We start from the raw sequence: 72089 nt of genomic DNA on the forward strand, positions 1-72089 counted from the left end.
GATCTCTTGTGGCCATGGGGGAGTCAAGAGTCTTTTCACCTCCAACCACACCATTTAGGAATGGAATGATGCAAGGCAAGAATGTGAACATCAGATTCTCTCTACCCTACTGTATGTACAAATAGCACCCAGATTCTAGTTGATAAACTTTCTGTAGACATGTAAACGTGGTCTTCAATTTTAATATGATCATTTTGTGCCATATATGTCTTTATAAATATGAGAAAGCATTTCTAAGAAACATAGGTATAGCAAGCGAATAAATATGAGCAATAAAGATGATCTAATAAGCTTCAGTTCAGTTCAGTCGCTCAGTCGTGTCTGACTCTTTGCGACCCCATGAACCGCAGCACGCCAGGCCTACCTGTCCATCACCAACTCCTGGAGTTCACTCAGACTCACGTCCATCGAGTCAGTGACGCCATCCAGCCATCTCATCCTCTCTTGTCCCCTTCTCCTCCTGCCCCAAATCCCTCCCAGCATCAGAGTCTTTTCCCATGAGTCAACTCTTCGCATGAAGTGGCCAAAGTATTGGAGTTTCAGCTTTAGCATCATTCCTTCCAAAGAAATCCCAGGGCTGATCTCCTTCAGAATGGACTGGTTGGACTCCTTGCAGTCCAAGGGACTCTCAAGACTCTTCTCCAACACCACAGTTCAAAAGCATCAATTCTTCGGCTTAGTCCCTGATAAATTGTTATGAGGGGAAAGTTTCTTTGATTCTAGCAGCATGTCAAACCCAGCTATATCCTCTTGATGTCCAAAATACCTAACAAAGCAGCAAAATAATTCATCCAAAAGAGAAAGGAGTGATGACTTCATGGTGTCAAGACACCTTAGTGATTGACTATCCTCTTAGAAAAAGGAGCAAAGGGAATAATAATAAACACACAATTCAGAAGAGAAAATTAATGAAGTGCAGGAAAAGGGTTGATTTTTTTTTATTCATCCAAAACTTAATATATTTAACTAAAACAGATTTACAGATATTTGATTTTCAGTTGACAAAAACATTTAAAAAATGATCTCAAGGATTAGCATTACTCTGATAATAAAATTTGACAAAGGCTACAAGAAAATTCTTGATGGTCTGATCATGAGTAATGCTGGATAATTCCAGATTGGATTCAGACTACATATTATAATGACATAATGGGAAAAGTTGATGGTCAATTAGTTATCAGATTTGCTATGAGATGATAACATATACATTTAATTTTATTGCTAATTATATAAAATATTGAAAATAGCTAATCTTAACCTTTTCTGTTATATTTAAAGGAAGTTGTTAATAGGTTTTTAAGAATCAAAGAGCATAATTAAATGTGTGAGAAATTATCTCATAAATTACATATTTGAAACTAATTGTCAATCTGTGTTTTGGTGTATTTGAAGTTGGGGCAAAAAATCTTTTTACCTTCTTGTGTGTTAAAAATTGATATTTTGGGCTTCTCTGGTGGCTCAGTGGTAAAGAATCTGCCTGCCAATGCAGGAGACACAGGTTCGATCACTGATCTAGGAAGAGTCCACATTCCTCAGATCAACTAAAGCCTGTGCACCACAACTACTGAACCTGTGAGCCAGAACTACTGAGCCTATATGCTGCAACCACTGAAGCCCATAAGCCCTAGAGCCTGTGCTCTGGAACAAGAGAAGCCACCACCATGTAAAGCCCATGCACTGCAACTAGAAAGTAACCCTCTGCTTGCTGCATCTAGAAAAAAGCACATGGGCAGCAACAAAGATCCAGCACAGCCATAAATACATAAAATCATAAAAAATTAACATTCAATTTACTGAAATAAATTTTTTAAACTAGAGTTTTACTTTTAAACCAAAATTATAAAACCTTCTTTTTCTATATAATGCTCCTCTATCTCTGAAATCACTTTGAGGGATTTGCACTGAAGTAAAGAATTTTATTAAGAAATTTAAAGTTGATCATAAACACTCTCTTCCAACAACACAAGAGAAGACTACACATGGACATCACCAGCTGGTCAACACCAAAATCAGACTGATTATATTCTTTGCAACCAAAAATGGAGAAGCTCTATACAGTGAGCAAAAACATGACCAGGAGCTGACTGTGGCTCAGATCATGAACTCCTTATTGCCAAATTCAGACACTAATTGAAGAAAGTAGGGAAAGGGTTGATTTTTAAGGATGAAATGGTAAAAGCCTTTTTATTGTTTTAACTTTTATTTCATATTGAGTATAGTTGATTAATGGGCTTCCCAAGTGACTCAGTGGTAAAAGACCCATCTGCAATGTAGAAGATTCAGGTTTGATTCCTGAGTTGAGATCTCCTGGAGAAGGAAATGGCAACTCATTCCAGTATTCTTGCCTGGAGAATCCTATGGACAAAGAAGCCTGGTGGGCTACAGTCCATGGGGTCGCAAAAGAGTCTGACACGACTTATTGACTAAACAATAGCAACAACATAGTTGATTAACAATGTGTGTTCATTTCAGGTGTACAGCAAAGCAATCCAGTTATACATATTCATGTATCTATTCTTTTTCAAGAGTTTTTCCTGTTTAGGTTAAGGGCTCTCTTGTAGCTCAGCTTGTAAAGAATCTGCCTGCAATGCAAGAGGTTTGATTCCTGGGACAGGAAATTTGCTGGAGAAGGGATAGGCTTCCCACTCCAGTATTCTTGGGCTTCCCTGGTGGCTAAGCTGGTAAAGAATCTTCTTGCAGTGCAGGAGACCTGGGTTCGATCCCTGGGTTGGGAAGATCCTCTGGAGAAAGGAATGGCTACCCACTCCAGTGTTCTGTCCAGGAAAATTCCATGGACTGCATAGTCCATGTGGTCACAAAGAGTCAAACACAAATGAGAGATTTCACTTCACTTCATAGAATATTGAGCAGGGTTCCCTAGCACAGAGGATTTTTATTTTATTATTTTATTTTTATTTTAATTGAAGGGTAAGTACTTTACAATATTGTGGTTTTTGCCATACATTCACATGAATCAGCCATGGGTGTACATGTGTTCCCCATCCAGACCTTCCCTCTCACCTCCCTCCCCATCCCATCTCTCAGGGTCATCCCGAGGCACCGGCCCTGAGCACTTTGCCTCATGCATCAAACCTGGACTGGTGATCTATTTCACATATGATAATATACATGCTTCAATGCTATTCTCTCAAATCATCCCACCCTCGCCTTCTCCCACAGAGTCCAACAGTATGTTCTTTACATCTGTGTCTCTTTTGCTGTCTTGCATATAGGGTCATCGTTACCATCTTTCTAAATTCCATATGTATGTGTTAATATACTGTATTGGTGTTTTTCTTTTTGACTTACTTCACTCTGTATAATAGGCTCTGGTTTTATTCACCTCATTAGAACTGATTCAAATGCATTCTTTTTAATAGCTGAGTAATATTCCATTGTGTATATGTATCATAAATTTCTTATCCACTCATCTGCCAATGGACATGTAGGTTGCTTCCATGTCATGGCTATTGTAAACAGTGCTACAGTGAACATTGTGGTACATGTGTCTCTTTCAATTCTGATTTCCTCAGCGTGTAGGCCCAGCAGTGGGATTGCTGGGTCATATGGCAGTTCTACTTCCAGTTATTTAAAGAATCTCCTCAATGTTCTCCATAGTGGCTGTACTAGATTGCATTTCCACCAACAGTGTAAGTGGGTTCCTTTTTTCTGCAACCTCTCCAGCATTTATTGTTTGTAGACTTTTGGATAGAAACCATGCTGACTGGTATGAAATGGTACCTCATTGTGGTTTTGATTTGCATTTCTCTGATAATGAGTGGTGTTGAGAATCTTTTCATGTGTTTGTTAGCCATCTGTATATCTTCTTTGGAGAAATGTGTGTTTAGTTCTTTGGCTCATTTTTTGATTGAGTTGCTTATTTTTCTGGAATTGAGCTGCAGGAGCTGCTTGTATATTTTTGAGATTAATCCTTTGTCAGATGCTTCATTTGCCATTATTTTCTCCCATTCTGAAGGCTGTCTTTTCACCTTGTTTATAGTTTCCTTTGTTGTGCAAAAGCTTTTAAGTTTAATTAGGTCCCATTTGTTTATTTTTGCTTTTATTTCCATTAGTCTGGGAGGTGGATCATAGAGGATCCTCCTGTGATTTGTGTTACAGAGAGTGTTTTACCTATGCTTTCCTCTAGAAGTTGTACAGTTTCTGGTCTTACATTTAGATCTTTAATCCATTTTGAGTTTATTTTTGTGTATGGTGTTAGAAAGTGTTCTGCTGCTGCTGCTGCTGCTAAGTCACTTCAGTCGTGTTCGACTCTGTGGGACTCCACAGATGGCAGCCCACCAGGCTTCTCTGTCCATGGGATTTTACAGGCAAGAGTGCTGGAGTGGGGTGCCATTGCCTTCTCCAAGAAAGTGTTCTAGTTTCCTTCATTTACAAGTGGTTGACCAGTTTTCCCAGCACCACTTGTTAAAGAGATGGTCTTTTCTCCATTGTATATTCTTGTCTCCTTTTTCAAAGATAAGGTGTCCATAGCTGCATGGATTTATCTCTGGGCTTTCTATTTTGCTCCATTGATCTATGTTTCTGTCTTTGTGCCAGTACCACACTGCCTTGATGACTGTTGCTATGTAGTATAGCCTGAAGTCAGACAAGTTGATTCCTCCAGTTCCATTCTTCTTTCTCAAGATTGCTTTGGCTATTCGAGGTTTTTTGTATTTCCATACAAATTGTGAAATTATTTGTTCTAGCTCTGTGAAGAATACCGTTGGTAGCTTGATAGGGATTGCATTGAATCTATAGATTGCTTTGGGTAGTATGCCAATTTTCACTATATTGATTCTTCCAATCCATGAACATGGTATATTTCTCCATCTATTTGTGTCATCTTTGATTTCTTTCACCAGTGTTTTATAGTTTTCTATATATAGGTCTTTTGTTTCTTTAGGTAGATTTGTTCCTAAGTATTTTATTCTTTTCGTTGTAATGGTGAATGGTAATGATTCCTTAATTTCTCTTTCTGTTTTTTCATTGTTAGTGTACAGGAATGCAAGGGAATTCTTCGTGTTAGTTTTATATCCTGCAACTTTACTGTATTCATTAATTAGCTTTAGTAATTTTCTGTTGGAGTCCTTAGGGTTTTCTATGTAGAAGACCATGTCATCTGCAAAGAGTGAGAGTTTTACTTCTTCTTTTCCAATCTGGATTCCTTTTATTTCCTTTTCTGCTCTGATTGCTGTGGCCAAAACTTCTGAAACTATGTTGAATAGTAGTGGTGAGAGTGGGCATCCTTATCTTGTTCCTGACTTTAGTGGAAATGCTTTCAATTTTTCACCATTGAGGATAATGTTTGCTGTGCTTTTATCATATATGGCTTTTATTATGTTGAGGTTTGCTCCTTCTATGCCTGCTTTCTAAAGGTTTTTTTTTTTTTAATCATAAATGGATGTTGAATTTTGTCAAAGGATTTCTCTGCATCCATTGAGTTAATTGTATGCTTTTTATCTTTTAATTTGTTAATGTGGTGTATCACATTGATTGATTTGAAAATATTGAAGAATCCTTGCATCCCTGTGATTAAACCCACTTGGTCATCATGTATGATCTTTTAAATATGTTGTTGGATTCTGTTTGATATAATTTTGTTAAGGATTTTTAAATCTATATTCAGCCGTGATATTGGCCTGAAGCTTTCTTTTTTAGTGGCATCTTTGTCAGGTTTTGGTATTATGGTGATGGTGGCCTCATAGATTGAGTTTGGAAGTTTACCTTCCTCTGCAATTTTCTAGAAGAGTTTGAGTAGGATAGGTGTTAGCTCTTCTCGAAATTTTTTGTAGAATTCAGCAGTGAAGCTATCTGGTCCTGAGCTTTTATTTGTGGAAGATTTCTGATTATGGTTTCGATTTCTGTGCTTGTGATGGGTCTGTTAAGATTCTCTATTTCTTCCTGGTTCAGTTTTGGAAAGTTTTACTATTCTAAGAATGTGTCCATTTCTTCCAAGTTGTCCAGTTTATTGGCATATAGTTGCTGATAGTCTCTTTTGATCCTTTGTGTTTCTGTGTTGTCTGTTGTGATTTCTCCATTTTCATTTCTAATTTTATTGATTTGATTCTTCTCACTTTGTTTCTTGATGAGTCTGGCTAATGGTTTGTCTATTTTATTTATCTTCTTGAAGAACCGGCTTTCAGCTTTTTTGATTTGTGCTATGGTCTCTTTTGCTTCTTTTGCATTTATTTCTGCCTTAATTTTTGTGATTTCTTTCCTTCTACTAACCCTGGGATTTTTCATTTCTTCCTTTTCTAGGTGCTTTTGGTGAGCAGTTAGGTTATTTATTTGATTTCTCTCCTGTTTCTTGAGGTAGGCTTGTATTGCTATGAACATTCCCCTTCAGTTCAGTTCAGTTCAGTCATTGAATCGTGTCCAACTCTTTGAGACTCCAGCAGCTGCAGCACGCCAGGACTCACTGTCCATCACCAACTCCTGGAGTCCACCCAAACCCACGTCCATTGAGTCAGTGATGCCATCCAACCATCTCATCGTCTCTTGTACCCTTCTTCTCCTGCCCTCAACCTTTCCCATCATCAGGGTCTTTTCCAATGAGTCAGCTCTTTGCATCACGCGGCCAAAGTATTGGAGTTTCAGCTTCAACATCAGTCCTTCCAGTGAACACCTAGGACTGATCTCCTTTAGGATGGACCGGTTGTGTCTCCTTGAAGTCCAAGGGACTCTCAAGAGTCTTCTCCAACACCATAGTTCAAAAGCATCAATTTTTAGGAGCTCAGATTTCTTTATAGTCCAACTCTCACATCCATACATGACCACTGGAAAAACCATAGCCTTGACTAGACGGACCTTTGTTGGTAAAGTAATATCTCTGCTTTTTAATATGCTGTCCAGGTTGTTTATAACTTTCTTTCCAAGGAGTAAGTGCCTTTTTTTTTAAATTTTTATTCCTTTATTTCTCATGTGTTCCCCATCCTGAACCCTCCTCCATCCTCCCTCCCCATACCATCCCTCTGGGTCGTCCCAGTGCACCAGCCCCAAGCATCCAGCATCGTGCATTGAATTTCATGGCTGCAATCACCATCTGCAGTGATTTTGGAGCCCCAAAAAATAAAGTCAGCAATTGTTTCCACCGTTTCCCCATCTATTTGCCATGAAGTAATGGGACCAGATGCCATGATCTTAGTTTTCTGAATGTTGAGCTTTAAGTTAACTTTTTCACTCTCCTCTTTCACTTTCATCAAGAGGCTCTTTAGTTCTTTTACACTTTCTGCCATAAGAGTGGTGTCAGCTGCATATCTGAAGTTATTGATATTTCTCCCGGCAATCTTGATTTCAGCTTGAGCTTCTTCCAGCCCAGCGTTTCTCATGATGTACTCTGCATATAAGTTAAATAAGCAGGGTGACAATATATAGCCTTGACATACCCCTTTTCCTATTTGGAACCAGTCTGTTATTCCATGACCAGTTCTAACTGTTGCTTCCTGATCTGCATATAGGTTTCTCAAGAGGCAGGTCAGGTGGTCTGGTATTGCCATCTCTTGAAGCATTTTCCACAGTTTGTTGTGATGCACACAGTCAAAGGTTTTGGAATAGTCAATAAAGCAGAAATATATGTTTTTTTGAACAAAGAAGAAATAGAATTATGAATAACCCTATTACAAGCACTAAAATTGAAACTGTGATAAAAAAAAAAAAAAATCTCCCCCAAAACGGAAGCCCAGGACCACATGGCTTCACAGGAGAAGTCTATCAAACATTTAGAGAAGAGCTAATGCCTATCCTTCTAAAACCCTTTCAAAAAACGGCAGAGGAAGGAACACTTCCAAACTCATTCTACAAGACCACAATTACCCTGATATGAAAACTGGACAAAGACAACACAAAAAAGGAAACTGCAGGCCAATATGACAGATGAACATAGATACAAATATCCACAACAAATTTTAGCAAACAGAATTCAACAACACATTAACATGATGAAGTTGGGTTTATTCCAGTCATTCAAGGATTCTTCAATATATCTAAATCAATCAAATGTGTTACACCATTTAACAAATTGAAAGATAAAAACCATATAATCATCTCAATAGATGCATAAAAAAACCTTTGACAAAATTAAGCAACCATTTACGATCAAAACTCTTCAAAAAATGGGCACAGAAGGAACCTACCTCAGCGTAGTAAAAGCCATATATGATAAGCCCACAGTAAACAGTATTCTTAATGGTGAAAAATTGAAAGCATTTCCCTTAAGATCAGGAGCAAGACAAGGGTGTCCACTTTCACCACTATTATTAAACATAGTTTTGGACATCCTAGCTACAGCAATCAGAGAAGAAAAATTAATAAAAGGAATCCATATTGGAAAACAAGAAATAAAGCTCTCACTGTTTGCAGATGACATGATACTGTGCATAGAAAGCCTTAAAGATAGTATCAGATAATTACTAGAGCTAATCAGTGAATTTAGCAAAGTTGCAGAATATAAAATCAATACACAGAAATCACTTGCATTTCTATATACTAACAATGAAAAATCAGAAAGAGAAATTAAGCAATCAATTTATTCACCCTAGCAACAACAACAAAAAAATTAAATATCTAGGAATAAACTTACTGAAGGAGACAAAAAAATGTAGAAAGAAAATTATAAGACACTAATGAATTAAATAAAGACAACATAAACAGATGGAGAGATATTCTATGCTCCTGGGTGGGAGGAATCAATATTGTGAAAATGACTATACTACAAAATGCAATCTACAGATTCAATGTGATCCCTATGAAATTACTAATGATATTTTTCGCAGAACTCCAACAAAAATTTCACAATTCATATGGAAACACAAAAGATCCCAAATAGCCAAAGCAGTCCCAAGAAATAGAACGGAGCTGGAGGAATCAATCTTCCTGACTTCAGATTATACTACAAAGCTACAGTCATTAAGACAGCACAGTACTGGCACAAAAACAGAAACACAAACCAATGGAACAAGATAGAAAGCCCAGAAATAAACCCATGCACCGATGGGTACCCTATTTCTGGCAAAGGAGGAATGGGGCAAAGACAGCCTTTTCAATAAATGGTGCTGGGAAAACTGGACAGCTGCATGTAAAAGAATGAAATTAGAACAGTTCCTAACATCAAACACAAAGATAAACTCAAAATGGATTAAAGGCCTAAATGTAAGACCGGAAACTATAAAACTCTTGGAGGAAAACATAGGCAGAACACTCAATGACGTAAATCAAAGCAAGATCCTATATGACCCACCTCCTAGAGTAATGGAAATAGAAACAAAAGTAAACAAATAGGACCTGATTAAGCTTAAAAGCTTTTACATGGCAAAGGAAACTATAAGCAAGGTGAACAGACAGCTATCAGAATGGGAGAAAATAATTGCAAATGAAACAACTGATAAAGGATTAATTTCCAAAATATACAAGCAGTTCATACAATTCAATTCCAGAAAAACAAACAACTCAGTCAAAAAGTGGAAAACATACTTACATAGACTTTTCTCCAAAGAAGATATACAGATGTCTAGCAAATACATGAAAAGAGGCTCAACATCACTCACTATTACAGAATGAAAATCAAAATTACAGTGAGATATCACCTCACACTGGTCAGAATGGCCATCATTAAAAAGTCTACAAACAATAAATACTGGAGAGGGTGTGGAGAAAAGGGAATGCTCTTGCACTGTTGGTGGGAATGTAAATTAATACAGCCTCTATGGAAGACGGTATGGAGATTCTTTAAAAGCTAGGAATAAAACCACCTTATGACCCAGCAATCCCACTTCTAGGCATATACTCTGAGGAAACCAAAATTGAAAAAGACACATGTATCCCATTGTTCATTGCAGCAGTATTTATAATAGCTAGAACGTGGAAGCAACCTAGATGTCCATTGACAGATGATTGGATGAAAAAGTTGTGGTACATATACACAATGGAATGTTACTCAGCCATAAAAAGGAATGTATTTGAGTCAGTTCTGATGAGGTCGGTGAACCTAGAATATATTATACAGACTAAAGTGAGTCAGAAAGAGAAAGATAAATTTTATATTCTAACACATATATATGGAATTGAGAAAAATGGTACTGAAGTATTTATTTACAGGGCAGCAATGGAGGAACAGACATAGAGAATAGACTTATGGACATAGGGAGAGGGGAGGAGAGGGTGAGATGCATGAAAAGAGTAACATGGAAACTTACTTTGCCATATGTAAAATAGATAGCCAATGGGAATTTGCTGTATGGCTCAGGGGCTCTGTATCAACCTAGAGGGGTGGGATGGGCTGAGAAATGGGAGAGATGTTCAAAAGAGAGGAGATATATGTATACCTATGGCTGATCCATGTTGAGAATACAATAAAATTCTCTAAAGCAATTATCCTTAAATTAAAAAAAATATAAAACAAGGGAAAATTTGCTGGATATCAAAGGAAGAAGAAAGCTTATTAAAATGAGCTATGAGTTAAGATAGAAAAGTTGAAATCAAAGAAATGGAAATTCAAGAAAATAAAAGTAGCAAGTTCTGCTTTCATAATCTGATCAGTCACAAGATCTGACTCTGAGGCTTTGACCTCTTCAATCTTGGGTACTTCTTCAGTTTTACAACAATTGTCCTTTATATATTTCCCTTCACAAACAATGTTTTCAGAGCCCTCTTCATGTCTTTATTCCTCAGGCTATAGATGAAGGGGTTCAGCATGGGTGTGATGATTACATACACCACCGAGGCTGCTGCACTTGAGTGTGCATTGTGGGTAGCTGAAGAGCTAAGGTACACTCCAAGCATCGTACAATAAAATAAGAAGACAATGGTGAGGTGAGATGCACGGGTGGAAAATGTTTTATATTTCCCCTGAGCAGATGAGATTCTGCATATAGAGGAAACTATTTTAGAATATGAACAAAGGATACCAAAGAAGGGACCACCGCACAGCAGGACAGCTGCAAAATACATCACTATGTTATTAAGAAAGGTTTCAGAACAGGCAAGTTGGACCATATGATTGAGTTCACAGAAAAAGTGGGGAATTTCAATGTTTGTGCAGTAGGACAGTCACAACACCGTTAAGCTTTGTAATAAGGAATTCAGGACACTTATGATCCAGGATATCAGCACCAGTAGTCCACAGAGCTGGGGGTTCATGATGACTGTGTAGTGGAGAGGTTGACAAAAGGCCACAAAGCGGTCATAGGCCATCACGGTAAGGAGGAGGATGTCCAACACTGCAAAGAGGATGAGAAAATAAATCTGTGTGATGCATTATTTATAGCTGATAACTTTGCTTTGTGTCCAGATATTCCATAGCATCTTTGGGATGGTGTTGGAGGTGAAACAGATGGCCACAAAGGACAGGTTGGAGAGGAAGAAGTACATGGATGTGTGCAGGTGGGCGTCTGAAGTGATGGCCAAGATGATGAGCAGGTTTCCAAACATAATGGTCAGGTACGTGGAGAGGAAAAGCCCAAATATGAGGGGCTGTACTTTTACTTCCTCTGAAAGTCCCAGAAGGAGAAATTCTAGAATTTGCATATCATTGTCTGGTTCCATGCAGGAAGGTGACTTCTGGAAAAGAAAGGCTATAATATGGCTAATTTTCACAAAAACTTGTATTACATATTCAAAATGGTGTTTCAAATTTATATTTTGTTTTCAAATATTAATTTGATATTTTGTGTGTTTTGTATAGCCCATTGAAGGTATCTTTGTGCCCCACATAATGTGGAATTTTTTCCCCAACCAGCTTTTACCATAAGGGTCATGAGTTTTGCACTTTTAACGAGATTTCATAGTGTAATTCAAGAATGTAATACAAAGTCTATCGTTTTTAAGCACTGTCTAGGCAACGAGTGAAAAGTGCTAAAAAGCAAAAGTCCCCAAAGTCTCATGTCAATTATAGAGAATGAATATATGGTGCGAATGTAAGTTGATATAGTGACTATGGAAAATAGTGTAGAGATGCCTTAAAAAAACTGGAATAAAACTACCATATGACTCTACTATCCCACAAATGGGTATATAATCTGAGAAAGCTATAAATCAAAACAACACATGTACCCCAATGTTTACTGCAGCAGTATTTACAGTAGCCAAGACATGGAAGCAATCTAGATGTCTATGGAGAGATGAATGGATAAAGAAGTTGTGGTATATACACACAATGGAATATCATTCAGCCATAAAAAGGAACTAATTTGAGTCAACTGAAGGGTGGTGGACAAATCTAGAGCCTGTTATACAGAGTGAAGTAAGTTAGAAGGAGAAAAATAAATATTTCACATTAAGGCATATATATGGAATCTAGAAAAATGATACGATGAACCTATCTGAGGTGTAGGAATAGAGATGCAGATGTAGAGAATGAACTTGTGAACACACCAGGGGAAGAAGGGGGACGAATTGAGAAAATAACATTGACATCTATATATTATCATGTGTAGAATTGATAGCTAGTGAGAAACTGCTACGTAACATAGGGAGTCCTGCCTTGTGCTTGGTAATGACCTAGAGGGGTGGGATGGGGTGGGGTGAGAGGGAGGCTCAAGAAGGAGGTGATACATGTATTCTTCTGGCTGATTCACATTGTTGTATAGCAGAAACCAGCACAACATCATAAAGTAATTATTATCCTCCAATTAAAAATAAATTGAAAAAATGAATCAGGACATAAAAACAAAGACTGACTATTTAAACAGACCGTAAAATTATATATCATCCTATGGTGACAGATTCTGTGACAAAACTAATGACAGGCACAAAGGAGAGATTGCGTCTATGTGGGGACATGAGTGCCCAGCAGAGGGAACGGCCAGGGCAAAGGCCCTAAAGAAGGTGCTTGTTTCCTGTGCTCAATTCAAATACAGAGAAGCAGTGTTGCAAGTGAATGGATCTGAAAGACTGAGGAGAGGTGGTGTCACACATGTTGAGGAGGGAGGTGGTCTCTGCCACTGCTGAAAGCCCAGGGCACAGATATTTCCTGTTCCATACTACAACTTGCATTTTATTCACCTTGTTGCTAAAGGGTCCCCAGGGGACTCCTCTGGTGATCCAGTGGCTAAGACTCTTGCTTACAATGCAGGGGGCCAGGGTTTGATCCCTGCTTAGGGATCTAGATCCCACATGAGATGACTAAGAGTTCACATTCCGCAATTAAAGATCTCCTAGGCTGCAACAAAGATTCTGAACAGCCAAGTCAATCAATCAATCAATCAATTAGTCAATATTTTAAAAAAGAAAGAGCTCCCCTCCTTAGTACCTCCTCTGTTTGAGTTCTGGTCCCAGGACTGTAAGAATCATCTTGGAATGTATGATTGTACTCTTGTTCTGAAGACTGGCCACACTCCACAAGTGTCTCTCTCACACACACAATGGCCTCCAGCACTGTAGTATTTCCGTGTCTTTCTCAGGAACCACCTTTCTGATTACACTTTGTTGTTGATGATTTTCAGTTGCTAAGTCCTGTCTGACTCTTTGCAACCCCATGGACAGCAGCATGTCAGGCTCCCTGTCCTTCACTATCTCCTAGAGTTTGCTCAATTTCCACTGAGTCGGTTATCTAGCCATCTCATCCTCTGGTGCCCTCTTCTCCTTTTGCCTTCAATTCTTCCTGACATCAGGGTCTTTTCCAATTAGTTGGGTCTTCAGGTCTTCAAGTAGCTAAAGTATTGGAGCTCCAGCTTCATAAATAGTCCTTCCAGTGTATATTCAGTGTTGATTTCCTTTCCTAATTGCACTCAGTTCAGTTCAGTCACTCAGTCGTGTCCAACTCTTTGTGACCCCATGAATCACAGCACGCCAGGCCTCCCTGTCCATCACCAACTCTCGGAGTTCACTCAGACTCATGTCCATTGAGTTGGTGATGTCATCCAGCCATCTCATCCTCTGTCGTCCCCTTCTCCTCCTGCCCCCAATCCCTCCCAGAATCAGGGTCTTTTCCAATGAGTCAACTCTTTGCATGAGGTGGCCAAAGTATTGGAGTTTCAGCTTCAGCATCAGTCCTTCCAATGAACACCCAGGACTGATCTCCTTTAGGATGGACTGGTTGGTTCTCCTTTCAGTCCAAGGGACTCCCAAGAGGCTTCTCCAACACCACAGTTCAAAAGCATCAGTTCTTCGGCGACTCAGCTTTCTTCATAGCCCAACTCTGACATCCATATATGACCACTGGAAAAATCATAGCCTTGACTAGATGGACCTTTGTTGGAAAAGTAATATCTCTGGTTTTCAATATGCTATCTAGGTTGATCATTAACTTTCTTTCCAAGGAGTAAGCGTCTTTTAATTTCATGGCTGCAATCACCATATGCAGTGATTTTGGAGCCGAAAAAAATAAAGTCTAACACTGTTTTCACTGTTTCCCATGAAGTGATAGGACCAGATGCCATGGTCTTAGTTTTCTGAATGTTTGCACTAGGAATGCATAAAACCCGAACTGGCCCAATCAGTGATCTTTCTCCTTTGGAATGCAGAAATGGTCCTTAGATATTTTAATTCTTCAACTTCCCATGGACATATAAACCTGGGACTCCATACTGATAGTGCCATTTTTAGTTGATTTTTTTTTTAAGCAAAAAAGAATCTGTTCAATTAACAGAAAGAGAGAAAAAATAAAGTGGGTCAGGAGGAAAAGATCTAATAAGCTCAGCCAGTCCCAGAGACATTGTAAGGAAGAATAATCTCCTTTGGTTCTGGCAGCATTCCAATCCTGATTACATTCCCTTGATGCCCAGAGAAAATAATAAGAGAACAACAACAACAAAAAAAACTTGTCTAAAAGACAGAAGTAGTGATGTTCTTTAATGGTGTCAAGCACCTTATATATGGTACATCCACCAAAAAATGAACAAAGGGATAAACCAACATTTCCCCAGCAAAAATGCATACAGTATAACAAAAGTTGGACATTGTTAGTATGATGCAGTAGATTTACTTTTCCTGTGCCTATTCCATAATTATTTGACCAATTGGTTTTTTTTTTTTTTAAGATTGTTTTGATGTAAACCATTTTTAAAGTCGTTACTGAATTTGTTACAATATTGCTTCTGTTTTTTTATATTTTAGTTTTTTGGCCATCAGGCATGTGGAGTCATAGCTCTGGTACAGGGGATTGAACCTACACCCCCTGCATTGGAAGGCAATTTCTTAACCACTGGGCCACCAGGGAAGTCCATACATACAGTTTTTGTATGGCCCAATAATGGATGAGATTAGCCCTTTTCTCCATTTTATCACGTGGTATCTTTCTTTTACTGTTCCTGTTCTGTAATATTTCATCCCTTTTTTGAGAATCTCAGTGGGCACATTCTAACCGTGATTCTGGACTTCGTCCAACATGCAGAGGCTGCCATGGGGCATGTTGTATAAGTCCTGTCCCCACTATGACAGTTCTGCTTCTTCATACTTCATATAAAAGAAACGTATTGCATCCACGCTCTGTGTAGGGATAACCAATACATTTTAGATGAACATCTAGAAAATGACATATTCAATTTGCAGGGAGCAAAACAACCCAATAAAACAAGAAATTCAAAACTAAGAATATAGATATATTTCAATAAAATAAAAGTTTTTATGGCCAAAAATATCCTCCAAAAGTCAATTGAAAAGCAATGATCAGTAGAAATTTTTTGAAATGCTAAAAACTGTAGAAAAATAGGTAATTATTATATAGGCCAATGCAGGAGTTGGGAGTTTGATTCTTGGGTTGGGAAGATCCCCTGGGGCAGGAAATGGAAGCCCACTCTAGTGTTCTTGCCTGGGAAATCCTATGGACAGAGGAGCCTAGAGGGCTACTGTCCATGGGATCACAAAAGAGTTGGACATGACTTAGCCACGAAACAACAACAGTAGCATAATAGGCAGATCAAAATGGTGATCAAATACATAAAGTGTTATGAATCTGAGCTATAGCTTAAGAAACAAAGAAGTGTCTTTCATACCTATCAGCCTGGTGGAGTGGGGGAACCCTTAAAGAACTGTCACGTTGATTGTGATTAGATCTTTTAAACTGGCAGCAAAAGCAGTTCTCTAACTTTGCTGTTAGAAACATAAAATGTTACAAGATTGGAAAGAAACCTGAAGACAATTATAAGTTCAGTTCAGTCATTCAGCAATGCCGACTCTTTGTGACCCCATGAACCACAGCACGCCAGGCCTCCCTGTCCATCACCAATTCCCGGAGTCTACCCAAACCCATGTCTATTGAGTCGGTGATGCCATCCAACCATCTCAACCTCTGTCATCCCCTTCTCCTCCTTTCCTCAATCTTTCCCAGCATCATGGTCTTTTCAAATGAGTCAGCTCTTCACATCAGGTGGCCAAAATATAGGAGTTTCAGCTTCAACATCAGTGCTTCCAATGAACACCCAGGACTGATATCCTTTAGGATGGACTGGTTGGATCTCCTTGCAGTCCAAGGGACTCTCAAGACAACTGTAAATATTGCAATATTTTTTTTTTTAACTCAGGCTTTCTCAACCCCACGTGCTGTGAATATTCTGGGCCAAATCATTCTCTATTGTGTGCTCTGTCCTGTGCATTGAAAGACGTTTACACCATCCATGGTCTCCACTCACCCCTCTCCAGTGTGACAGCTAAAAATGTCCTTGGACATTGTTCAATGTGTCCCCCGGGGAGAAATCTAATCCCCTGACTAGATGCACAAATTTAAATTAACAAACTCAACGTATTTTTCTAGCACTGACATAACAGCAATTTAATGATAAAGAATGTGAAAGATGGTCAAAGGTGTAAATAGCACTCTTGCATTGTGAAATATGTAATCACAGAAATAAACACATTAATTAATCAAACAAAGGAACAAGAGCAGCAGTCTCTTGCCTCTGGGTTGAGTTGAATTGGCTTCCATTCTCTCTGACCATCTCACATACCATCATCTGAGTTGTTGGACTCACCTGGATGGGAACTGAGAGGAAGGTCTCTGAGGAGGAGTCTGAACCCCTCCCTGGATGGTTAATGATGGAGACTAAAGTTCTGTTCCCAGACTAGCAGCAGGAAAGAGTGAATCTACAGCCCCCCAGGTAGGATTAGGACTCAAATCAAACAAAACAAAATAAAGGCCCTTCTAGGCAAGGTTTGCAAACACCAAGGAGACTTCAGATGTGGAGATATTTATAGCTCCCTGTATCTGCTCGTTAAGCACACTTCTCTCTCATTATTTCAACCTCTAAGTACATAATTCCCCTATGGAAAGCTCTTCTGGAAGAAAAGAAAATTTTCCTAATGATTTTCTGGTCACAAGAGGCCAGTGTACAAGTCTATTGAATCCAGTTTTGTTTTCTTCTTTTTACTCCTTATCCATTAAGTTGCTCCCCTTTCATATCTCTAAATCTCTTAGCATATTATCTCAATTCTCAATTAGAATTTTCTCCCAGGTCAAAGACTGAAGAACCTGTCTGGATTGGGTCTCTTGTGTCTTCAAAGCTTTGATTTATAATGGGGACACAGTCCCTGAACCTCCAGAAAATTTCTGTTCTCCTTTTCAACAGGGGGAGGAACTGAGTTTTTTTTGTTAGTGAAGCTTGGGCACAACATACAAGAATCCCGACCTCCAGTCTTCAGAGCCAGGCAATTGAGGATGGTTACTTGTGCAGTAGCTACAAAGTCCAGGCCATTGGATGCATAGAAGTTAAATAAACAGGGTGACAGTACACAGCCTTGACGTACTCCTTTTCCTATTTGGAACCAGTCTGTTGTTCCATGTCCAGTTCCAACTGTTGCTTCCTGACCGGCATACAGATTTCTCAAGAGGCAGGTCAGGTGGTCTGATATTCCCATCTATTTTAGATTTTTCCACAGTTTATTGTGGTCCACACAGTCAAAGGCTTTGGCATAGTCAATAAAGCAGAAATAGATGTTTTTCTGGAACTCTCTTGCTTTTTCAATGATCCAGGGGATGTTGGCAATTTGATCTCTGGTTCCTCTGCCTTTTCTAAAACCAGCTTGAACATCTGGAACTTCACGGTTCATGTACTGCTGAAGCCTAGCTTGCATAATTTTGAGCATTACTTTACAAGCGTGTGAGATGAGTGCAATTGTGCAGTAGTTTAAGCATTCTTTGGCATTGCCTTTCTTTGGGATTGGAATGAAAATTGAACTTTTCCAGTCCTGTGGCCACTGCTGAGTTTTCCAAATTTGCTGGCATATTGAGTGCAACACTTTCACAGCATCATCTTTCAGGATTTGAAAGAGCTCAACTGAAATTCCATCACCTGCTCTTGCTTTGCCCATAGTGATGCTTTCTAAGGCCCACTTGACTTCACATTCCAGGATGTCTGGCTGTAGGTCAGTGATCACACCATCGTGATTATCTGGATCATGAAGATCTTTTTTGTACAGTTCTTCTGTGTATTCTTGCCACCTCTTCTTAATATCTTGTGCTTCTGTTAGCTCCATACCATTTCTGTCCTTTATCGAGCCCATCTTTGCATGAAATGTTCCCTTGGTATCTCTGATTTTCTTGAAGAGATCTCTAGTCTTTTCCATTCTGTTGTTTTCCTCTATTTCTTTGCATTGATCACTGAGTAAGGCTTTCTTATCTCTCCTTGCTATTCTTTGGAACTCTGCATTCAGATGGGTATATCTTTCCTTTTCTCCTTTGCTTTCTGCTTCTCTTCTTTTCACAGCTATTTGTAAGGCCTCCTCAGATAACCATTTTGCTTTTTTGCATTTCTTTTCCATGGGGATGGTCTTGATCCCTGTCTCCTGTACAATGTCATGAACCTCCATCCATAGTTCATCAGTCACTCCATCTATCATATCTAGTCCCTTAAATCTATTTCTCACTTCCACTGTATAATCATAAGGGATTTGATTTAGGTCATACCTGAATGGTCAATTGGTTTTCCCAATAGACCAAATTCAGACTTAAATTGAAGAAAGTAGGGAAAACCACTAGATCATTCAGGTATTCAGATTAGCAACTCAATATCCCCCAGGTGGCTCGGTGGTAAAGAATCTGTCTGCCAATGCACTAGATACGGGTTTGATCCCTGGGTGGGGAAGATCCCCTGGAGCAGGAAATGGCAACCCACTCCAGTATTCTTGCTTGGGAAATCCATGGACAGAGAAACTAGTGGGCTACAGTCCATGGGATCGTGAAGAGTTGAACACAACCTAACGACTAAATAAACAGCAACAGTCCCTCACATATAGTCTAGGCACTTTTCAAACTTTTGCTTCAGCAGTGAGCCTTGAGTTTATGTGGTTTATGATTGAGTCTATGTGTGAGCGTTTTAAAAGCAGTGTCTCCATTTGCTATGTCACTTTGCATCTCATAGACATAAATCCTGATGGTTTTCAAAGATAGGTATTTTGGAGGCTCATCTCCCACATGCAGGTCTTAAGAGTTGGGGTCTTTATATTAACAGCAGGTCTTAATATAGGCTATGAACATTTTAATCCTCAAAAAGAGGCTCCAGATTTGTAAAACCCCTTCTGAATTTGGGTTGCTGCATCAGGGTTGGGGATTTTGGCAAGATATCATCTCAGTCTCTCCTACCTGCCTGAATGTGGTCTTTTCTCATTTGATACAAAGGAACATTTCAGCTAGTTTTCAGGTCTTTTTTGGAGGGACTTGATCCACGTGTAGCTGTAAATTCAGCATATCCATGGGAGGAGTGAATTCAGTATCTTCCTGTATAACCATCTTGGACCAGTCCCTCTATGGTTCACTTTAAATCTATGCTTAACTTTCTACAGTTTTTTTTTTTTTCTCTCATAATGTTTTAAAAATTGTTATTGGGATAAAATTGCTTTACAATGCTATGCCAATTTTTGCTGTACAACAAAGTGAATCAGCTATATGTGTACATATATTCCTACCCTCTTGAGTCTCCTTCTCACCCCATCCCCTATCTCAGGTCATCACAGAGCACCCTGAGCTGAGCTCCCTGTGTTATACAACAGCTTCCTGCCAGCTGTCTATTTTAGTCATGGTGGTATATATACGTCAATGCCACTGTCTCAGTTTGTTCCCCCTCTTCTTTCTCCTTTGTGTTCACAGGTCTATTCTCTACATTTAAATCTCTGTTCTTCCCCTGCAAATGGTTCGTCAGCACCAGTTTTCTAGATTCTGTATGTATGAATTAATATATGATATTTGTTTTTCTGGCTTACTTCACTCTGTATGGTAGGCTCTAGGTTCATCCATATCACTACAACTGATTCAATTTCATTCCTTTTTATGGTTGAGGATTATTCCATTGTATATATGTACTACATCTTCTTTATCCACTCATCTGTTGATGGACATCTAGGTTGCTTCTATATCATATCATGGCTATTGTAAATAGTGCTTCAATGAACATTGGGGTACATGTGCTTTGAATTATCTTTTTGAATTATGGTTTTCTCAGTATATATGCCCAGTAGTGTATCCTCTCCAACTTTCTTTCAAGCTTTCTTTCTGTATAAAATATAGAACCATGAATGCATTTCTGTGTGTACATACATAAGTATGCTTATGCTCATTTGAAAGATAAATTTATATAAATAAATAAACACAAGTTTACATTTGAACATTTTCTTAGGATTCCACAAAAATACATCCACTTACATTATTAATTTCTTGAAATCTTCCTCTGAAGTTATGTTTATTATCCCACATTACCTACATAGATAATGATTTAGGCTCAGGGAGATTAATATATTTAAACATTTTTAAAAGCCTTTGAAGTTATTGTGCATTGTCATGAATTATGTGCAATGGAAATATACAGTATGCATTGTAAATTTGGTACAGATTATTTTATTTATCATTTCAAAATATGCAGTTTATGGTATGCAATTATTTTCCAGTACATCACTTTGAAGTCTAAAGATGTGTGGCTCAGAGTAGGATCTAGAGCACAGATAGCTGATTCACACTGAGCAGTGATGGGAGATATCTCATTACCCAGGTGAAAAGAAAAGTGTCATATATGGGTATAGAAATAGAAGTAAATTAAAGCAATTCACTCTTGGTACTCTCTTGGTAAAATTCAAGATACAACCAGAGAAACAAACTGATCACATTGGGTCAAGTGAAAAAGGTATCATCTCACACATCGTATCATGGATAAACCTAAGAAAAGCAATGTAGAGACTCACAGCTGAGTTCACACTCATTAGGAGATCAGCAGAGCTCAGAACAACTCTACCTTATAATCTCATCTGGTAACAAAGGCAGTAATATTACAGCATTAGCTTTAGTATGGCTTGTTATGCAGCAATATCTAACTGATACAATAATCAAAGTGAACAGAATGAGGACAGTTATAATTGCTCCTGATTATTCTTGTCATTTGTTCTTTTTTGAGTTGTTTTGTAATGAATTTTTTTTTTTTTTTGTACTTTACAATATTGTATTGGTTTTGCCATACATCAACATGAATCCGCCACAGGTATACATGTGTTCCACATCCTGAACCGCCCTCATTTGTTCTTATATTTCAGGATAGCTTTCATGGTTACTCTGTCATTTCAGTTCATTTCAGATAACTGCAACTGAAATCTCTCACTGCGGTTCATTTCTCAGTAACCAGAAGAGGTTGAAAGGACAGGTATGTCTATGTAGGAAAAAAGACTGGTAACTCTGATTCACATGACTGGACAGCAATTCAAGATGTCTGTTGAGTCACTCTTTGTTCATAAAATGTGAATAGAATCATGAGTATAACAGAGTTATGGAGGATGATAGTGATCATTCACCATCCTTCTTGGGTTATGACAAAATGCAGTGGAGATACAGTTCCATTAAATCAATGACATGAATCATATTACAGGTATCACTGAAAGTTTTCAAGCAGCAACAGGAAGATAATTGAATAAAAAAAGAAAAAAATGTTAATCAATCTTTCACAAATACGTATAAACCTCCCCTTAACACATGGACACCAATCCTCCATTCTCCAATGAGTAGATATGCAGCATGGAAAATGAGTATTTTTCAAAGTAATACAATGTATGAATCACAATTTTGTTTCATTGTGTTAAAGGTCCCTTGGACTGCAAGGAGATCAAACCAGTTAATCCTAAAACAAGTCAGTCCTGAATATTCATTGGAAGGACTGATGCTGAAGCTGCAACTCCAATACTTTGGCCATTTGATGTGAAGAGCGGACGCATTGAAAAAGACCCTGATGCTGGGAAAGATTGAAGGCAGGGGGAGAAGGGGATGACAGAGAATAAGATGGTTGGATGGACATGAGTTTGAGCAAGCTCTGAGAGTTGATGATGGACAGGGAAGCCTGACATGCTGCAGTCCATGGGGTTGCAAAGAGTTGGACACAACTAAGCAACTGAACTGAAATACTGATGTTCATCTGTGATTCTAAAGCCATATTAGGTCGATCTGTTTATTAAAATGTGTCTTTCAGTGGGGACTCCTTTTGCAGACATGTATCTGATAATCATGTTGACAGTGGCTATTGTGGGAAATATGGACGCCAAAAACAGGATCCAAATGAGGAGAATAAAAATTAATGACTTGTCACAAATCACAATAGTATGTTACAGTCTCAATGGCGAGAAAAGGCAGATAAGATAGTGATGTACATGAGAATATTGGATATAAAGGGGAAAATAGTGTCTCAGGTTTTCCTCTGTTATAAAATTATATAAATTGTCTTCATGATCAAACATATGTTTTTTGGTAGGAAGACTACAACTCATGACACTTCTTTTAGAGAAACAGAAGGAAAATATCTGGTAATACAAATGTCGTTTGTGGGGCTTCCCAGTGCACTAGGGGTAAATAATGTGCCTGCCAATGCAGATGAAAGAGACACAAGTTTGATCCCTGGAGGAGGAAATGGCAACCCACAGCAGTATCCTTGCCAGAAAAATTCCATGGACAGAAGAGCCTGGTAGACTACAGTCCATAGCGTTGCATAGAGTCAGACGTGATTGAGTGACTGAGCAGGTATGTCATTTGTGAAAAGTTATACTAAAAAAAAAAAAAAAAAAAAAAAACTATGTTGTCTCATTTAGTCAGTGGGAATTTCCCAACATTCCTGATACATTGATGAAGTAAATTTGTGAAAGTGGGAATAAAACAAAGAGAAAGCAGATGGATGTCAGAGAGAAAAGGAAGCTTAATAAAGTGATTTACATGAATTGAACAGAAAAGTTAGTCAAATAAATGCAAATTCCAGGAATGTATTTATTTAAAAAGAGCAAGTTCTAATTTCATTGTCTGATCAAATAGTCACAATTTCTGACTCTGAGGCTTTGACCTCTTCAATCTCAAGTGCTTTTTCAGTTTTTTGACAACTAGCTCTTACACAGTTCCTCTCACAAAGAATACTTTCAGAGCCCTCTTCATGTTTTTATTCCTCAGGCTGTAGATGAAGGGGTTCAGCATGAGTGTGATGACTGTGTACATCACCGAGGCTGTTGCACTTGAGTGTGCATTGTGGGTAGCTGCAGAGCTAAGGTACACTCCAAGCATCATACAATAAAATAAGGAGACGACAGTGAGGTGAGATGCACAGGTGGAAAATGCTTTATATTTCCCCTGAGCTGATGAGATTCTGCGTATAGAGGAGACTATCTCAGAATAAAAGTAAAGGATACCAACAAAGGGACCACCACGCAGCAGGACAGCTGCAAAATACATCACTATGTTATTAAGAAAGGTGTCAGAACAGGCAAATTGGACCATATGATTGAGTTCAAGAAAAAGTGGGGAATTTCAATGTTTGTGCAGAAGGACAGTTGCAGTATCATTAAGCTTTGTAATGAGGAATTAAGAATATTTATGATCCAGGACATCAACACCAGCAGTCCACAAAGTATTGGGTTCATGATGACTGTGTAGTGCAGGGGATGGCAGATGGCCACAAAGTGGTCATAGGCCATTACAGTCAGGAGAAAAATGTCCAACACCACAAAGAGGATGAGAAAATAAATCTGTGTGATGCAGCCTTCATAGGTGATCACTTTGCTCTGTGTTTGGATGTTCCACAGCATCTTTGGGATGGTGGTGGAAGTGAAACAGATGTCTACAAAGGACAGGTTGGAGAGGAGAAGTACATGGGGGTGTGCAGGTGGGAGTCTGAAGTGATGGCCAAAATGATGAGCAGGTTTCCAAAAGCAGTGATGAGGTACATAGAGAGGAAAAGCCCAAAAATGATGGGCCATAGTTCTGGATCCTCTGAAAATCCCAGAAGAAGAAATTCTGAAATTCGTGTATCATTACCTCGTTCCATATGATGGAAGTGGCTTCACCGAAAGAGGAAAGTAACATGACTAATTTTCACAACTACATGGTTTACTCCCAAGTTTTAAATACTGGTATTTACATATTTCAATCATGTAATTCAATAAAATACATTTTGTGTGAATATGATCTCCTTTAGATTCCCTCATGCCACCATTAATATGGAATGTTTGACCTTGTCAACTCTTTCCCTGAGGGATTATGCATCCTATAATTTACATTAGAAATTTTTTCAGCATTTCAGTAGTAAAATTGAGAGCTGACCATGTTACCAATGTCTAGGCAACAAGCATAGTTTGCTGAAGAACAAAATAGGACCCTACTATTAAATGATGGGAGTACTTCCCATGTGGTGCAGTGGTAAAGAATCCGCCTGCCCATGCAGGAGATGCAAGAGACTAGGGTTTGATCCCTGGGTCAGGAAGATCCCCTGGAGAAAGAAATGGCAGCCCACTCCAGTATTCTTGCCTAGATAATCCCATGGACTGAGGAGCCCAGTGGGCTATAGTCCATGGGGTCACAGAAAGATAGACACCACTGAGCATATACATACATTCAATGATGCAGATAGAAAATCTAAGCAAATATTAGAGATCATTACATTTAAGATGGTGAAAAGTGCTATATAGAAAGCATGCTGCTGCTGCTAAGTCGCTTCAGTCCTGTCCGACTCTGAGCGACCCCACAGATGGCAGCCCACCAGGCTCCCCCATCCCTGGGATTCTCCAGGCAAGAACACTGGAGTTGGTTGCCATTTCCTTCTCCAATGCGTGAAAGTGAAAAGTGAAAGTGAAGTCGCTCAGTCGTGTCCGACTGTTAGCGACCCCATGGACTGCAGCCTACCAGGCTCCTCTGCCCAGGGGATTTTCCAGGCAAGAGGACTGGAGTGGGGTGCCATTGAAAGGGTAAGCTCATGTAAAGGAGAGGGTGAATTAGGCTTTATATTTTGCATAGGTGTTTAGGTAAGACCTGCAAACAAGGTGACATTTGAAGAGTGACCTCAAGCAAGAGAGGGAGGGAGATGCAGTTTATGTAATGAAGTATGTCCCTGGCAGAGGAAATGTCCAGTGAAAGGCCGTGAGGAATGTGCTTGTTTCCAGGGCTCAAGTCAAAGAAAGTAAAGCCAGTGCTGCAAGTGAATGACGACGACAAAGAGTGATGAAAGATGGTGTCACACTTGTTGAGGAGGGACGTGGTCTCTCGGCTACTGCTGAAATCCCAGGGCAAGGGACTTCCTGTTCTGTACTATATCTTACCATTTATTAATCTTGTTGCAAAGGGATCCTGTGAATTGAAACAGCCCACCTCTTTAGTACCTCCCTTGATTGAATTCAGGCCCCACTACCAAGAGTCATCTTGGAATATAAGAGAACTGGTACCCTTGTTCTGAAAATTTCTGACACCCCACCAGTAGCAAACAGACACAGAACACACTGTGTCTTTCTTCACTATGTTATTTTCATTTCTTTCTCAGCTGCAGCATTACTGAGTACACTAGGAATGTGTGCAACCCAAGCTGGGCAGATCAATGAACCTTACACTATATAACATAGAAGTGATTCCCTGAAATTCCAATTCTCAAGTTTCCTATGGACAAATAAACCTGGGGTTCCACACTGAGATGGCCATTTTGTGTATTTAAACAAACATTAAATTGCCTTTTCAATAAACAGAGAGCAAAGAGAGGGAAGGAGGGAGGCAGAGAGAGAGAGTAATGATGAGAAAAATATCTTAATAAGGTCAGTTGATCCCTGAGAGCCTGTGAGAAAGAATAATCTTCCTTGGTCCTGGCAGCATTCCAACCTTAATTATTTTCCTTTGATGCCCAGAAAAATAATAAGAGATCCAAAATGAACTTGTCTGAAAGACAACAGTAGTGATACCTCTATGATGTCAAAAGATATCAAAAGACATTTTACTTATTGTTTCCCCTAAGAGAAAATGAGTAAAGGGATAAACCAACACTTCATAAAACAAAATATACAAAGTATAACAAAACTGGGCGTTTTTAATATCAAGCCATAGAAAACTTGTTTCTCCTGGGCCCGTTTCATAATTACTTGACCAGTTAGTTTTTGTATGGTCTGGTAAGGGATGAGGTTAGCTCCTTTCTCACTTTTCTCATGTAGCATCTTTCCTTAGCTGTTCTTGCACTTTGGGTTTTGAGAAACCCAATGGGCATACTCTGATCCCTGTTCTGAACTTCATCCAAATTGCAGAGGCCTCCTTGGGCCATGCTTTGTAAATCCATGGTGTCCTACACCATGACAATTCTGTATTTTTATGCTGAATAACTGCCTTCATATAATTAAGTCTGAGGACATTATATCATGACACATTTATTTCATTGTACTCTGACCTTATTGTTAGACTGTGTGACCCAAAAAGGCAAGGACTTTACCTGCTTTGTTCACTTTTGTACTTTTCAGAAAGGTATATGAATATATGCTTATCCAGAAAAACACAGAAGAGTGTGAAAAGCTATATAATGAAAGAATAAGGGATAGTATGTCAAGGCTGTATATTGTCACCCTGCTTATTTAACTTATATGCAGAGTACATCATGAGAAACGCTAGGCTGGAGGAAGCACAAGCTGGAATCAAGATTACTGGGAGAAATATCAATAACCTCAGATATGGAGTTGACACCACCCTTATGGCAGAAAGTGAAGAACTAAAGAGTCTCTTGATGAAAGTGAAAGAGGAGAGTGAAAAAGTTGGCTTAAAGCTTAACATTCAGAAAACTAAGATCATGGCATATGGTCCCATCACTTCATGGCAAATAGATGGGAAAACAGTGGAAACAGTGTCAGACTTTATTTTTCTGGTCCCAAAATCACTGCAGATGGTGACTGCAGCCTTGAAATTTAAAGACACTCCTTGGAAGGAAAGTTATAACCAACCTAGATAGCATATTCAAAAGCAGAGACATTACTTTGTCAACAAAGGTCCGTCTAGTCAAGGCTATGGTTTTTCCAGTAGTCCTTTATGAATGTGAGAGTTGGACTATAAAGAAAGGTGAGCACTGAATAATTGATGCTTTTGAACTGTGGTGTTGGAGAAGACTCTTGAGAGTCCCTTGGACTGCAAGGAGATCCAACCAGTTCATCCTAAAGGAAATCAGTCCTGAATATTTATTGGAAGGACTGATGTTGGAACTGAAAGTCCAATTCTTTAACCACCTGATGTGAATAGTTGACTCATTTGAAATGACCCTCATGCTGGGAAAGATTGAGGGCAGGAGGAGAAGGGGATGACAGAGGATGAGATGGTTGGATGGCATCACCAACTCAATGGACATGGGTTTGGGTGGACTCCAGGAGTTGGTGATGGACAGGGAGGCCTGGCGTGCTGTGATTCATGGGGTTGCAAAGAGTCAGACACGACTAAGCAACTGAAATGAACTGAACTGAACTGAAACCAGGTTAGAGTGAAAGTTTCTAAAAACTGTAGTGAGAAAAATTGAATGAAGAACCAGACTAAATGAAATGTGATATAAAATAGCAATAATTTAATGGCATGAATATGTGCTGATATTTAATGCAGCAAAGGCCTGTTAGAAGAGAATATAACGTGTAATGTACCTAGGACTTCCTGGCACATAGTGGATGTTCCATTATTTATTTTTGAATGATCAGGAATTAAGTCATAATACTTTTGAACATTTAGCAAATGGCAAGGTCATGTTTCCATTTACTTGCAAAAGATTATATTGTCAAATAAGATCTGGCCTGAAGCTGATTCATGTTGATGTTTAACAGACACCAAAGCAATACTGTAAAGCAGCTAGCATTTAATGAAAAGTAAAAAAAAAAAAAAAAAAAATTAAACAAATACTTACCAAAAAAAAAAGATCAATCATGAATGACTAGTTATCTGAAAGATTATGAAGTTGGTGTCCTAGCTCACTCATTTTACAAAAAATGAGGTATTACAATGTTAGTGTAAAGTGACCAATACATTTCAGATGAACATTTTAGAAAAGTATACATAAAATTTACTTGTGGCAAAATGTAAACCAAAAAACTCAGAAGTCGGAAGATAGATATTTTGCAATAAAATAAATATTTTATCATGAAAATATCCTCCAAAAGTCAATTGAGAAATAATAGTCCATAAATTTATTTATTTTAATTGGAGGCTAGTTACTTTACAATATTGCAATGGTTCTGCCATAAAATTTTTTGAAATGCTGATAACTGGAGAAAACTGGATAAATGATATATGACATAGTAATAACAGGCAAGTCAAAATGAGGATGAAATATGTAAAGTTTGCTGAAGCTGAGCCATAGTTTATGAAAACAAAAAAATGTCTTTCATAACCATTAGCCTGAGAAATAAGTGTAAAGACCTGTCACACTGCTTGGGGTTTGAACTTTTAAACCAGTAGCAAAAAAAGTGTTGCTAATTTTGCTGCCAGAAAACTAAAGTCACAGATTTGGGAAACAACCTGAAGACAGCTATAGATGTTATCGTGCAGATATTCTCTAACTCAAATTTTCTGAGTCTCAACACTACTGACATTCCCAGTCAGATCAGTCTCTGTTGCTCTGTTTGTCCTGTGCGTTGAAAGATGCTGAGAGCCTCTGTGGCCTCCACTCAACTCTCTCCAGTGAGACAGTCAAAATGTTCCTGGACATTGCTCAGAATCTTCTGCATGGGAAAAATCCTTCTTGATGTGAACAACAATGTGAACTTAAAATCTCAACATATTTCTGTGGCATGAATGAAATAGCACTTTAATGATAAAGAGTATGAAAGGCCATTCATCAAAAGTGTGAGTAGCATAACCACACTGTGAAATATTACCTAGCTACTGACACATATACTTTAATTAATCAAGCAAACAAACAGATACAGCGATCTTTTGCCTCTGGGCTGAGTTGAACTGGCTTCTTTTCTTTCTGACCTTCTCATGTACCATCATCTAGATTGGAGACTCACCTGGATGGGGGAACTCTAAGAGGAAAGTCTCTGAGGGGGAGTCTGAATTCTTCTCTGGAAGGCTAATGATGGAGACGGAGTCTCTGTCCCCAGACAAAACAGCAGGAAGGGATGAAGCTACAGCCCACCCCCAACCCCAATCAGGATTAGGACTCCAAACAAAGGAAATAAAGTGTCCATCCAGCTCAAGATTACACACACTGAGAGACTGCAGATGTTAGTGTTTATAGGTCCCTCGACCTGCTCATTAGGCACACTTCTTGTTATTTCAACCTCTAAGCACATAATTCCCCTGTGGAAACCTGGTCAAGAAGGAAGGAAATTTTCCCTAAAGATTCTTTATTCACAAGGGATCAGGATAGAAGTCAAGAGAATCCATTTTTTTTTCTTCTTGTTTTTTAATTCCTTCTCCCTAAAATTTCCTTCCTTTCAGATCTCTAAATCTCCTAGCACCTTGTTTCAACCCTAAGTTAAAGTTTTCTCCAAGTCTAAGACTGAGTATCTGAATTCGGTCTCTTGTATCTCCAAAGTTTTGATTTATGATGGAGATACAGACTCTAAATCTCCAGGAAATTTTTATTCTCTTTTTCAATAAGGGAAAGAACTGAGTTCTTTTGTTGATCTACCTTGGGGCACTACATATGTTGTCTTCATGACACTTTTGCATAACATTTAGGAACTTCATACTTACATCTCTAGTTCTGAGATTTCATGTAATTCTCCATTAAAAATATTTGTTGATGATAGTAAATATACTAGATATTTTGTGCTAAAGCTTGATCTTAGTGCCTGATAAGAATTGCTTGACTGAATTCTTACAGATGTTTCATCTGTGAGGAAGTACATTTAAGAACTCCATTCTCCATGCAGAAATGGAGCTTGGAGGAGTTTAATGATATGGCCAAAGTTAATATCTGAGTATTTGATGGTCCTTGATTGTAAACCTGTCAGGGTGTGTCTAGTTTCCAAACTGTACATCAGTAGTTCTGAATCATAGAGGATTTTCCCCTGGGATGTTTGACAACACCTGAAATGATGCTGCCAAACATCTAAAATCTGTGGGAAAGCATCCCCAGAATAGCATGCTTCCTCAAATGGCAACAATAAAGGATAGCAAAGTTATTCTAAGTCAGTCCTTTGCTAACTTCATTAGAAATCAACAACAATCCTACTACATATTCAGAATCTAATTCAGCAGGTCCTGGTGGGTCCAAAGACTGCATTTCTAACAAGCTGCTGGATGATGCTGAGTCTACAGGTCCCGGTCTGTGGACACTCTTTGAGTAGCAAGGCTGTGATCCCATGATACAATTAGTTGTAGATAGTTTTAGGTCTTCTTCCCCAAAATGTGTCTTGGCATTTAACTTTGAAGAAATAGTGTATTCACTCATTTCAGAGGCTGTGGTTAATTCTGTGTCTGTTTCTTTTATAGAAGGGTTCTTGAATGATACAAAATGATACACTTACAAAAATGACTGTATAGTAGGCAGAATGTTGTTTAGTGGCTAAGTCATGTCAACTTTTTGTGACCCCATGGACTGCAGTGCGCCAGGCTCCTCTGCCCATGGATTTTCCCAGGCAAGAATATTGGAGTGTGTTGCCATTTCCTCCTCTAGGGGATCCTTCTGACCCAGGGATAGAATCTGTGTTTCCTGCTTGTCAGACAGATTCTTTACCGCTGAATCACCTGGAAGCGCAATCAGCATAACAAGCCAGCTAATATGTGTCATATTACAATTGACTGCCTTCACCCAGTTTGCCGAACTACCCCAATCTGCTTCCTCTCTGATAAACATCAATCCGTTCTTTGCATCTATAAGTTTTGGTCCATTTTTTATTTGTTTTGTTTTTTAGATTTCATGTGCAAGTGAAATCATACTTGTATTTATCTTTCTCTGTCTGGCTTATTTAGTATGGCATAATACCTGGAAGTTCCATCCACATTGTCACAAATGGCCAGATTTTTATTTTTTATGGCTGAGTACTATGCCACTGTGTGTGTGTGTGTGTGTGTGTGTGTGTGTGTGTGTGTGTGTGTGTATTTCACATCATTATCCATTCATCCATCAATGGACATGTAGGTAGCTTTCATGTCTTCGTCCATGTAAATAATGCTGCAATGAAATAGGGTTGCATATATCTTTTCAAATTACTGCTCTCATTTTATTTAGAGAAATACCCAGAAGTTGAATAGCTAGATAATATAGTAGTTCTATTTATAATTTTTGAGGAATCTCTATACTGCTCTCCATAATGGCTGTACACATTCATATTTCTACCAACAGTGCACTAGGGTTTCCTTTTCTCCACATCCTCACCAACATTTGTTATTTCTCCTTTTTCATTTTTTAAGAAGCTTTAAAAAATTAGTTTTATTAACGTATAGTTAATATTTATAATCATAAGATACTTGAAGTGTACATCATGATGATTTGATTTATGTATACTTTGTGAAAGGAATTCTCCTTTAACTTACACACTGATTACTTTACACACTTATCTTATTTTTGTGTGTGTGTGTATGTGTGAGAAAATTTAAGTTCTACTCTCTTCAGTTCAGTTCAGTTCAGTCACTGAGTCATGTCTGACTCTTTCCTACCCCATGAACTGCAGCACGTCAGGCCTCCCTGTTCATCACCAATTCCTGGAGTTTACTCAAACTCATGTCCATTAAGTCGGTGATGCCATCCAACCATCTCATCCTCTGTCATCCCCTTCTTCCATTTTCAATCTTTCCCAGCCTCAGGGTTTTTTCAAATGAGTCAACTCTTTGCATCAAGTGGCCAAAGTATTGGAGTTTCAACTTCAACATCAGTCCTTCCAATGAATATTCAGGGCTCATTTCCTTTAGGATGGACTGGTTGGATCTCCTTGTAGTCCAAGAAGCTCTCAGTTCAAAAGTATCAATACTTTGCTGCTCAGCTTTCTTTATAGTCCAATTCTCACATCCATACATGACTACTGGAAAAACCATACCCTTGACTAGATGGACCTTTTTTGGCAAAGTAATGCCTCTGCTTTTTAATATGCTGTCCAGGTTGGTTATAACTTTCCTTCCAAGGAGTAAGCATCTTTTAATTTCGTGGCTGAAATCACCATCTGCAGTGATTTTGAAGCCCCCCAAAATAAAGTCTGCCACTGTTTCCACTGTTTCTCCATCTATTCACCATGAAGGGATGGCAAATATGCTACTGTCTTAGCAAATTTCAATTGTACAATGCAGTGTTGTCAAAATAGTCATCATGATTTATTTGGTTGGCCAAAAAGTTCATTTGGGTTTTCTGTATGATATTATGGGGTGTGCGTGTGTGTGTATGCAGATAAATTTAGATTAATATTAGACTACCCAGATGAATGGAAAAAGAAGATATGGTACATATATGCAATGGAATATAGCTCAGCTATAAAAAGGAAAGCATTGAGTCAGTTGTAGTGGGGTGGATGAACATACAGCCAGTTATACAGAGTGAAGTAAGTCAGAAAGAGAAAAACAAATATCATTTATTAATGCATGTACATGGAATCTATAAAAAATAGTACTGATGAACCTATTTAGAGAGAAGAAATATGGATATAGGTTAAAGAACAGACTTGTGGGCACTGTGGGGGAAGGAGAGGATAGGACCCACTGAAAAAACAGCACTGATATATAAACACTATCATGTGTAAAATAGACAACTAGCGGGAAGCTTCTGTGTAACACAGAGAGACCAGCCTCGTGCTCTGTGATGACCTAGACAGGTGGAAGGGGGGAGTGGGAGGGAGACTCAAGAGGAAGGGTATAATAAATATATGTATATACATTTATGGATATAAATATATATGTGTATATATATATATATATATATATATATATATATAATTATGACTTATTCACATTAAAGTATGGCAGAGACCACCACAACATTGTAAAGCAATTAACCTCCAATAAGAAAAAATGTCAAACACATGAAAAGATGCTCAACATCACTCATTATCAGAGAAATGCAAATCAAAACCACTATGAGGTACCATTTCACACCAGTCAGAATGGCTGCGATCCAAAAGTCTACAAGCAATAAATGCTGGAGAGGGTGTGGAGAAAAGGGAGCCCTCTTACACTGTTGGTGGGAATGCAAACTAGTATAGCCACTATGGAGAACAGTGTGGAGATTCCTTAAAAAACTGGAAATATAACTGCCTTATGACCCAGCTTTCCCACTGCTGGGCATACACACTGAGGAAACCAGAATTGAAAGAGACACGTGTACCCCAATGTTCATCACAGCACTGTTTATAATAGCCAGGACATGGAAGCAACCTAGATGTCCACCAGTAGATGAATGGATAAAGAAAGCTGTGGTACATATACACAATGGAGCATTACTCAGCCATTAAAAAGAATATATTTCAATCAGTTCTAATAAGGTGAATGAAACTGGAGCCGATTATACAGAGTGAAGTAAGCCAGAAAGAAAAACACCAATACAGATTACTAATGCATATATATGGAATTTAGAAAGGTGGTAACAATAACCCTGTATATGAGACAGCAAAAGAGACACTGATGTATAGAACAGTCTTTTGGACTCTATGGGAGAGGGAGAGGATGGGATGATTTGGGAGAATGGCATTGAAACATGTATAATATCATATATGAAACGAGTTGCCAGTCCAGGTTCGATGCACAATACTGGATGCTTGGGGCTGGTACACTGGGACGACCCAGAGGGATGGTATGGGGAGGAAAAAGGGAGGAGGGTTCAAGATGGGGAACACATGTATACCTGTGGTGGATTCATGTTGATATATGGCAAAACCAATACAATATAGTAAAGTTAAAAATAAAATAAAATAAAAAAATGTCAGGTGGTATACTTGTAACTCTGGGCTTCCCTGGTGGCTTAGATGGTAAAGAATCCACCTGCATTGTGGGAGACTCGGGTTCGACCCCTGAGTCAGGAAGATCCCCTGGAGAAGGGAAAGGCAACCCACTACAGTATTCTTGCCCTGAGAATCCCATGTACAGAAGCCCTTGGAGGCTATATTCCGTTGCTGCTGCTGAGTCACTTCAGTCGTGTCCGACTCTGTGCGACCGCATAGACAGTAGCCCACCAGGATGCCCCGTCCCTGGGATTCTCCTGGCAAGAACACTGAAGTGGGTTGCCATTTCCTTCTCCAATGCATAAAAGTGAAAAGTGAAAGTGAAGTTGCTCAGTCATGTCCCACCCTCAGCGACCCTATGGACTGCAGCCTTCCAGGCTATTCCATCCATGGGACTTTCCAGGCAAGAGTGCTGGAGTGGAGTGCCATTGCCTTCTTCGCTAAGGGGTCACAAAGAGTTGGGCACGACTGTGTGACTAAATATTTGTAACTACATAGAAAAGTTGTAGGGGGTGGGGATAATAGGGAGAGTGTAGTAAAATCTTTCAGTTACAGAATGAATAAGCTCTCAGGCTGTCATCTTTCTTATAATAGCCATTCTAAAGAATGTGACATGATTTCTTTCTGTTTTGATTTGCATTTTCCTGGTAATTAATGCTGTTGAAACACCTGTTTATGTGTCTGTTTGCCACTTGTATGCCTTTTTGGAAAAATATCTAGGTCATTTTAAGAATATTAATGATTTCAATCCATGAACTTAAGGTATATTTCCATTTATTTGTGACTTCTTCAATTTCTTTCCTCCACGTTTTCTAGATTTCAGTGTATAAGTCTTTTCCCTCTTTCATAAATTGTGCCAAGTTATTTTATTTTTTATGTAGTTTTAAATGGGATTCTTTTCTACATTTCTTTTTCTGATAATTCATTATTAGAGTCTAGAAACTTGAGAGGTATCTGTATGTTGATTTTGTATCTCATAGTTTCATGAAATTTATTTATTAGTTCAAAAAGTTCTTTGTTAGAATTTTTAAATATATATATAGTATCATTTTATCTGTAAATGCTGCTGCTGCTCCTGCTGCTAAGTCACTTCAGTTGTGTCCTACTCTGTGTGACCCCATAGATGGCAGCCCACCAGGCTCCCCCGTCCCTGTGATTCTCCAGGCAAGAACACTGGAATGGGTTGCCATTTCCTTCTCCAATGCATGAAAGTTAAAAGTGAAATAGTGACAGTTTTACTTCTTCCTTTCTAATTTGGACTCTTTTATTGCATTTTATTGTCTAATTACGGAGGCTAGGATTTCCAATACTATGTTGAATGAAAGTGGCCTGAGTGAGCATTCTTTTCTTTTTTTTTTTTTTTTTGATCTTAGAGGAAAGGTTTTCATCTTCTCACCACTGGGTATAATGTCATCTGTGGACTTGTATATATAGCCTATATTATGTGGTGGTATGCTTCCTCTGTACCCACTCTGTTGAGGGCTTTTATCATAAACAAACATTCAGTTCAGTTCAGTCGCTCAGTCATGTCCGACTCTTTGCGACCCCATGAATCACAGCACGCCAGGCCTCCCTGTCCATCACCAACTCCCGGAGTTCATTCAGACTCATGTCCATCGAGTCAGTGATGCCATCCAGCCATCTCATCCTCTGTTGTCCCCTTAAACATTGAATTTTGTCAAATGATTTTTCTGCATCTGTTGAAATGATTGGGCTTTCCAGGTGGCGCTAGTTGTAAAGAACCCGCCTGCCAATCCAGGAGACATAAAGTTTCAGTCCCTGGATTGGGAAGATCCCCTGGAAGAGGAAATGATAACCCACTCCAGTGTGCTTGCCTGGAAAGTCCCATGGACAAAGGAATCTGGTGGGCTACAGTCCATGGGGTCACAAAGAGATGGACATGACTGAAGCGACTTAGCACAGCACATTGAAATTATCATATGATATTTATCCTTCTTTTGGTTAATTTGGTGTATCATTTGACTGATTTGAGGATGTTTAACCATTCTTGCATCCTTGAAGTGAGTCCCACTTGATCTTGATGTATGATCCATTAGATATATTTTTTAACTTATTTGTTAATATTTTTTCAAAGATTTTTGCATGTGTGTTCATCAAGGATATTGGTCTACAATTCTTTATTATTTTATTGCCCTTGTCTGGTTTTGAATCAAGGTAATGCTGGCCTTGTAAAGTGAGTTTGGAAGCATTTTTCCTCTTTGATTTTTTTGAAAGTTTTTGGAAGATAGATACTAAATCTTTAATGTTTATTAGAATTTATCAGTGAAGCTTCTGGTCCTGGACTTTTGTTTGTTGTGAGATTTTTTGTTACTGATTCAATATCTGTACTAGTAACTAGTGTATTCATATTTTCTGTTTCTTCATAATTTCCTCTTGGGAAAATGTTTGTTTTGTAGGAATGTTTCTGTTTCTTCTAGGTTGTTCAATTTGTTAGTATAAATATTCATAGTCGTCTCTTGTGGTCCTTTGCATTTCTGTGATATTAATTTTAATTTTTCCTCTTTCATTTCTGATTTATTTGAGCCCTTTCTGTTTTTTTCTATGCTGACATATTGAACTGTCACCCAAATAGTTTATATTAGCCCAACAAGACTCATTTTAGGCTTCTTGCATCCAAGAGAATAAATGTGTTTATTTAAGCAACTAGCATGGAAGTATTTTGCAATTGGACTGGAAGTCTAATGTAGACACTTATTTAATAAAATTTGTTTGCAAGAATAAAATTTAATCTTCTCCATTCATTAGCTTAGCTTGAGTAAGGGCATGTTATGTCAAAAACCCATATTAAGTAAATAAAAGCCCATATTAAGTAAAAAACATACTAAATCAATTTGAAGATATTCTGCCTCATTAACTGATACAATGAATTGTTCATTTTATAGATGTAAATGTCAACTGGCTGCCTGTGATTCTTTTGTGACATTGAGGTAGGAAAAGTAATTCACATCAAATTGAGGTTACTCATTTCACTTTAAAATTTTGTGTCTATATTTCTATATTTTTATTTTATATTAATTCCAATGTTCTTTATTTTCATTTCCATTCTTTCCCAGTTTCTCTCATTTACTTTCCACAGAAAAGATGTCTGTGTGCATGCACACATGTGTAGTACAGTGTTTATTTGAAAGAAAAAAATGCATACACACAGAAATGAACTTTAGCCCTTAGCTGTTTTCTTTGGATTAAAAAAGAAACATCCACACATTCCATTTGTTTCTCATAGCATCCATATGAAGTTTTGTTTAGTATTTCACAACACCTTCATAAACAAGGAAACAGGCTCAGGGAGCTTAAATTTTTTTCACAATTACATAATAAAGCATGTAAAGCTATGTGCACTGTCAAATTAAACACAAAGAGAAATAGGCATTATGTTCTCAGTTTTGGATAGCTTGTTTATTTCATTAAATCATACACTTTTTATTTATTTACTTATTTAGACTCCACAGGTTCTTCACTATGGTGTGCAGGCTTTTCTCTAGCTGTGGCATGTGGGCTCTCTAGTTGAGGTGCAGGGGCTTAGTTGCCCTGTGGCATGTGGGATCTTAGTTCCCGGACCAAGGATTGAACCTGTGTCCCTTGCATTGGAAGGCAGATTTTTAATCACTGGACCATCAGGGAAGCCCCCCAAACTGTACACTTTAAATATGCAGTTTATTTGTGTAATTATATTCCAATAATTTAATTAAATGGAAAAGAATCCGATGGTGAATGGCTAAGGGTAAAATCTAGGGCCTAGGCAGGTGATTCTCACTTAACATGGGTGAGAGTTGTCTTCTAACTGGGAAGGAAGTCAAACGTCATTTATGGATATAGATATGCTGAAATTAAATATAAGTAATTCACATGATAAACTTATTTTTTTTTCTGTAAATAGGAGATCAGCATAGATACAGAAATAACCATAAACAAATTCAAGACAGAAGAGCATGGTATCCTTACTCAACATCACTTAGAAACATAATAGATTTACAGCTGACTACACATTCATGGGGAGAACAATAGAAGTTGGTACAGTTCCCCAGTATATAATTTCATTTGATAATAAAATGTAGAGGCCTTGAATTCAAAGAAATGGAAATTTGGGGAAGTAAATAGAAGGATCAAGTTCTACTTCAGCAACCTCATCAAAGAATTGGGCTCTGAGGTTTTGAGCCCTAAAATCACAGGCATTTCTTCAGCCCCAATAAAACTGGTCTTTATATAGCTGCCATCCCAATGATCCTTTTCAAAGCCTTCTTTATGTCTTTATTCCTCAGACTGTAGATGAAGGGGTTCAGCATGGGTGTGACCACAGTGTACATCACCGAGGAAACAGCAATTGATTGTGAGCTGTGAGTAGCAGCAGAGCTAAGATATACTCCCAGGACTGTACAATAGAATAAAGAGACAACTGAGAGGTGAGAGGCACAGGTGGAAAATGCTTTATACTTCCCCCGAGCAGATGAAATTCCTAGTATAGAGGAAACTACCTTAGAATATGAGTAAAGAATTCCAGTGAGGGAAATGCCACCATACACCCCAGTTACAAAATCCAGTGAGGGAAATGCCACCATACACCCCAGTTACAAAATACATCAACAGGTCATTAAGAAAAGTGTCAGAACAAGCAAGTTGAACCACTTAATTAACTTCACAGAAAAAGTGGGGGATTTCCAAGTCTGTACAGAAAGCCAGCCACAACACCATTATGCTTTGTATCAAGGAATTCAGAGCACTCATGATCCAGGTCAGCAGAACCAGCAGTCCACAGACCCGGGGTTTCATGATGACTGTGTAGTGGAGTGGGTGGCAGATGGCCACAAAGCGGTCATAAGCCATCACGGTCAAGAGGAACACGTCCAATGTTGCAAAAAGTATGAAAAAATGCATCTGGATGATGCAGCCTTCATAGGTTATTACTTTGTTCTGTGTCCTTATGTTCTTCAACATCTTTGGGATGGTGGTGGAGATAAAGCAGATGTCTACAAAGGACAGATTGGAGAGGAAGAAGTACATGGGGGTGTGGAGGTGGGAGTCTGAGCTGACAGCCAGCATGATGAGCAGGTTTCCAATCACAGTGATTAGGTACATGGAGAGGAAAAGTCCAAATATGAGGGGTTGCAGTTCTGGTTCATTTGATAATCCCAGGAGAATAAATTCTGAAATTGGTGTCTCATTCCTGTGTTCCATGTGGTGCAAATGACTTCCTGGAAACAAAAAATAGCATGACTAGTTTTTCAAAAATTGGCATTGCAAACATAGGTGAACTCTAACATTTATATTTTGTATTCAAAAAATATTCGTGACTTTGTATAGAAAGTTCCCCTTCAAGCCAATCTCCTGTGCCATCTCCAAATAGGAAAGCCTGTCTTATAGTCAGCTTTTTCCCCCAGTAGTCAAGTATTCTACATTCGTAATGAGGGATTTTGTCAAGCATTTGAGGGAATACAAATTTACAACCTATAGAATTCTGGAGAAAGAGGAGAGGGTGCTGAGAGACAACAGATCATGTAGTTCAATGGTGGAGAAAACATATAAGGAAAAAAATTTAAAACTCATACAAATGATCATATGTTGACAAGTGCTGTAAAGGAAAATAGATCAAATATAAAGAAGAGAGTTGATGAGGGTATTATTTTTTACTCGGTGTTCAGGTAGCCTGGAAAACATTTGATCAGAGACTTCAAGAAAGAGAAAAAAGGAGACATGAGTCTCTCTGGGTAGAAGTGTGTGCTAGTCAGAGGGAACAGCTGTGCTTCAAAACAACCAACTCCCTGACTTCCTTCTCTCCCTGTGACTCCCCACTGTGAAATGAGCCCCAAATTCCACAGCTTCAAATCCTAGCCTTGACTCTCCGTGACTGAACCACCACTTCACCCTCGTGCTGCCTTCACTCACATCAATCTCATGAATATTCAACTTGAGTCACAGCTTCACTTGATGCCACAGGCTCAAGACTCAGAGCTGATATGCACCTCCTTAGAGAATCAACAACTCTATTTGGAATTTTCACCCCTCCCGATCTCCAAAACACCATCTTCTTTTTTCAGACTTCTTTTTCAGATCATTTCTTTCATGAATTCTCCTCTTTTTAAAAAATTTGTACAGAAAACAGGGAATTTCATTTACAGTGATTTAGATACAGGATTGTCATTATGAGCTTTTAATTAATTCTGCATCTGTTATTCTCTGCTAGACTATAAGTGCCATACTCTTCAACCCCTTAGATTTTGTTTAGTTGTGAGCAGTATCTGAATAAATACATACTGCATGAAGGAATGAAAAAGACATGTTCTCATAGAAATCTCCAAAAAAGTCCAGGGAAACATTAACAGAGTTTTCAAAGACATGCTGGAGAAACGTTTCCCATATTCTGAGATTCACGCCTATTAGAGGTTCAGACTATGTAGTTTGTAAGAATAAAATAGGGTAGAAAAAATTAAATGCAAAATTAAACTGTCAGACTGCATCATATGCAGTAGTATTTTTCTGATTCTCTTTGTTCAGATGACTGTGTTTGTGTATGCTCATGCCCATGCATGCAGGTATGATTGGATCACATGTAAAAGGCATGTCTTAGCTGGGACAGAGTCAAAAAAGTTTCTTACCCACTGCAATAAATGCAAGAAGACATTTATAAGAGACCAGTCCCTGCCAAGGGAGAAGCAGTATAAATAGAGGCCAAGGCAAGAGCAGATTGCAGAAGGAGCAGATGGCAGTGTGGGGCTGAAGTGACCTCAGACTCAAGGGCCCACACACTGACTGCACTTCTATCCCTCCAGTGCCTCACTACAGTGTCCACATCAGGCCCTCGGTCAATTCTTTATTCCATATTTATTCCTGTGTGTTTGTCCACACTTATTTTCATATGGTCCAGTAGTGAATGAGACTTTCCCTTCTATTGCTTTTCTTTCTTTTTAAAAAAGATTTTATTTATTTAACTTTGGTTGTGTTGGGTCTACATTGCTGTGTGGACTTTTCTCTAGATGCAAGGAGCAGGGGCTACTCTCTGGTTGTGGTGTGGCTTTCTCATTACTGTGACTTCCCGTTGCAGAGTCCAGGCTCTAGGGTGTGTGGGCTTGAGTAGTTGCACCTCCTGCGCTCTAGATCAAGGGCTCAATAGTTGTGGTACACAGGCCTAGTTGCTCCACAGCATGTGGGATCTTCCTGGATCAGGGATTGGGCCATGTCTCCTACACTGGCAGGTGGATTCTTCACTATTGAGCCAGTACATAAGTCCCCTATCACTTTTCTTAAGTGGCATTTTTGTTATTCCAGTGCTTTGATTTTTTTTTTTTTTTTTTGGTGGCAAACCCCTTGGTCACACTCTACTTCTGTTTCTGAGACTTGTCCCACCTGTGATAAACTCCTCATAATATACCCTACAAAATCCTATAAACACCACAAAACCTATCCCTTCCTTCATGTGATTTGTATCTGATGACACTTTGCAAAATATGCATTTATTTTATTCTGAAATATTTCTCCATTAAAATGCTAGATCCAGATCATCAGAGACCTCACATGTTTTATACATTCTGTTGCCTTCATAGAGGTATGAATAAATTTACAGAGGAAATGATAGAGCAAAAAAGAAAGGAACAATAACACTCAAATGCCAGTATATGAAACAATGTGCATAGATAATATGTAATAGAGAAGCAAATGACTAATCACCCCCCCAAATATATTCAGCCTCCCAGGTAACAAACTTAACGCAAAATTAAGCCTTTTAGCATAATGTGACTCTGTATACTAAATTCAATTTTTTCAAGTGAATACTCAATGTGAGAAAAGATTCTATGAAATGTGTCTTAAGAACTGTAAGCTTCTGGGTAGTAGCTATTCCATTGATCTGGATCTTCTTTATGAATATAGAACATGCTCAAATATACCCCATCTCAAAAATCAAAAATAAATACATAAAATGTCATCACTTCACTGCAAGTCATTCTTGACCAAATAGTATGTTTCCCTACTCTCTCAAACTGCAAATCTCCTTGGAAATGTTCAAAGTTTACTGACACCACTGTGCCTGACATTTCTTCTTGAGTCTCCCCTAACTAGGTTTTCATCCCCATCACATAATTATCAACAATTCTTGAATTGCTGAATGCAATAGGCACTTGTCTTTTTTACATATGAAACAAATTGATTATAAATTATTAAGACAACCTTGGCTCTGGACCAGCAGTTTGGGCTTTCAGGTGACCTCAAGTAAATGTTTTTGGGTTTCATCCTCTCTGACTTTCTCCTGCTGGGCTTTCAGACTCACCCAGATAGGAAGTCTGAGAGGAAGGTCTCTGTGTGGAAGTCCAAATTCCTCCTGAAGGGTTGATGGTGGAGACTGAAGCTCTGAATTCAGACAAGAAAGAAGGAAAGAGTGAAGCGTGGGTCTCTGAACCATACTTAAGAATCCAAATGCAAAACCATGCCCTGTTCAGCTCAAGGTGGAGCTACTCAGACACTGCAGCAGTGGAGATATTTATAGCTCTGTGTATTTGCTTTATCTGCTCATTATACATGTTCAGCACATTTTCCACTATTACCTCAATCTTCAAACACATCATTTCCTCAGGGGAACTTGTCTGGACAGAATGGAATTTTTCCAGCTGATTGGTAATTCCCAGGAGACCAGGTTAGAAGTCAAGTGTATCCAATTCTTATTACTACTCCATGAACACTCCTGTATCCCAGAGTTCTAACAGTGACACATTTTGCAACCCTGAGTCAAAGTGTCCTCCAAATCTAAGTCTGAGGAACCTGTCTGGACTAGGTCCCTTGGTTCCAAAAGCACTATCTTGTGATGGGGAATGCAGCTCTTGAGATCTCCAGAAAAAATATTATTTCCTCCTCCATAATGGATAGAGCTGTGTTCCTTTGCTATGAAACCATAGGTAAAATAATCCCTGACTTCAAAACACTTTTGACACATCAATTAGGTGTTTTCTGTTTTAACACAAGTAAAAGCTAGGGTTTAATCCTTTAATCATAAAAAACTTGGTAATGATAAGAGATCCACATGGATCTTTTAATGCACCATGGACTGAGCTTAGCATCTTATATCTGTTGTCTCATTTGTTACTTTGCAACAGAGCATCTTATGAGGATGTACAATTATAAGCTTCATTCTAATATTGCAAAACTGTGGTTCAGAAGGGTGAGATGATTAAACTGATTATTAGGGAAATGCAAATCAAAACCACTATGAGGTATCATCTCACTCCTGTCAGAATGGCTGCTATCCAAAAATCTACAAACAATATATGCTGGAGAGGGTGTGGAGAAAAGGGAGCCCTCTTACACTGTGGGTGGGAATGCAAAATAGTACAGCCACTATGGAGAACAGTGTGGAGATTCCTTAAAAAACTGGAAATAGAACTGCCTTATGACCCAGCAATGCCACTGCTAGGCATACACACTGAGGAAGCCAGACTTGAAAGAGGCATGTGTACTTCAATGTTCATTGCAGCACTGTTTATAATAGCCAGGACATGGAAGCAACCTAGATGTCCAGTAGCAGATGAATGAATAAGAAAGCTGTGGTACGTATACACAATGGAGTATTACTCAGCCATTAAAAATAATCTACTATGAGGTACCATTTCACACCAGTCAGAATGGCTGCGATCCAAAAGTCTACAAGCAATAAATGCTGGAGAGGGTGTGGAGAAAAGGGAACCCTCTTACACTGTTGGTGGGAATGCAAACTAGTACAGCCACTATGGAAAACAGTGTGGAGATTCCTTAAAAAACTGGAAATAGAACTGCCTTATGATCCAGCAGTCCCACTGCTGGGCATACACACTGAGGAAACCAGAAGGGAAAGAAACACGTGTACCCCAATGTTCATTGCAGCACTGTTTATAATAGCCAGGACATGGAAGCAACCTAGATGTCCATCAGCAGATGAATGGATAAGAAAGCAGTGGTACATATACACAATGGAGTATTACTCAACCATTAAAAAGAATACATTTGAATCAGTTCTAATGAGGTGGATGAAACTGGAGCCTATTATACAGAGTGAAGTAAGCCAGAAGGAAAAACATAAATACAGTATATTAACGCATATATATGGAATTTAGAAAGATGGTAACAATAACCCGGTGTACGAGACAGCAAAAGAGACACTGATGTATAGAACAGTCTTATGGACTCTGTGGGAGAGGGAGAGGGTGGGAAGATTTGGGAGAATGACATTGAAACATGTAAAATATCATGTAAGAAACGAGTTGCCAGTCCAGGTTCGATGCACAATACTGGATGCTTGGGGCTAGTGCACTGGGACGACCCAGAGGGATGGTATGGGGAGGGAGGAGGGAGGAGGGTTCAGGATGGGGAACACATGTCTACCTGTGGTGGATTCATTTCGATATTTGGCAAAACAAATACAATTATGTAAAGTTTAAAAATAAAATAAAATTTAAAAAAAATAATACATTTGAATCAGTTCTAATGAGGTGGGTGAAACTGGCGCCTATTATACAGAGTGAGTGAAGTAAGCCAGAAAGAAAAACACAAATACAGTATACTCAACCTAGATAGCATATTCAAAAGCAGAGACATTACTTTGCCAACAAAGGTTCGTCTAGTCAAGGCTATGGTTTTTCCTGTGGTCATGTATGGATCTGAGAGTTGGACTGTGAAGAAGGCTGAGCGCTGAAGAATTGATGCTTTTGAACTGTGGTGTTGGAGAAGACTCTTGAGAGTCCCTTGGACTGCAAGGAGATCCAACCAGTCCATTCTGAAGGAGATCAGCCCTGGGATTTCTTTGGAGGGAATGATGCTGAAGCTGAAACTCCAGTACTTTGGCCACCTCATGCAAAGAGTTGACTCACTAGAGAAGACTCTAATGCTGGGAGGGATTGGGGGCAGGAGGAGAAGGGGACGACAGAGAATGAGATGGCTGGATGGTATCACTGACTCGATGGACGAACTCCGGGAGTTGGTGTTGGACAGGGAGTCCTGGCGTGCTGTGAATCATGAGGTCACAAAGAGTCGGACACGATTGAGCGACTGAACTGAACTGAACGCATATATATGGAATTTAGAAAGATGGTAACGATAACCCTGTATGCGAGACAGGCAAAGAGACACAGATGTGAAGAACAGACTTTTGGACTCTGTGGAAGAAGGCGAGTGTGGGATGATTTGAGAGAATAGCAGTGAAACATGTATATTATCATATGTGGAATAGATCACCAGTCCAGGTTTGATGCATGAGACAGGGTGCTCAGGGCTGGTGCGCTGGGATGACCCAGAGGGATGGGATGGGGAGGGAGGTGGAGGGGGGTGCAGGATGGGGAACATAGGTACACCCATGGGCTGATTCATGTGAATGTATGGCAAAAACCACTACAATATTGTAAAGTAATTAGCCTCCAATTAAAATAAATAAATTAAAATTTTAAAATAAAGAAAACCCAAAGCTATGAAGTGAGTAAGGTGTGTATGGTGATTAGAACATGAGAATTTTCTAGTTCTCTTGCTCTAGGTCAGTGGTTCTCAGTCATTATTCTGTATGAGATAGAAGAAAAGGCCTGATAAAGTGAATTACTTAAATTACATAGTGAAGATGCCAAGTAGAGCTTATTCAATATGAGTAATACAACTTCTAACTATTCTTTTAGTAAAATAAAAGAAAAAACTTGAAATGATATATGTCACTTGAAAAGATACTATTCTTAGAAATTCACATAGACTCAAGAAATAAAAGGGAATTCGCAAATATTTCTGATATAAGTTTGGAAGAAAATATGTGAAAGCAGGAAAATGAAATAAATGGGAAAGCTTAATAAACTGCATTATTTACATATAAACAGAAGTTGAAGTCAAAAAATGTAAAATTAAGGAAGCAATAGAAAAGACAAATTATATATTCACAGTCTAATGGAAGAATGGCAATTTCTGGATCCACTTATTAGCCCCAGAAGAGTTTGTCCTTTTATCACTCAATGAATCTTTTCAGAGCCTCTTTTATGTCTTTATTCGAAAGACTGTAGATGAAGGGGTTCAGCATCGGGGTGACCACAGTGTACATCACTGAGGCTATTGCACTTGAGTGTGAGTTGTGCACATCAGCAGGGTTAAGGTACATTCCTAGGATTGTACAATAAAATAAGGAGACAACTGAGAGGTGAGATGCACAGGTGGAAAATGCTCTGTACTTCCCCTGAGCTGATGAGATTCCTCGTATGGAGGAAACTATCTTAGAGTAAGAGTAAAGGATACCAATGAAAGGACCACCACTCAGCAGCCCAGCTGCAACATACACCATCGCGTCATTAAGAAACGTGTCAGAACAGGCACTTGGGACTACCTGATTGAGTTCACAGAAAATGTTGGGGATCTCCGGGACTCTACAGAAGGACAGCCGCAACATCATTAAGATTTGTATCAAGGCATTCAGGGCACTCATCATCCATGACACTAGAACCAGCATCCACAGAGCCAGGGGTTCATGATGACTGTGTAGTGCAGGGGGTGACAGATGGCCACAAACCGGTCATAGGCCATCACAGTCAGGAGGAAGTCATCCAACCCTGCAAAGAGTAGTAAAAAGTATATCTGGTTGATGCAGCCTTCATAGGTGATAACTTTGCTCTGCATCTGGATATTCTACATCATCTTTGGGATGGTGGTAGAGATGAAACAGATGTCTACAAAGGACAGGTTGGAGAGGAAGAAGTACATGAGGGTGTGGAGGTGGGAGTCTGAGCTGATGGCCAGGATGATGAGCAGGTTTCCAAACACAGTGATCAGCTACATGGTGAGGAAAAGCCCAAATATGAGGGGCTGAAGTTTTGGTTCATTTGATAGTCCAAGAAGAAGAAATTCTGAAATATGTGTATCATTCTCCAGCTCCATGGTGTAGAGGGAATGACCTGGAATTAAATCCCCCCAAATGATATGACCACTTTTCACAAAAATGAGCCTTACTGGCATAGTCAAATGATACAATTTATATTTTGCAGTCATGGAATCAATGCCTATAATTTTGGTGTGAAATCTGTCCCCTTCAGGACATTTCCTGTTCCAGCTCTGATTACAAATTCCTGTTCTTTTGCAGCCATTTCCCCAAGAGGTCAGGTATTGCATACTTTTAATGAGATTTCTGTCAATGCTCTGGGGCTCATAAATTGAGTACTTACCAGCTTCAAGGCAAGAGGTAGAGTGTGCTGAGAGACAAAAGTTCCTATAATCGGATGATGGAGAAATAATGTTAGCAAATATAAAATCATATAACATGTTAAATGATGACAGGTAAAATGAATAAAAAGGGGGCATAAAGGAGAGAGGCTGGGGTATTATTCTTTACCAGGTGTTCAGGTAGGCTGGTAAAGTAGGTAACATTTGAACAGAGATCTAAAGGAAGAGAGGCCTGCCTGATAGAAGGAATGGCTGGTGCAAAGGCCCTGAAGAAGACACCTGTTTCAGGGATTCAGGCTCCAAAGAAGCCAGTTTCCCAAGGGGAAGATACAAGAGGGAGGGTGATGAGAGAGGGGGCCAGAGGATACTAAGGAATGAAGTGACCTTCCTGCTGCTACTCAACCTTAAGGTACTGCTGCTGCTGCTGCTAAGTCGCTTCAGTCGTGTCCGACTCTGTGCGACCCCATAGATGGCAGCCCACCAGGCTCCCCCATCCCTGGGATTCTCCAGGCAAGAGTATTGAGTGGGTTGCCATTTCTTTCTCCAATGCATGAAAGTGAAAAGTGAAAGTGAAGTTGCTTAGTCGCGTCCGACTCGTAGCGACCCCATGGACTGTAGCCTACCAGGCTCCTCCATCCATGGAATTTTCCAGTCAAGAGTACTGGAATGGGGTGCCATCACCTTCTCTGACCTTAAGGTACAGGGAGTCCCTTATTCATAAGTTGTTCTTTGCACCTTATTAATTTTATTTCCAAGGAATCCTGAGCACAAAAATCAATCCACTTTTTGTTTTCATATTTGGTTGACATTCTGTCATCTGTATTTTCAGGGGAACATTTTGGTGTACAGCAGTTCACACACACACACAGCACTGTAGTGGGGCTATTCTTCTCTCTGTAATTTTTTATTTAATTCCATGTGTTTTTTGCCTGCTAGGTTGTGAGAAACTTGACACATGCAGCAATGTTATACACATTCACCACCTTTTCCCTACCCCACTCCAAGCAGATTTAGTGGGGAACTATAGATAATTCAGTATATATTGCATTGACTTGAAAGAATATGGCCTCAAAAAATTGCTGCTAATAAAAGACAATGAGAGACAGAAATGATGCAGGGGGATACTAGAATAGGCATGGAGAACAAGCAAGAGGAATGTTTTCATGTTCTCAGATTAGGTCACATTGGGGGTTTGAACTATGGTTTACAAAAATTAAATAGAATGTAATAAATGAAACACACAAAATGTATCAGAGTGTATCATAACTAGTAAGGATACACACAAAATCATTTCTGACCCTCTTTGCTCAGTCATATGCATGGTTAGGTGCCGGGGTCCAGCCCCGGCTGATCCAGGGTATTCGAAGGAGAGACGGCTTCGGCGACCTATTTATTTATTTATTTATCAAGGATATAAAGAGTAATAGAATGAGGATAGCTCAGTAGGAAAATTCAGTGGAGAAAAGAAGCTGAGTAGCCTGGTTTATGCGGAAAATCAATATAACCTGTGACACCAGCTTAGCTCTGACCACGGAGGCCGCAGGCGCCCTCTCAAATAGTGGAAGGTGCCCCACCTTAGACACCTTCTCGAGTGGGTCTTAGAAGCCCAGACAAATAAATGGTTGCAGAGGATATCCGCACTCCAGATGGAAACTCAGCTGGAAATTGAGGGGAAGAATGACATGGGGAGACCAAGCTTTGGTGAGCAAGGCCCGTAGCTTTATTTTCAACAGGGGCTTATATACCCTAAGTTACACATAGAGGATAATAGGGGATGCAAAGTCAGCAGTCTTTGATCCTTATCAAAAACCAGGGTTTCTTTCCTGCAAATTTATCATATACAAATGGTTTAGGTGATTTACATCATCTTCTGGCCAGAAGGCCTATTAACAGTTTATGACTTTTGACGAAGACTTATTTTCTCTAAGAGTAATTATTTTAAGGTTTGGCGCCATCTTCCAAAGGTGTTAGATAAAATTGCATTCCTACAGGGCAGATGTGTAATGGGTTTACAACAAAGGAAAGAATTTATTACCTTAAGGGTCTAAAGTTGCTAACGCCAAGGCCACTACTGATTTTTTCTACATACCAACTATATTAATTAATACACATTCAAGGATGCAATACAGGGGATGTGAAAACTTGGCAGCAAGCATTGGTTCATCAATGAAATATTTTACTAGTTTTATTCTGACAGTTTCTAACTCTCAGAGGCTCTAAGCTATTTGAATATCTTAAGCTTCCCATGCCTCTCGAGGCTGGGAGACTGTAAACAATCGTATGCATAGCTGTAGGAGTCCAGGTAAATTTGTCAGGTGAGTTAGAGAGCTATCTGAGGGGTTTGGATTTAAACACTACTAATTGCCCAGGAACTTTATTAATTGGAGCTGTAAGTTAACTTTTTGACAGAGAGAGCGAGATGGTGGTGGGGGACAGCCCCCAGTAAAGTCAGAGGTGAGAGCACAAAGCAATAAAGTAGGCAGACTCTGGTTTTTTTGCGGGGGTAGATGCTTGAGAATATCCAGGGGGGACTCCTGAGGCTCGATCCCGCCTTTGCATATGCTGAACTTCCTTCCTCATGACCTTTGTCACACATGAGTGGAATGCCTCACCATCTCCTGGCAGTTCGGTACCTGTCTGTGTGTGTATATGTGTGTTTGTCTATGTTTGTCTATACAGACATGCTAGTGTGCATGTGCAATTGTGGAGTCACGTCTGATTCTTTGCAACCACCCCAGGATCATGATGTGAAAGGCATATATTACTTTGGGACTTAGTCAAAAAGTCTGGAATCCACTGCAGTAAAGGCAAGAAAACTTTTATTTTTTTTTTCTTTTAAATTTTATTTTATTTTTAAACTTTACATAATTGTATTAGTTTTGCCAAATATCAAAATGAATCCACCACAGGTATACATGTGTTCCCCATCCTAAACCCTCCTCCCTCCGTCCTCCGCATACCATCCCTCTGGGTCGTCCCAGTGCACTAGCCCCAAGCATCCAGTATCCTGCATCGAACCTGGACTGGCATCTCATTTCATACATGATATTTTACATGTTTCAATGCCATTCTCTCAAATCTTCCCACCCTCTCCCTCTCCCACAGAGTCCATAAGATTGTTCTATACATCTTACACAAGACAGCAAGAGGAACTAAAGTCCCTTTGCAGATGCAGGACTCCAAAAGCAATGAGCATGTCTCCTGTACTCCGAGGTGGCAGAATCGGACGGACTGCAGCATGTGAGATATTTATGGATGCCTAGATTTGGTCATTAGGGACATTTCCCTCTTGTTACTCCATCCTTAAGCACGTGATTTCTCCCAGTGAACTGGTTTAGAGAGAAGTTTCTTGTAATGATTTTCTGTTCCCAACACACCAAGTTAGAAGTCAGGTGAATCCTGTTTATACTAATCCTTCTCCACGACTCTTCTGCCTTCTAGAGTTCCAAACTTCTAGCACTTTATCCCAAGTTTTCCCTTCCACACTGACTTCGGGGTCTTCTGGAAATAAGCCCTATTGTCACATATTTTGGTGACTTGTCTTTCTGGTGCAGGTTCCAAGGGTTGACACATAAAATGTACTGCACAAACCTATCGTCTTTAAGGAAAATGTGAAGTCGCTCAGTCGTGTCCAACTCTTTGTGACCCCATGGACTGTAGTCTGCCAGGTTCCTCTGTCCATGGGATTTCCCAGGCAAGAATACTGGAGTGGGTTGCCATTTCTTTCTCCAGGGGATCTTCCCAGTCCAGGGATTGAGCCTGTGTCTTACGCACTGCAGGCTGACTGTTTACTGTCTTGAGTCACCAGGAAAAGATCTCTGTAAATGTGAAATCCAGCCCATTTGTGGGTTACAATGCTCGTGGTGGGGTTTTTGAAGAGACTACTTCTCTGCCTCTTCTGCCATGTTGATGCGCTCCTATTATCCTTTGTTTTGGAGCAGATGTTCAGCTGCGGCTTCCCTGATAGCTCAGCTGGTAAAGAATCTGCCTGCAATGCAGAAGACACCAGTTTGATTCCAGGTTCAGGAAGATCCCTTAGGAAAGGGATAGGCTACCCACTCCAGTATTCATGGGCTTCCCTGGTGGCTCAGATGGTAAATTATCTGCCTCCAATGCAGGAGACCTCAGTTTGACCCTGTGTTGAGAAGATCCCCTGGAGGAGGGCATGCAACCAACTTCAGTATTCTTGCCTGGAGCATCCCCATGGACAGAGAAGCCTGGCAGGTTACAGTCCATGGGGGTCACGAAGAGTTGGGCACAACTGAGTGACTAAGCACAGCACAGTAGCACAGATATTCTGCTAATTTTCTGAGGAAATTAACCCACATGTAGCTGTATATTTGGCGTGTCCATGGGTTGTGGTGAGTTTAGGATCTTTCTATGCTGCCATCTTGTACTGCCACCCCAACATTTGATATTAGCCCAACAAGACTCATTTAAAGCTTTTGCCACCCGAACTATAAAAACATATATTTGCTTATTTTAAGCAACTTACTTAGCAGTATTTTACAACAGCAATATGAATCTAATATAGACATTTATTCAATAAAATTTGTTTACAAGAATTGATTTTAAACTTCTCAATTTATTAATTAGCTAGCTGGCCTTGAATAAGGGCATTTTATGTGGAAAAACATACGTAGGAAAAAAAAAATCATTTAAATCGATTTGAAGAACCTTCCACTTCATTAGCTGATACAGTGAACTCCTCATTACATAATTGTAAATACTGCCTGACCAGGATGCCTTGTGATATTATGGTGGAAAACGAACCCATTATGCAAGTTGAGGTCATCTTGTACTTTAAAATTTTGTGTTTATATTTCTACATTCTTCTGCTTTATGATAATTCAAATGTTCAACCTCTTTTTCAGTCTCTACGGTGTATAGGCTCTTTGTTGTGGTGTGCAAGCTTCTCTATTTGCTGTGCATGAACTCAAGAGCAAGCAATATCTATAGTTGTTGCTTGTAGGTTTCTCTAGTTGCAGCGTGTGGGCTCTAGTTGTGGTGCGTGGGTTTGGTTGCCCTGTGGTATGTGGGATCTTACTTCCCTGACTAGGGATTGAACCCATGTCCCCTGCATTGAAAGGCGGATTCTTAACCACCTGATCACCAGTGAACTCCCAAAATGTTCATTGTTTTCATTTCTATTTCTCTCAGGTTTCTTTTTAACACAAGGAATTAACAATTGTGTCCACGTGTGTATATGTGTGTATGATTGTGTTTATTTGAAATAAAAATGTATACAAGCACACAGATAATCAGACACAACATTTACCCTTGTTTTCTTTGGACTAAAAAAATGAACTACACCTTTCATTTATTTCTCAGAGCATCCACGTGATGTTTGGCTTAGTATCCCCACAATACCTTCAGAAATATGCAAACTGAGGCTCAAGGAACTGAAATTTCTCATAATTATATAACAAAGCATTTAAAGACATGCTTTAAATTATACCATCCAATTATACAGAAGTGGAAACATGCAATATGCTCTTTAATTTTTGTATAACTCCTTTAATTTATCAAATTGTACACTCTAAGTATGCAGTTTTTGTGTGCAATTATACTATGATTATTTAATTAAATTTAAAGAATTCAATGTGTATGGCTAAGGGTAGGATTTAAGCATAGGTAGCTGGTTCTCATTTAGCAAAGGTAGGAGATATGTCATCTAACAGGGAAGAAAGCCAAGTATTATTTATGGATGTAGGGACAGTGGAACTAAATTTAAGTAATTCACATGGTAAACTCATTCTTTTCTGTAAATATATGACTAGTCTTAACAGAACTATAGTAAACTGAAGATAAATTGATTCAAGACAGAAAAATGCTACAGCCTTACTAACATCATGAATGAGCCTTAAAAACACAGTATAGAGACTTACAGCTGACCACACACTCATGAGCTATGCAAAGAAATCAATACAACTCCCCAGCATAAAACTTCATTGGGTAGAAAGGATATCATGGTACCCAAATTGACATAGAATGGCTTGTTATGCAGCGACAGCTAACTGATACAATAATCCAAATGAACATAACCAAGAGCAATTATAATAATCTACAGCATTTTTTTTTTTTTTGGCATATGTTCTTATATTTGAGGAGAACATCCATGGTCATTCCATTACCCAAGCTTATTTAAGGTAACTATAGTAACAAGGGGCTATTTTCTAGGAAACTAGGAGAGGTGAACAGACATTCCTGTTGCTACAGAAAAACTGGTGAATCTTAATCATATGACTGGGCAGGATGTCAGCCTCTATTGAGGATCATCCTCTGATCATGAGGAAGGAAGAGACTCCTGAGTTTGAAAGACATGGGAAATGGATGAATTGATGTTGTTCACTCACCATCTTTGTGTATTTGTGACACATCAGGAAAGAGATATTTCATAAAACAACAGAAAGAGTCATGTTAGTAGGTAGCAGTAGAAGTTTTCAAGCACAAACAGGACAAAAATATTGTGACAAAATGTAAAATACAGTAACCAACCCTTCACCTCAATTAATAAAATCTCTCACTTGTGGGGAGACATCTGATCAGTTCTGTTCAGTTCAGTCACTCAGTTGTGTCCGACTCTGAGACCCCATGAATTGCAGCATGCCAGGCCTCCCTGTTCATAACCAACTCCCAGAGGCTACCCAAACTCATGTCTGTTGAGTCGGTGATGCCACCCAGCCATCTCATCCTCTGTCATCCCCTTCTCCTCCTGCTCCCAATCCCTCCCAGCATCAGGGTCTTTTCCAATGAGTCTTTCCCATAAGGTGGCCAAAGTATTGGAGTTTCAGCCTCAGCATCAGTTCTTTCAATGAACACTCAGGACTGGTCTGCTTTAGAATGGACTGGTTGGATCTCCTTGCAGTCCAAGGGACTCAAAAGAGTCTTCTCCAACACCACAGTTCAAAAACATCAATTCTTTGGCACTCAGCTTTCTTCACAATCCAACTCTCACATCCATACATGACCACTGGAAAAACCATAGCCTTGACTAGGTGGACCTTTGTTGGCAAAGTAATGTTTCTGCTTTTGAATATGCTATCTAGGTTGGTCATAACTTTCCTTCCAAGGACTAAGCATCTTTTAATTTCATGGCTGCAATCACCATCTGCAGGGATTTTGGAGCCCCAAAAATAAAGTCTGAGACTGTTTCCACTGTTTCCCCATCTATTTGCCATGAAGTGATGGGACCAGATGCCATGATCTCAGTTTTCTGAATGTTGAGCTTTAAGCCAATTTTTTCACTCTCTACTTTCACTTTCATCAAGAGGCTCTTTAGTGCTTCTTCACTTTCTGCCATAAGGGTGGTGTCATCTGCATATCTGAAGTTATTGATATTTCTCCTGGAAATCTTGATTCCAGCTTGTGGCTTCTTCCAGCCTAGCGTTTCTCATGATGTACTCTGCATAGAAGTTAAATAAGCAGGGTGACAATGTACAACCTTGAAGTACTCCTTTTCCTATTTGGAACCAGTCTGTTGTTCCATGTCAGTTCTAACTGTTGCTTCCTGACCTTCATAAGGATTTCTCAAGAGGCAGGTCAGGTGGTCTGGTATTCCCATCTCTTTCAGAATTTTCCACAGTTTATTGTGATCTACACAGTCAAAGGATTTGGTATAATCAATAAAGCAGAAATAGATGTTTTTCTGGAACTCTCTTGCTTTTCTAGGATCCAGCGGATGCTGGCAATTTGATCTCTGGTTCCTCTGCCTTTCCTAAAACCAGCTTGAACATCTGGAAGTCCACAGTTCACATACTGCTGAAGCCTGGCTTGCGGAATTTTGAGCATTACTTTACTAGCATGTGAGATGAATGCAGTTGTGTGGTAGTTTGAGTATTCTTCGGCATTACCTTTCTTTGGGATTGGAATGAAACCTGATCTTTTCCAGTCGTGTGGCCACTGCTGAATTTTCCAAATTTGCTGGCATATTGAGTGCAGCACTTTCACAGCATCATCTTTCAGGATTTGAAATAGCTCAAGTGGAATTCCATCACCTCCACTAGCTTTGTTTGTAGTGATGCTTTCTTAGGCCCACTTGACTTCACATTCCAGGATGTCTGGCTGTAGGTCAGTGATCACACCATTGTGATTATTTTCATCGTGAAGCTCTTTTTTGTGTGCAGTTCTTCTGTGTATTCTTGCCACCTCTTCTTAGTATCTTCTGCTTCTGTTAGGTCCATACCATTTCTGTCCTTTATCAAGCCCATCTTTGCATGAAATTTTCCCTTGGTATCTCTAATTTTCTTAAAGGGATATCTAGTCTTTCCCATTCTGTTGTTTTCATCTATTTCTTTGCATTGATCGCTGAGGAATGCTTTCTTATCGCTCCTTGCTATTCTTTGGAACTCTGCATTCAAATGGGAATATCTTTCTTTTTCTCCTTTGCTTTTCTCTTCTCTTCTTTTCACATCTATTTGTAAGGCCTCTTCAGACAGCCATTTTGCTTTTTTGCATTTCTTTTCCATGGGGATGGTCTTGATTCCTGTCTCCTGTACAATGTCACGAACCTATGTCCATAGTTCATCAGGCACTCTGTCTATCAGATCTATTCCCTTAAATGCATTTCTCAGTTTCACTGTATAAGGCTTTAATAAATAGATGTACAGTATGATAAAGAAACATTGTGCATAGTCACGAAATGTGTGACTTGACATTTTGTCTCCTCATGGGTCATCTTGATGCTATGATCATATCAGTTCAATTTATTCCAATTTGTCTTTCCATGTAGATTTAAACTGGAATACACATATTTTATAGTCAATTTTTTGGCCAGTGACTGTGATAAGCATTTGGACACCAAGGTGAATAATTTAACAAAACCAGGAGAGCAATTATAAACCACATGTTTGTAATGTGAGTGCTAGAAACTTAGCTTTTGATTTCTGAGGCATTCACTTCAGAGACAATTATGGCAAATAAATATATTGCCAGCAGCTATGTAACACAGCTACTAGACTTGTATCCAGTGACACACCCCACTGCCCCCATCCCGCCCCAACCATGAAGGCTCTTTTAGATTTACCCCTGGATAAAGAGAACTTATGAACTTGTTTCCCCTTTGTTCAGTCACTCAGTCATGTCCAACTCTTTGTGACCCCATGGACTGTAGCCCACCAGGCTCCTCTGTCCATGGGATTCTCCAAGCAAGAATACTGAAGTGGGTTGCCATTCCCTTTTCCAGGGCATCTACCTGAATCGGGGATCAAACCTGGGTCTCCTACATTGTAGGCAGATTCTTTGCTATGTGAGCCACCAGGGAAGGGTGGATGAGCACACTTTAATTGTGTGGAAGAGTTGAATTCAGATAAATGGAAATTCTAAAAATAATTTGGCTCTAAGGCTTTGAACCCTACAGTCATGGGCACTTCTTGGGCCCAAGGAAAATTGCCCCTTTCATAGCAGCCATCCCAATGCTTCTTTTCAGAGCCCTGTTTCTGTCTTTGTTCCTCAGGCTGTAGATGAAGGGATTTAGTATGGATGTAACCACAGTGTACAATTGTTCTTGAGTGTGAGCTGTTTGTAGCAGCACAGCTAAGGTACACTCCTAAGGCTGTACAATAAAATAAGGAGGTCACTGAGAGGTGAGATGCACAGGTGGAAAGTGCCTTATACTTCCCCTGAGCTGATGAGATTCCATGTACGGCAGAAATGATCTTAGAGTAAGAGTACAGGATACCAGGGAGGGAAACACCATCCAAAATGGCAGCTGCAAAATACATCACTATGTCATTGAGATACACGTCAGAACAGGCAAGTCGGACCACCTGATTGAGTTCACAGAAAAAACGGGGGGTCTCCAGTATTCTACAGAAGGACAGCCACAAAATCAGTAAGCTTAGTAGCAAGGAATTCAGGACACTCATCATCCAGGATACCAGGACCAGCAATCCACAGAGTTGAAGGTTCGTGATGACTGTGTAGTTCAGGGGGCCATAAAGCAGTCATATGCCATCACTGTCAGGAGAAAGATGTCCAATCCTGCAAAGAACATGAAAAAATACATCTGGGTGATGCAGCCTTCATAGGCTATAACTTTTCTCTGGTTCTGGGTGTTCTACAGCAACTTTGGGATGGTGGTGGAAGTGACACAGATGTCTACAGAGGACAGGTTGGAGGGGAAGAAGTACATGAGGGTGTGGAGGTGGAAGTCTGGGCTGACAGCTAGGATGATGAGCAGGTTTCCAAATACAGTGATCAGATACATGGAGAGGAAATGTCCAAAATAAGAGAGGCTGCTGTTCTGGTTCTTTTGAAATTCCCAGAAGAAGAAATTCTGAAATTTGTGTAGCATTCCCTGGTTCCATGTAGAAGAGGTGACTGCCAGAAGACAAAAGTAACATGATCAGTTTCTCAACTTTGTGGTTTGTAAGAATAAGATAGAAGAGAATAAATAAAACACAAAAGAAAATATCAGAGTGCATCATACATAGTAAGGTTTTTATTCTTGTTGTTCTTTTTGTTCAGATATGTCTGTACATGTATGTTCGAATGTGCATGCAATATGCATGCATGTGAATTTCTTGCTTGCCTGTGTACATATGCTGGATCACATGTAAAAAGCATGCTGTGCTCTGGGACACAATCTGAAATTTTTTTAATCCCTTGCATTAAATGGAAGAATTGTTTTTGAAGAAGATCAGTTTCTGCTGATGGAAGAAGAATGTGAATAAAGAGTTCAACAAAAGAGGCAAGTTGCAGAGAGAACAGGCTACAGTGTGTTCAGACTCAAGGGACCTCACACTGACTGCACTTTTTTCCTCCACTTTCTTAATTATTGTATCCACATCAGACCACTGACTCAATTTTTATGAGTGAGTAAGACTGGTCCTTTTCTTACTTTTCTTATGTGGCATCTTTCTTTGTTATTCTTGGCCTTTCAGTTTTGATCTCCTTTTGACAAATCCAGTGGGTCCACACTACTCCTGTTTCAGATTCTCTTCCCACATGCAAAGACCTGCCCACAATATGCTCTATAAAGGCCTACATACCACAAAAACCTACTTTTTCCTTCATTTAATTTATATCTGAGGACACTTGGTCATACATGAATTTGTTTTACTGTACTATTTCTCCATTAAAATGTTAGATCTAAATGGACAGGGACTTCATGCTTTGTTCACTATTAATGGGCTTGCCAGGTAGCACAGTGATAATTTGCCTGCCATGCAGGAGATGCAGATTTGGTCCCTCAGTCAAGAAGGTCCCCTGGAGTAGGATAGGATATGGCAGCCTGATCAAGTATTCTTGCCTGGGAAATGCCATGAACAGAGGAACCTTGTGGGCTACAGTCCATGGAGCTGCAAAGAATCAAAAATGACTGAGTGACTTTCACTTTTCTTCTTTTTTAAAAGCATAAATAGATTCAACCATCCTTATGAAAAAGAAGAAATATTTGAGTGCAGAAGCACATATTCCACAAGGGGGCAGAAAATGTTATTTAAAAAATTGATCTAGTCACAAAAGGCAATTGTAGTACTAGGTGAAAATGTGAAATAAGATGGCAATTTATAGAAAAGATGGTTTCTTATTTCTAAGGATGTTGAAGAATTTTCTGTGTGTGAAAAGCAATGAGAGGGAGGACACAATGTGACCAACTGATAACTTTGATCACTCACAGTTTTTACACTCTCACATAACACAACAAATACATTATACACTACATACATACAAGATGTAAATGGCAAATATTAATAGGAAGCTTCTTTAAAAAATTGTAATTCTTTGTTTAGAAGAATGCAAACCGTTCCCCGCTCCCTGACCCTACTCCGCCCCACCATGAATACAGAGACTGGAATAGGGAATCCAGATTAGTTGAACTAGTTATAGCTAAGAGCAGTTTGGGTGAAATAGTGCCACAGAAATGGTGGCTGACACACTTGTGTAGGGGAGGGGAAAATAGGGAGAAAAGAGCTACATATTTCTCTGTTTTCAGCAAGAAGAATTGACAAAGTATTAAAAATACATCTCATTCTCCTGGTCTTCCACATGCTGTAGTGCAATTCCTGGCCTTTCCTTTCTGAGCTGGAGATGAAATAAATTGTGAAGAAAATGATATAGCAAAACAAAAAAGAATAAACACACTCAGACACCTGTAGGTAAAGCAAACATGCATAGACAACTTGCAATAGAGATAGCAAATGGCTAATAAAAACCCCAAATAAATTTAGCCTTTCAGGTAATGAAATAATTGCAAAGATAAACGGTTTATCATATGTCAGTTTGTATTTTAAATGCATTTGCCCCTAATGAATACTCAGTATGAAAGAAGATTCAGTGATATATGTGTCTCAAGAAGTGTAGTTTTCAGGTAGTAGATACTTCTATTGATCTGGATCTTCCTAATGAATACAGAACAAGCTCAAATACACCCCATCTTAAAAATTTCAGAAAAAATAATCACTTCACTGCAAACCTCTCCCGACCAAATAGTTTATTTTCCTACTCCCCTAAACTGCAACTAAACTTCTTGGAAATGTTCAAATTTTAATGATACCACTGGGCTCCCCGTTTTTTCTTGAGTCTCATCCAGCTAAATTTTCATTCCCATTACTTAGTTGTCAACAGCATCCTTGAATTGCTGGATCCAACAGATATTTGTCATTTAAAAATATTTAATAAATTGATTATAAATTAATAAATCAAACAAGAAAACAAACATGAAGTTTTCTCAGCTCTGGGCCAGCTGTTTGTGTTCTCAGTGACCTCAGGTACGTCTTGCGTTTCATTCTCTCCAGCTTTTTCCTCCAGTGTCTGTGGGGCTCTTGGACTCACCTGGATGGAAAGGCAGATTGGAAGGTCTCTGTGTGGAAGTTCAAAATTCCTCCCTGGATGGTTGATGGTGGAGGCTGAAGCTCTGTCTCCTCACAAGAAAGAAGGAAGGAGTGATGCACTGGTCCCTGAGCCAGACTTAGGAGTCCAAATGCAAAAAGCATCCCTGCTGCAGCTCAAGCTTTAACATGCTTAGATATTGCAGTAGTGGAGATATTTCTGTATCTGCTTATTCTACCTCTTTATCACATTTTCCATTATTGCTTGAATGTTGACTACATCATTTCCTCAGGGGAACCTGTTTGGACACAATGGATTCCCCTGCACCCCCCCCAACCCCCTGCCCCTGCCACCTGCTGATTCGCTGTTCCCAAGAGTCCAGGTTAAACATCAGGTGTATTCAATTCTTGTTACTTCTCTACTAACTCTCCTATCTCCCAGAATTCTAACATTGAAAGCTTTTACAACCCTCAGTATTTCTTCCAAGTCTAAGCCTGAGGAATTTGTCTTGACTAGATCCTTTGAGTCTCAAGAGCCATAACATAACTGCCATGCTATGAGAATACAGCATGTGATATATCCAGGAAATTACTATTTCTTCTTCAATAAAGAAGAAAACTGTGTTCTCTTGCTACAACACCATTGTTGGGAGGGAGGCTTTCCCAGGTGGCTTAGAGGTAACAATCTACCTGCCAAGCAGGAGATGCAAGTACTATCCCTGGGTTGGGAAGATTCCCCGTAGAAGGAAATGGCAACCTACTTCAGTATTCTTGACTGGGAAATCCCATGGACAGAGAAGCCTGGTTGGTCACAGTCCATGAGACTGCAAATAGTTGGGCATGACTGAGCAACTAACACTTTCACTTTCATCCAAACATCTACAATGTACAGGAGAGCACCAAATACAAATAATTATCATGCCACAAATGCCAATAGTGAGAAGATGAGAAAGCCTATTCTAGGCCAACACATCTACACATTGTACATAAGAATCCCCTAGGATTCTAGTACTAAATCAGATCCTGATTCAACAGGTCCTGGTTGTCCTGAGGTTCTGAATTTTCAGCAAGGTTCTGGGTAATGTTGCTAATGCATGCATGTCTTGGTCTGTGGATTATTCTTTGACAAGCAAGGCTGTGGTCCTGTATTAGAGTCTGGACTAGGTAGTTGTAGGTTCCTTTGCACCAAAAATTGTCTTGGCATGTAATTTCAAAACAATGTTTTTCATCATTAAGAGGCTATAATACATTTTGTGTTTCTTTTATTTACAATCCTTTATTGTTTAGTTGCTAAGTCATGTCCGACTCTTTTGGGACCCTATCGACTGTAGCCTGACAGGCTCCTCTGTCCATGGGATACTGAAGTGGATTGCCATTTCCTTCTCCAGGGCATCTTTCTGGCCCAGAAATGGCACCCACATCTACTATCTCCTGCATTGCAGGTGGATTCTTTCCCACTTAGCCACCTGGGAAACCCCTTATGGTCCTTAAGTAAATAAGTAAGTAACTGTTACTTGCTCAGTCGTGTCCAACACTTTGCGACCCTATGGACTGCAGCACGCCAGGCCTCCCTGTCCATAATCAACTCCTGGAGTTTACTCAAACTCATGTTCATTGAGTCGGTGATGCCATCCAACCAACTTATTCTCTGTCGTCCCCTTCGCCTCCTGCCTTCAATCTTCCTAGCATCAGGGTCTTTTCCAGTGAGTCAACTCTTTGCATCAGGTGGCTAAAGTATTGGAGTTGCAGCTTCAACATCAGTTCTTACAATGAATATTCAGGACTGATTTCCTTTAGGATGGACTGGTTGGATCTCCTTGCAGTCCAAGGGACTCAAAAGAGTCTTCTCCAACACCACAGTTCAAAAGCATCAATTCTTTGGTGCTCAGCTTTCTTATAGTCCAACTCTCACATCCATACATGACCACTGGAAAAACCATTGCCTTGACTAGACAGACCTTTGTTGGTAAAGTAATGTCCCTGCTTTTGAATATGCTATCTGGGTTGATCATAATTTTCCTTCCAAGGAGTAAGTGTCTTTTAATTTCATGGCTGCAGTCACCATTTGCTTTGATTTTGGAGCCCAGAAAAATAAAGTCAGCCACTGTTTCCACCGTTTTCTCATCTATTTGCCATGAAGTGATGGGACCAGATGCCATGATCTTTGTTTTCTGAATGTTGAGTTTTAAGCCAAGTTTTTCACTCTCCTCTTTCACTTTCATCAAGACGCTCTTTAGTGCTTCTTCACTTTCTGCCATAAGGGTCGTGTCATCTGAATATCTGAGGTTATTGATACTTCTCCCGGCAATCTTGATTCCAGCTTGTGCTTCTTCCACCCCAGCGTTTCTCATGATACATTCTGCATATAAGTTAAATAAGCAGGGTGACAATATACAGCCTTGACATACTCCTTTTCCTATTTGGAACCAGTCTGTTGTTCCATGTCTAGTTCTAACTGTTGCTTCCTGACCTGCATACGGATTTCTCAAGAGGCAGGTCAGGTGGTCTGGTATTCCCATCTCTTTCAGAATTTTCCACAGTTTATTATGATCCACATAGTCAAAGGCTTTGGCATAGTCAATAAAGCAGAAATAGATATTTTTCTTGAATGCTCTTGCTTTTCCGATGATCTAGCACATTTTGGCAATTTGATCTCTGGTTCCTCTGCCTTTTCTAAAACCAGCTGGGTCCTTAAGTGACAGCAAATAATAGGCCTATGAAAATTACTTTTGATGATCAGAGTAATGGCCTCCAAATGATGACTACATCCTAATCCCCAGAACCTTTGATTATATTGTTTTACATAGCAAGAAGGGATTACGGTAGCAGATGGAGAAAGGTTGTTAATCAGTGACTTTAAGATAAGAAGATTGACTATGATTATCTGGAAGAGACTAATGTAATCACAAAGAAACTGTTTCTGTAGGAAGACAAAAAGGTTGAAATTAGAGAAAGTTTTGAAAATGTTACATTGCTGACTTTGCAGAGAAGGCAATGGCAACCCACTCCAGTATTCTTGTCTGGAGAATCCCAGGGACAGGGGAGCCTGGTGGCTGCCATGTATGGGGTTGCACAGAGTCAGACATGACTGAAGTGACTTAACAGCAGCAGCTGTCTTTGAAGCTGGAGAAAGGCCTATGAGTCAAGAAATTCTTGTGGCCAGTAGAAACTAGAAAAGGAAATGAATCAGATTCTCCTCAGAGACCATGCAGGCATGTTGCCTTTAGCTCACTGAGATATTTGCCTTCTGATCTTCAATTGTAAGAGCAAAATATTTTTTTTATTTCAATCCCTATTGTGGTAATTTGTTACCGTAGCTATGAATGTATTAATACATGTAATACGGACAATTATTCAATAATTTTTTTAGAAATCGAATTTAAGTTTCTCAATTCATTTTTTTGTGATGCCTTATATTTTGTTAGTTTCATTTAATTCGTAACATATATAATTACTTCCTCCTCCCCTTTTTGGCTGTGCTGGGTCTTCTGGGGGCACACTGGCTTTTCTGTAGTCACAGTGTGCAGAGATTTCCCTTGTTGCAGAGCATGGACTCTAGAACACATGGGCTCAGTAGTTGTGGTATGTAGCTCTCTAGTTGTGGTGCATGGGATCGTAGCTTTCAGATCAGGGACTGAATCTGTGTCCCCTGTATTGGAAGGCTGATTCGCAACCACTGAATCACCAGGGAAGTCCCTATATTGTTAATCTGATAGCAAAAAGTAAACATGCTTTAATAGAATTTTTTAAGTATTAAAAAAAAAGACAAAATAATTCATCATACTATTACCAATCAGATAATTACTGTGACAAATTATTTCACTGTATTTTTATTTGCATGTTTAAAATTTTTTATTGAAGTATAGTTAACTTACAATATCATATTAGCTTCTGGCATATAAACAATGATTCAAAATTTTATAGATTATGCTCCATTTAAAGTTACTTGATAATATTGGTTGTGAATTCCCATGACTACTTCACTGTGTACCCCAACCCAAGCTGTGTGAATGCTCTGGCCCCAACTGCTCCAACTACAGCCTAGCTTAGATCTGGGGTGGCTGAAGCAGAGGATGTGACTGTGGCTTGCATCTGAGAGGGTCCAAAGATGCCTACACAGGCAGAGTGTTGGACCTCCATAAGCCCACAAACCCTTACTGTTTCAGTATGCCCCTTTATTGAGACAAAGGCCCCAGTGTGTGAAGAAGGAAAACTTACACTTAAAGAGAACAGAGCCAGCCCTAGCCTGATGAACAGGCCTTCTGCTCCATCAACTTGGGAGCAACATGACACTAACAGGATGGTGATGGCCACTAAGCAGAGAGGAAGACCCATGTCACACTCTACACCAGGCTCTAGATCTCCCATCACCAAGGTTATAGCAGCCAGCACTGCCTATGGAAAGATATGACTGTCATCCATGTCAAATCCAGCCATCCCACCAAAGGTATTGGACATAAGCAATCTACATAGAGACACTGCTAAATAAGAAAAGCCCTTTAAGATTACAATAGGTAACTGTTTCACCGAAATTCATTACAGACAGAGAAAAAGTTAAGTAAAATGAAAATAAGTAGGAACTATTCTCATGAGGGCTTCCCTGGTGCTGCTGCTGCTGCTAAGTCGCTTCAGTCATGTCTGACTATGTGCGACCCCATAGACGGCAGCCCACCAGGCTCCCCCGTCCCTGGGATTCTCCAGGCAAGAATACTGGAGTGGGTTGCCATTTCCTTCTCCAATGCATGAAAGTGGAAAATGAAGTCGCTCTATTGTGTCCAACTCTTAGCAACCCCATGGACCACAGCCTACCAGGTTCCTCCGTCCATGGCATTTTCCAGGCAAGTGTACTGGAATGGGGTGCCATTGCCTTCTCCACTTCCCTGGTGGGTCAGTGGTAAATAATCTGCCTGCAATGCAGGAGATCTGAGTTCGATCCTTGGGTTGGGAAGATCCCCTGGAGAAGAGAATGGAAACCCATTCCAGTACTCTTTCCTGGAGCATTCCATAGAAAGTGGAACCCTGTGGGCTACAGTCAATAGGGTCACACAGAGTTACATGTGACTGAAGCTACTAAATAGCAGCATTCTCATTTGAAAGAGCAAGAAAAAGCCTCTGTATAAATTAAAAAAAAAAAAGTAAGTGAAACAGAAATAAATAATATACCAAAGAATTCAAAACATTTTTTTGTTCTGTTTTTATCTTTAAATTTTTTCTTTTAATTTCTATGAATCCACCACAGGTATACATGTGTTCCTCATTCTGAACCCTCCTCCCTCCTCCCTCCCCATACCATCCCTCTGGGTCGTCCCAGTGCACTAGCCCCAAGCATCCAGTATTGTGCATTGAACCTGGACTGGCATCTCGTTTCATACATGATATTTTACATGTTTCAATGCCATTCTCCCAAATCTTCCCACCCTCTCCCTCTCCCACAAAGTCCATAAGACTGTTCTATACGTCAGTGTCTCTTTTGCTGTCTCGTATACAGGGTTATTGTTACCATCTTTCTAAATTCCATATATATGCGTTAGTATACTGTATTGGTGTTTTTCCTTCTGGCTTACTTCACTCTGTATAATAGGCTCCAGTTTCATCCACCTCATTAGAACTGATTCAAATGTATTCTTCTTAATGGCTGAGTAATACTCCATTGTGTATATGTACCACAGCTTTCTTATCCATTCATCTGCTGATGGACATCTAGGTTGCTTCCATGTCCTGGCTATTATAAACAGTGCTGCAATGAACATTGGGGTACACGTGTCTCTTTCCCTTCTGGTTTCCTCAGTGTGCATGCCCAGCAGTGGGATTGCTGGATCATAAGGCAGTTCTATTTCCAGTTTTTTAAGGAATCTCCACACTGTTCTCCATAGTGGGTGTACTAGTTTGCATTCCCACCAACAGTGTAAGAGGGTTCCCTTTTCTCCACACCCTCTCCAGCATTTATTATTTGTAGACTTTTGGATTGCAGCCATTCTGACTGGTGTGAAATGGTACCTCATAGTGGTTTTGATTTGCATTTCTCTGATAATGAGTGAAGTTGAGCACCTTTTCATGTGTTTGTTAGCCATCTGTATGTCTTCTTTGGAGAAATGCCTATTTAGATCTTTGGCCCATTTTTTGATTGGGTCATTTATTTTTCTGGAGTTGAGCTGTAGGAGTTGCTTGTATATTTTTGAGATTAGTTGTTTGTCGGTTGCTTCATTTGCTATTATTTTCTCCCATTCTGAAGGCTGTCTTTTCACCTTGCTAATAGTTTCCTTTGATGTGCCAAAGCTTTTAAGGTTAATTAGGTCCCATTTGTTTATTTTTGCTTTTATTTCCAATATTCTGGGAGGTGGGTCATAGAGGATCCTGCTGTGATGTATGTCAGAGAGTGTTTTGCCTATGTTCTCCTCTAGGAGTTTTATAGTTTCTGGTCTTATGTTGAGATCTTTAATCCATTTTGAGTTTACTTTGTATATGGTGTTAGAAAGTGTTCTAGTTTCATTCTTTTACAAGTGGTTCACCAGATTTCCCAGCACCACTTGTTAAAGAGATTGTCTTTAATCCATTGTATATTCTTGCCTCCTTTGTCAAAGATAAGGTGTCCATATGTGCGTGGATTTATCTCTGGGCTTTCTATTTTGTTCCATTGATCAATATTTCTGTCTTTGTGCCAGTACCATACTGTCTTGATAACTGTGGCTTTGTAGTAGAGCCTGAAGTCAGGTAGGTTGATTCCTCCAGTTCCATTTTTCTTTCTCAAGATCGCTTTGGCTATTCGAGGTTTTTTGTATTTCCATACAAATTGTGAAATTATTTGTTCTAGCTCTTTGAAGAATACTGTTGGTAGCTTGATAGGGATTGTGTTGAATCTATAAATTGCTTTGGGTAGTATACTCATTTTCACTATATTGATTCTTCCATTCCATGAACATGGTATATTTCTCCATCTGTTAGTGTCCTCTTTGATTTCTTTCACCAGTGTTTTATAGTTTTCTATATATAGGTCTTTAGTTTCTTTAGGGAGATATATTCCTAAGTATTTTATTCTTTTCGTTGCAATGGTGAATGGAATTGTTTCCTTAATTTCTCTTTCTGTTTTCTCATTATTAGTGTATTGGAATGCAAGGGATTTCTGTGTGTTGATTTTATATCCTGCAACTTTACTATAATCATTGATTAGTTCTAGTAATTTTCTGGTGGAGCCTTTAGGGTTTTCTATATAGAGGATCATGTCATCTGCAAATAGTGAGAGTTTTACTTCTTCTTTTCCAATTTGGATTCCTTTTATTTCTTTTTCTGCTCTGATTGCTGTGACCAAAACTATGTTGAATAGTAATGGTGAAAGTGGGCACCCTTGTCTTGTTCCTGACTTTAGAGGAAATGCTTTCAATTTTTCACCATTGAGGATAATGTTTGCTTTGGGTTTGTCATATATAGCTTTTATTATGTTGAGGTGTGTTCCTTCTATTCCTGCTTTCTGGAGAGTTTTTATCATAAATGGATGTTGAATTTTGTCAAAGGCTTTCTCTGCATCTATTGAGATAATCATATGGTTTTTATTTTTCAATTTGTTAATGTGGTGTATTACATTGATTGATTTGCGGATATTGAAGAATCCTTGCATCCCTGGGATAAAGCCCACTTGGTCATGGTGTATGATCTTTTTAATGTGTTGTTTGATTCTGATTGCTAGAATTTTGTTTAGGATTTTTGCATCTATGTTCATCAGTGATATTGGCCTGTAGTTTTCTTTTTTTGTGGGATCTTTGTCAGGTTTTGGTATTAGGGTGATGGTGGCCTCATAGAATGAGTTTGGAAGGTTACCTCGCTCTGCAATTTTCTGGAAGAGTTTGAGCAGGATAGGTGTTAGCTCTTCTCTAAATTTTTGGTAGAATTCAGCTTTGAAGCCGTCTGGACCTGGGCTTTTGTTTTCTGGAAGATTTTTGATTACAGTTTCAATTTCCGTGCTTGTGATGGGTCTGTTAAGGTTTTCTATTTCTTCCTGGTCGAGTTTTAGAAAGTTGTACTTTTCTAAGAATTTGTCCATTTCTTCCTCGTTGTCCATTTTATTGGCATATAATTGTTGATAATAGTCTCTTATGATCCTTTGTATTTCTATGTTGTCTGTTGTGATCTCTCCATTTTTGTTTCTAATTTGATTTTTCTCCCTTTGTTTCTTGATGAGTCTGGCTAATGGTTTGTCAATTTTATTTATCCGTTCAAAGAACCAGCTTTTGGTTTTGTTGATTTTTGCTATGGTCTCTTTTGTTTCTTTTGCATTTATTTCTGCTCTAATTTTTAAGATTTCTTTTCTTCTACTAACCCTGGGGTTCTTCATTTCTTCCTTTTCTAGTTGCTTTAGGTGTAGAGTTAGGTTATTTATTTGACTTTTTTCTTGTTTCTTGAGGTGTGCCTGTATTGCCATGAACTTTCCCCTTAGGACTGCTTTACTGTGTCCCACAGGTGTTGGGTTGTTGTGTTTTCATTTTCATTCGTTTCTATGCAAATTTTGATTTCTTTTTCGATTTCATCTGTGATTTGTTGGTTATTCAGCAGCGTGTTGTTCAGCCTCCATATGTTGGAATTTTTAATAGTTTTTCTCCTGTAATTGAGATCTAATCTTACTGCATTATGGTCAGAAAAGATGCTTGGAATGATTTCTATTTTTTTGAATTTACCAAGGCTAGCTTTATGGCCCAGGATGTGATCTATCCTGGAGAAGGTTCCATGTGCCCTTGAGAAAAAGGTGAAATTCATTGTTTTGGGATGAAATGTCCTACAGATATCAGTTAGGTCTAACTGGTCTATTGTATCATTTAAAGTTTGTGTTTCCTTGTTAATTTTCTGTTTAGTTGATCTATCCATAGGTGTGAGTGGGGTATTAAAGTCTCCCACTATTATTGTGTTATTGTTAATTTCTCCTTTCATACTTGTTAGCATTTGTCTTACATACTGCGGTGCTCCCGTGTTGGGTGCATATATATTTATAATTGTTATATCTTCTTCTTGGATTTATCCTTTGATCATTATGTAGTGACTATCTGTGTCTCTTTTCACAGCCTTTGTTTTAAAGTCTATTTTATCTGATATGAGTATTGCTACTCCTGCTTTCTTTTGGTCCCTATTTGCATGGAAAATCTTTTTCCAGCCCTTCACTTTCAGTCTGTATGTGTCCCCTGTTTTGGGGTGGGTCTCTTGTAGGCAACATATGTAGGGGTCTTGTTTTTGTATCCATTCAGCCAGTCTTTGTCTTTTGGTTGGGGCATTCAACCCATTTATGTTTAAGGTAATTACTGATAAGTATGATCCCGTTGCCATTTACTTTATTGTTTTTGGTTCGAATTTATACACCATTTTTGTGTTTCCTGTCTAGAGAATATCCTTTAGTATTTGTTGGAGAGCTGATTTGGTGGTGCTGAATTCTCTCAGCTTTTGCTTGTCTGAGAAGCTTTTGATTTCTCCTTCATACTTGAATGAAATCCTTGCTGGGTACAATAATCTGGGCTGTAGGTTATTTTCTTTCATCATTTTAAGTATGCCTTGCCATTCCCTCCTGGCTTGAAGAGTTTCTATTGACAGATCAGCTGTTATCCTTATGGGAATTCCCTTGTGTGTTATTTGTTGTTTTTCCCTTGCTGCTTTTAATATTTGTTCTTTGTGTTTGGTCTTTGTTAATTTGATTAATATGTGTCTTGGGGTGTTTCGCCTTGGGTTTATCCTATTTGGGACTCTCTGGGTTTCTTGAACTTGGGTGATTATTTCCTTCCCCATTTTAGGGAAGTTTTCAACTATTATCTCCTCAAGTATTTTCTCATGGTCTTTCTTTTTGTCTTCTTCTTCTGGAACCCCTATGATTCGAATGTTGTAGCGTTTAATATTGTCCTGCAGGTCTCTGAGATTGTCCTCATTTCTTTTAAGTCGTTTTTCTTTTATTCTCTCTGATTCATTTATTTCTACCATTCTATCTTCTAATTCACTAATCCTATCTTCTGCCTCTGTTATTCTACTGTTTGTTGCCTCCAGAGTGTTTTTGATTTCATTTATTGCATTATTCATTATATATTGACTCTTTTTTATTTCTTCTAGGTCCTTGTTAAACCTTTCTTGCATCTTCTCAATCCTTGTCTCCAGGCTCTTTATCTGTGATTCCATTTAAATTTCAAGATTTTGGATCAATTTCACTATCATTATTCGGAATTCTTTATCAGGTAGATTCCCTATCTCTTCCTCTTTTGTTTGGTTTGGTGGGCATTTATCCTGTTCCTTTATCTGCTGGCTATTCCTCTGTCTCTTCATCTTGTTTAAATTGCTGAGTTTGGGGTGTCCTTTCTGTATTCTGGTAGTTTGTGGAGTTCTCTTTATTGTGGCTTTTCCTCGCTGTGTGTGGGTTTGTACAGGTGGCTTGTCAAGGTTTCCTGGTTAGGGAAGCTTGTGTCGGTGTTCTGATGGGTGGAGCTGTATTTCTTCTCTTTGTTCATTCGCGCTCCTTCCGAAGAGTTGGATTGCTTTTCTGGGTGCCTGATGTCCTCTGCCGGCATTCAGAAGTTGTTTTGTGGAATTTACTCAACGTTTAAATGCTCTTTTGATGAATTTGTTGGGGAGAAATTGTTCTCCCCGTCCTACTCCTCTGCCATCTTGGCTCCTCCTCCTCGAATTCAAAACATTTGTATTAAAAATATATTGATAATAAACATGAATTCGGGAAAATAATTAACCTAAACACAGATTAATTGAATAAGGAACTAAAAGTCCCCAGGTGGCACTGGTTGCAAAGAACCCACCAGCCAATGCAAAAGACATAAGACATGTGGGTTCAATCCCTGGGAAGATCCCCTAGAGGAGGAAATGGCAGCCCACTTCAGTATTCTTGTCTGGAGAATGCCATGGAAGAGGACCCTGGTGAGCTACAGTCTGTAGGGTCTCAAAGAGTCAGACATGACTGAAGTGACTTAGCATAGACCCAAAGATATAAAGCTCTGTATAGTCAAAGCTATGGTTTTTCCAGTAGTCATGTACAGATGTGGGAGTGGGACTATAAAAAAGGCTGAGCACCAAAGAACTGATGCTTTTGAACTGTGGTGCTAGAGAAGAATCTTGAGAGTCCCTTGGACAGCAAGGAGATAAAACCAGTCAATCCTAAAGGAAATCAACCCTATATAGTCAATAGAAGGGCAGATACTAAAGCTGAAGCTCCAATACTTTGGCCACTTGATGCAAAGATCTGCCTTATTGGAAAAGACCCTAATGCTGGGAAATATTTAGAGCAGGAAGAAAAAGGGACAACAGAGGATGAAATGGTTGGATAGCATCATCAACTCAATGAACATGAGCTTGACCAAACTCCAGAAGATAGTGAAGGACAGGGAAGCCTGGCATGCTGCAGTCCATGGGATCACAAAGAGTTGGACATGACTGAGTGACTGAACAACAGCAAAAGTATAAAGAAGACCTGATAAAAACTAGATAATTTAATATTTAAAATAAAAAGTACTCTAGAAGAAATGAAGGGCATACTGAATGACACAGAAGAATGCATAAGTGATTTGGAAGATAGAATATTGGAGATTATCTAATCATAAGAGCAAACAAAAAGAAACAAAAAAATCGTGCAACATATGAGATCTCTGGGATGATTTCAATTGTGCCAACATTTGCATTATAGGGATTGAAAATGAAGAGGGAGAGAAGTGTAAGAAGTGTATTGAAAAGGTATTTGAAGAAATTATGACTAAAACCTTCCCAAACTTAAGAAAGAAACAGGTATCCAAGTATAGGAAGCACAGTGGGTCCCAAAGCAAGATGAGGCCAAACAGACCTACACTAAGATATATTATTATCAAACTGGGAAAAGATAGATGAAGAAAGAATTTTAAAGGCAGCAAGAGAAAAACAGAGTCATATATAAGGGATTATACATATCAACTGATTTATCTGTAGAAACTTTGCGGGCCAGAAGAGAGTGACCTGATACATTCAAAATACTGAAAGGGAAAACCCTGCAACCTAGGATCTCCTACCCTGGAAGATCATCATTTAAAATAGAAGCAGAGACAAAGAAGTTCTCAGACAAGCAAAAATGGAAATATTTCATCAATAGGAAACCTACCCTAAAAGAAAAGTTGTAGTCTTCTCTAAATATAAAAGAAATATCTATAGGAA

General features: G+C 39.2%; 5 pseudogenes; all 5 read right to left on the reverse strand.

Moving 5' to 3' along the window:
- Positions 1-10605: 10605 nt before the first annotated feature.
- LOC133251838 (olfactory receptor 7A17-like) lies at positions 10606-11538 on the reverse strand (annotated as a pseudogene).
- An 11728-nt stretch (positions 11539-23266) lies between these two features.
- On the reverse strand, positions 23267-24197 carry LOC133251839 (olfactory receptor 7A10-like; annotated as a pseudogene).
- Positions 24198-38237: 14040 nt separating this feature from the next.
- On the reverse strand, positions 38238-39210 carry LOC133251840 (olfactory receptor 7A17-like; annotated as a pseudogene).
- Positions 39211-45970: 6760 nt separating this feature from the next.
- LOC133251950 (olfactory receptor 7A17-like) lies at positions 45971-46890 on the reverse strand (annotated as a pseudogene).
- Positions 46891-56530: 9640 nt separating this feature from the next.
- On the reverse strand, positions 56531-57479 carry LOC133251841 (olfactory receptor 7A5-like; annotated as a pseudogene).
- Between the last annotated feature and the right edge of the window lie 14610 nt (positions 57480-72089).

Source organism: Bos javanicus, chromosome 7 (genome assembly GCF_032452875.1).
Source record: "Bos javanicus breed banteng chromosome 7, ARS-OSU_banteng_1.0, whole genome shotgun sequence".
Lineage (NCBI taxonomy): Eukaryota > Metazoa > Chordata > Mammalia > Artiodactyla > Bovidae > Bos > Bos javanicus.